At 48.6% G+C, this 72,089-nt stretch overlaps 2 protein-coding genes across 4 annotated transcripts; both read right to left on the bottom strand.

The window, feature by feature from the left end:
* Positions 1-22,625: 22,625 nt before the first annotated feature.
* Positions 22,626-25,637, bottom strand: DHRSX (dehydrogenase/reductase X-linked). Its single transcript, XM_016219784.2, has 3 exons — positions 25,232-25,637; positions 23,893-24,100; positions 22,626-23,090 (listed from the first exon to the last, which is right to left on the bottom strand). Exons 1-3 carry the CDS (start codon positions 25,429-25,431, stop codon positions 22,887-22,889), a joined length of 612 nt encoding a protein of 203 aa, XP_016075270.2. The 5' UTR covers positions 25,432-25,637; the 3' UTR covers positions 22,626-22,886.
* Positions 25,638-53,071: 27,434 nt separating this feature from the next.
* Positions 53,072-68,844, bottom strand: ZBED1 (zinc finger BED-type containing 1). 3 transcript variants are annotated; one of them, XR_015713735.1, is made up of 3 exons: positions 68,723-68,844; positions 57,405-57,512; positions 53,072-54,369 (listed from the first exon to the last, which is right to left on the bottom strand). XR_015713735.1 is itself a non-coding variant. In XM_087813655.1 (2 exons), the coding sequence occupies exon 2, from the start codon at positions 62,375-62,377 to the stop codon at positions 60,278-60,280; it is 2,100 nt and encodes a 699-aa protein (XP_087669781.1). In that variant the 5' UTR covers positions 62,378-62,418; positions 68,723-68,844; the 3' UTR covers positions 60,011-60,277. The 3 variants fall into 3 exon arrangements, 2 of the variants coding, with proteins under 2 accessions (XP_087669781.1, XP_087669782.1); XM_087813655.1 differs by lacking the exons at positions 53,072-54,369; positions 57,405-57,512 and adding an exon at positions 60,011-62,418; XM_087813656.1 differs by lacking the exons at positions 53,072-54,369; positions 57,405-57,512 and adding an exon at positions 60,011-62,415.
* Between the last annotated feature and the right edge of the window lie 3,245 nt (positions 68,845-72,089).

Genomic DNA, 72,089 nt, shown 5'->3' with positions numbered 1-72,089 from the left:
TGAGCCAGGACTCCCCACACAGATGCTCGTCCCCCCTGCTTTCACCTGGATGGTTTCTATTCAGGGCTGTCACTGAAGGTCACTGCTCTTATCCCTTCCAGCTCGGATTAGGAGCAAATCAGATTATGGAGATGGCTGAGCTGCCTCGGGAGTCGTTAGAACGGAGGGTTGATCGTGCATGTGTGCGTGGATGGGAGACGAGGGGCTGTTTGCAGGGCGCGCGGAGCTTGAGTAATGCACCAGGATTTGTTCTGACAGGCGCAGAGGCCCTGAAACAATCATGCTTAACGGCGACGGAAGTTTGACTTTCTCTCGTGTAAAAGGTCGCATGGTGGGTTTGTGTCCGACGGTCCTCAGACACCAGGCTCCTTGAGTCTTTCTGTCTAGCTGTGGCCACTGTCCTCGTGGCCCAATGTCATGGCTGCCACATTCCAGGGGCAAATGAGAGGAAGGGACAAAGAGGAGAGCAATGGGCAAGAGGTGTCTGTGTCTGAAGGAAGGTTTCTAGCACATAGTGATGGTACTGGGCAGAGAGGGGAGAAAGCTTTGTCTGTGGAGGGACTGGGTAGGAGTGATGGTGATGATGATGGGACATTAATTATTAGCTCTGGGACTTTGGGGAAGGCTAGACTTCTGTGACGCGTAGATTCCTCTCCTGTAACATGACAATGGTGAGGTCGATGAGGAGGAGGCAGATGGTGGTGATGATGATGGTGGTGATGGTGATGGTGGTGATGGTGATGGTGGTGGTGATGGTGATGGTGGTGATGGTGATGATGATGGTGATGATGATGATGGTGATGGTGATGATGGTGGTGATGGTGATGATGGTGGCGATGGTGGTGATGGTGATGATGGTGATGATGATGATGATGGTGATGATGATGATGGTGATGGTGATGATGGTGATGGTGATGATGGTGATGATGATGATGGTGATGGTGATGATGGTGGTGATGGTGGTGATGGTGATGATGGTGGTGATGGTGATGATGGTGATGGTGATGGTGATGATGGTGGTGATGATGATGATGGTGGTGATGGTGGTGATGGTGATGATGATGATGGTGATGGTGGTGATGGTGATGATGATGGTGATGGTGATGACAATGGTGATGATGGTGATGATGGTGATGATGGTGGTCATGATGATAATGGAGATGATCATGATGATGATGGTGATGATGGTGATGGTGGTGATGGTGATGATGATGGTGGTGATGGTGGTGATGGTGATGATGATGGTGATGGTGATGATGATGGTGATGGTGATGACAATGGTGATGATGGTGATGATGGTGGTCATGATGATAATGGAGATGATCATGATGATGATGGTGATGGTGATGATGATGATGGTGATGACGATGGTGATGACAATGGTGATGATGGTGGTGATGGTGATGATCATGATGATCATGATGATGATGACGGTGGTCATGATGATGGTGATGTTGGTGTTGATGATGATGATGGTTATGATGGTGGTGGTGGTGATGCTGGTGGTGAAGATTATGTTGACAATGTGGCCTGCCTCAGGACTGTCATAAAAGACAAATGAACTAACTTATACGATCCTATAAAAGTTACAGTGCGTTACAACAAGGGTAGTTGATTGCTGACCTACTTCTAATGAAAATCTTGACTTTCTTGAAGGCTCACATTGAAAACAGCTTGCTTCAATTAATCAGGAGGGAGTTATGTATTATGTATGTGTTTATGTATGCGTGCATTTATCTAACAGGAGAGATATGTATGAATATATACCCATTGAATTTTATAATAAAAAAGAGATTTAAAAACACTACTCAGAAAAGACAAGTTTTACTTTCCCAAACTTGTTTGCCGATGAGACAGACTTGGTGCAGTTTTATAGTGTATCCTCACGCTTTGCTCCATATGTTCATCACACCTTGGACAGGAATTACTAATTTCTGTCTCCCTGGCACCTGGATCCCTGTCTAACACCTACAAGATGCCCCACAAAAGCCTCCAACTGAATTTAATTCTGAAACACTGTTAATGAGCCAGATTGAGGTGACAGGCTTGGGGGAGAGATGGATATGGTGAGGTGCAGAAAAGCAACGAAACAATCGAGAAAAGGCCTCTAGCAGGTTTGGCTCAGTGGTTAGATGGTGAGAGCATCAGCCTGCAGACCGAAGGGTCCTGGTTTTGATTCCAGGTCAAGGGCACATACCTCAGTTGTAGGCTCGATCCCCGGCCCCTAGTTGGGGCTTGGTGGGAGGATGAAACCAATTGATGTGCTTCTCTCACATCAGTGTTTCTCTCTCTCTTCCACTCTCTCTGAAAAGCAATGGGAAATATATCCTTGGTTGAGGGTTTTTAAAAAGAGTAAATCCATCCATCATGCATCTATCTCTATCTATCATCTATCTATCTATCTATCTATATCTATCTATCTATCTATCTATCTATCTATCTATCTATCTATCTATCTATCTATCATCTATCATCTATCTATCTATCATCTATCTATCTATCATCTATCTATCTATCATCTATCTATCTATCATCTATCTATCTATCTATCTATCTATCTATCTATCTATCATCTATCTATCTATCATCTATCATCTATCTATATCTATCTATCTATCTATCTATCTATCTATCTATCTATCTATCATCTATCATCATCTATCTATATCTATCTATCTATCTATCTATCATCATCTATCTATCTATCTATCTATCTATCTATCTATCTATCTATCTATCTATCTATCTATCTATCTATCATCTATCATCTATCTATCTATCATCTATCATCTATCTATCTATCTATCTATCTATCTATCTATCATCTATCTATCTATCTATCTATCTATATCATCTATCTATCTATCTATCTATCTATCTATCTATCTATCTATCTATCTATCTATATCTATCTATCTATCTATCTGTCATCTATCTATCATCTATCTATAGCTATCTATCTGTCTATATCATCTATCATCTTTCTATCATCTATCTATATCTATCTATCATCATCTATCTATGTCATCTCTGAGGACTTGGTGCTCCTCAAGGACTTGGGTGAGGGAGTCTCATAGAAATCAGAAATTTAAAAAATTTCTGGGACAGAAATAGAATGTTTCTATTCATGCCTGGTCCATCACTGTGCTGCGCTTCTGAGGCTGAAAGTCCATCCATGGATGCTCAGGCTGTGATCCATGAACCTGAAGCCTTGGTCTCACCTGAGCACTTGTTAGAAATGCAGGAATCTAAGCCCCACCCCAAGCCTGCACTTTCAGGGAACTGGGTGTACCTAAAAGTCTGAGAAGCTTGACGTGGTCTCTGACATCTTGCACTTTTTTGACCAAAACATACATGGTGATAAATATTCTTCACCACAAGATGCACCATCATATTTTTCAGACTTTGTGTGCAAGGCTGTATGTGGGTGTATTAGGATCAAGAACAGGCCGTGATGTTTGCACCTTTGAGTGACTATAAAATGGTCGATGAGGCAGGAAGACATGGACATTTGACTAATTCAGGCATTTTGCTGGGCTAGTAATATTTGGTCAATGAGGCTTAGCTGCAGTAGATGTGAAAGCACAGTGATGAGTTTTCTATCTGAGAGGTTCTGGAGCCCATTGCTGGCTCCTGCTCCCAGTCAAATGTCCAGTCCTTTTGTCATCAGTCTCTCCCTGAATGCAGTGTAGATGTTGATTTTATGCATTAACTCTGCTGGGCCATGGTGCCCAGATATGTGGTCAAATATTATTTTGAATGTTTCCATGAGAGTGTTTTTTTTAAAAAAATATGAGATTAACATTTAAACCAGTGAATTTTGAATAAAGCAGATTGCCCACCCCAATGTGGGTGGGCCTCATCTAATCAGTTGAAGGCATTTAGAGCATAAAGGCTGACCTCCCCTAAACAAGAAGAAATTCTACCAGCAGACAGCCTCCTGACTCCAGTGACAACATCAGCTTTTTGGGGGAGTATCTACCCTAAAAATTTTGAACTTACCAGCTCCCACTAATGCATAAACCAATTCCTTAAAACAAATCTCTGAAAATATATAAATGTGTATATTTTAAGAGATTTGTTGGTTCCTCTTGGAGATCCTCTTGGTTCTGTTTCACTGGAGAACACTGACTATTACAAGATCCGAGAGCACATAGAGCTAATCTTAGTACAACTGAGAAGGTGACGGGTGAGAGACTGGAAGGAGTCCAGCCCAGGGTGTGTCCCAGGTGCAGACATCAACTTAATAGCTGTCACTGGATAGGATAAGACTAAATGGCTTAACATGTGTGATTAGCTGTTTGGTTAACCCTTGCTTTTTGCCCAAATGGCATTCTCATGTCTCTGAGCTATTCCCCCTCCATACCCCAAACTCCCCATGCCATCCCTTCGTGGAATCTGATTCCTATCAGTCTGGTAGCCTGTCGTCCACCCTGGCAGATGGCTACTTTCTAGTCCTGCTTGGGTCTTACGCTCGATGTGATTTCCTGACCCCTGAATCCAGCTTTGTGCCCTTAATGGGGCTCGAAATACCTGTATTTGTAAAAACCATGACCATAATTTCAAATGTAATCATCCATCTCTGGCTGGTGTGGCTCAGTGGTTAGAGCATCAGCCTGCACACCAAAGCGTTGTGGGTTCAATTCCTGGTCAAGGGTTGCATGTTCGATCCTTGGCCCTGGGTAGGGGCACATATGGGGGGCAAGCAATGGATGTGTCTCTCTCACATCCATGTTTCTCTCTCTGTCCCACTCCGTCCCTGCCTTCCACTCTTTCTCAAAATCAATGAAAAAAAAAATATCCTCAGGTGAGGTTTAATAGAAAAACAAAACAATAGCAATAAAACATAACCCCGCCCCCATTGATGGATAATTTATTTTTCTAAAATTAAAAAAATGCAAAAATGAGCATAAAATAAATCTACCCATGACTCACGGGCCCTTGTCAGATAGAAAATAGCCCTGGAGAGAAAGGCCTGCCAATGTGTTTCCTTGCACTTAATGTGTGAGTTTCCTCACTTCTCTCATCCTATTTCCTTCTGAGAGGGGAAAAGAAATGGGACAGAAGTTCTGCGAAGGTTAATTTTATGTTTCAACCTGGCCAGCCATGGGGTGCTCAGCTATCTGGCTAAACATTATTCTGGGTGTGTGATACCTATAGTCACCCTTGTCCCACCCCAGGGAGGCTACAGCAGGGGACCGAGAAGACGGAAGCGAGAAAAACCAGAGTCAGTCTTCGCTTAACATCGTCAATAGGTTCTTGGAACGCCTGCAAAACGCCGCATCACAAAACTAACTTTACCAGCAGCTAATTGATCTAAACAAGGGTTCAAGTCCTACGGCTCCCGATCGGCGTTATAATGAGACAACGTTGAGCGAAACGACGGTATTCGGGGACCAATGCAAATTGGTTCTGAATGCACAAGTCTGGCCCCTTTGGGGGACTTGGAGTCCTAAATTGCTGCCTTCTTGATGCCCCCGGTTCAGCTATGGCTCAGAATTGATAGGCTTTGGAGGGGGGTTGCCTGTGCTGGACCCGCCCTCCTGGGCCTGAGTCTCAGGTGGACCCAGGAGAGAACATGTTAAGGAAAAGTCCTCAGAGAAGCCACCAGAGGGTGCTCAACGTGAGAACACGGCAGAGGTCCCCGGCCACATCCCCCCGGAAAACCCGTAGGGCAAGGTCAAGGGCAAGGTTAAGAATCTCACTTTCAGTAAGTAGTGCATGGTCCACACACACATACGTAAGGCCCCCTAATTCGCTAATTTGCCGTAACCTCGTTTGACACCACAGTTAGTTACCTGTGGGTCACCCCAATTCCTATCTCCAGGTTCCCCCATCAACTAAAGAGACGATCTTGAGTTTCTGAAATTATAAGGGATGAGCATTTCGGGAGATTCATGGGTAACATCCAGTTCTTAAAATATCCTATTTTACTGGATCTCTTTCCCAGTCTTGTTTTTTTTTTTTTGTTTTTTTGGGTTTTTTTTGGTAGCATGGGCCAGTTCAAGAGCTTTCAGCCAATACTTGAACCACTCAGAAAGCATTTCGATTCTAATTTTTAAAATTGATTTCAGCCCGGCCGGGCGTGGCTCAGCGATTGAGCGTCAACCTAGGATCCAGGAGATCGGGGTTCGATTCCCGGTCAGGGCACATGCCCGGGTTGTGGGCTCGATCAATGACTCTCTCATCAGTGATGTTTCCATCTCTCTCTCTCCCGCTCTCCTTTCCTCTCTCTGAAATCAATAAAGATATATTTAAAAAAAAAAAAAGATTTAAAATTGATTTCAGAGAAAGGAAAGGAGAGGGAGAGAGAGAGAAACATCAATTGGCCGCCTCTTGCTCGCCCCCTACTGGGGATCCAGCCCGGGCATGTGCTCCGACCGGGAATCGAACCGGCGACCTCCTGGTTCATGGGTCGGTGCTCAACCCCTGAGCCACACCGGCCGGGCTCCATTGATTTTTAGAGAGAATGGAAGGGATGGAGGGAGGGAGAGAGAGAACCATGGATGTGAGAGAGACGCATCGATGGGTTGCCTCCTGCACACACCCTGCCTGGGGCTTCGGATCAAACCTGCAACCCAGACACGTGCCCTTGACCCGGAATCGAACCCAAGACCCTTCAGGGTGCAGGCTGACGCTCTAACCACTGAGCCACACCAGCCAGGGCAGGATTTCTTCTTTTTTTAAGGCTGAATAATGTCCCACTGTCTATATGTAGAGACTGAGGTCAGCGTTCAATGTTCCAGGGCCTGGAATCACACAGAGGCCCACGTGGCTGCCACATGCCCACAGTGGCCTCGGCCCGAATCTAAGCATTTGGCCCGGGTTCGATTTGGAACCTGATACGGTCCCACATCTGTCCTGCTGGGCAAATGACGGTGACATCTTGCTGAGATGGGAAGAAAAAAGTCAGAGTGTGGGTGTTTAAAAATAAGAATATACGGGTGCCAGGGATGACAGGGGAAATTTCCTCCTGTTCCCCTGCAAACAGCAAATGTGCAATAAACCCGTAATTATCTCGGGGGCTGGGGAGAGGGCCGGGAACAGCCAGGACATCATGGATCACGGAGAAAGTCCCCCGGCGCTGATTACGGTGTTGATGCGCCAGCAGGGTCCTCCAGTGTCATTTTCCTGATATCAGTCAATCATCTCCGTAACGTTCTGAGTGCTGCGGGGAAATGAGGGGGAGGGAGGGTTTCGGGGAGCAATTAAAAATAATCACCCGTGCCTGCCCTCAATGAATTTAAGGCCTTGGAAGATGGCAGAGACCTAGAGAAGCAGGGAAATACGGATTTTATTATGGACGAGATGCAGTAAGATTTGACAGTCAAGAGAACTGAAGACAAAGGTAATTTTTCTTTCTCTTTTTTTTTTTTATCAACTGGGGATCAAACCCGAAACCGAGGTATATGCCCTGACTGGGAATCGAACCCGCAACCTTTCGGTGTCCGGGATGCAGCTCCAACCAACGGGGACCCTGGCCAGGGTGAAAAGTTTTCATTCTTAGCCCACGACCCTTTACAACATTGAGCTTTCCTTGGTGAAAATGAACGAACGAAGAATGAATGGATTTGGCCGGATGAGCTGAGGGTTTGAATAAAAATGATTTGCTGAGATCTAGAAAAAAACACACAGATGGAACAAATTTGCAGTTTGCCAATGTGACGTAAAATGGAGCCGATGCGCAAAAAAGAGATTTATTTTTAAAAATTTATTATTATTATTGATATTATTATTTTTATCTTCAACCTGAGGATGTTTTTTCCTTTGCTTTTTAGAGAGTGGAAGGGGGAGAGAGAGAGGGAAAGAGACATTGATGTGAAAGAGACACGTCGATTGGTTGCCTCCCAGGGGTCGAGCCTGCAACCCAGGTATGTGCCTTTGGCTAGAATCGAACCCAGTACCCTTCCGTCCACAAGCTGACGCTCTCATCACTGAGCCACACCAGCCAGGGCATACAAAAAAAAGAGTTTTTAAAAATCGGGGTCCGTTTCCCTGGAGGCACGACCGTGACCTTGGTCCGAGAGTCCCTGGGATGCAGAGATGGCCCAGGACTCAATACTTCCCTTTTGGTCTCTAAACTGGTGTGAAGGACAGGATGCAACCGGCAAATGCTTTCTCACGGCAGGGAAGGAAAAGATGACAGCTAGAATGACGGGTTTTCACAGCTCAGAGTTGTGTCTTATTTTCACGTCTCGGAAACAAGGGATAGGCGTGCATAAATTACCCCAGAGATCCGTTGCAGCTAATAATCAGCCACAGTCGCAAGGGGAAAAGTATGGGCTTGGTGGCGGGTGTCACAGAAGACACAATTTTCTCTGGATCTGGTGCAGAAAATACCCCACATGCAGGCGGCTGGCTCTTCGGGGTGGTGCCAATCACAACAAGAACCAAAATCATTTAAAAAAAAAATTCAAAACTAAAACAAAAGGCTGCGTGCGGATGAGAAATCCATACGGGTGAAGTCGGGGGCGTGCAGGAGGCAGCCGATCCATGACTCTCTCATTGTTGATGTTTCTATCTCTCTCTCCCTCTCCTTTCCTCTCTCTCTGAAATCAATAAAGATATATTTAAGAAAAAATAAATAATAATTAGACTGTATCTTAATTTTGTAGATCTGGGGTCTGTGGCCTTTCTGATGGCCACCAGCCATGATGATCAGCTTCCAAAGGAGGCTACACCCGGTTAAGGGATGAGGGGGACTCGAGGTAGATGAAGGCGTGCCTCACATGCCATCTGTCTATACGTAGACAAGCCAGGTGTGTAAGTCAGGATTCTCAAGGATGCAGAACAAATAAGATGTGTGTGTATGTGTGGAGAGAGAGAGAGAGAGATTTTAAGTAATGGCTTCGGTGAATATAGGAGCTGGCATGTCTGAATCTGTGTGTTACCAAGAAAGAACTCAGTAAGAATGAAAGAAACGCAGTCATAGGCTTAAATGTAGGCCTCACAGGTGTTATCCAGATCGGCTTTCCCCAAAAGCTCAGGGGCATCACTCATTCATTCAACAGACACTATTGCATGACCATCACATTCTTGCCTGTTCCTTCATTTTTATATCCCCAGCGTCTCATACAGTAGCAATATCCAGAACGTGCACATGAAACAGGCCAAAGTTAGGTGGGACTAACTGCTTGGTCCCACCCTCCCTTAGAGAATCCTGAGCAGAAACTCTATACAAGTACTGGTTGTTTTTAGATGGTGGTGCCCTAAATTGATGCTGATACGTGCTTAGACCATGTTTAATAAGATCGAAAAGAAAGGTGTTGCATGATAACCCCAAGCTGAAGTATGCCTGATTTTATTTTCTGAGTATTATGAGCCTCACAGATTAGCAAAAAGCATCATCGCCATCACCATCATCATCACCATCACCATCATCACCATTATTACCACCATCTCCATCACCATCACCATCATCACCATCATCACCTCCATCATCACCATCATCACATCATCACCACCATCATCATCACCATCATCACCATCCCATCACCATCACCATCATCACCATCATCACCATCATCATCACTATCACCATCATCACCATCATCACCATCACCATCATCAACATCACCATCATCACCATCATCACCATCATCATCATCACTATCATCACCATCATCATCATCTCCATCACCACCATCATCACCATCATCACCATCATCACCATCATCACCATCATCACCATCATCACCACCATCATCATCATCACCATCATCACCATCATCATCACCTCCATCACCACCATCATCACCATCATCACCACCATCACCACCATCATCATCATCACCATCATCATCACCATCATCATCATCATCATCATCACCATCATCACCACCACCATCACCAGCATCTATGAGAATCTAAATCGCATGTGGTGAGTCAGCAGAGCTGCCACTGGGTTTCTGAGAGAACAACCTGTCCTGGAAGGACCTTTCCCCTCTCTTCTTTATCCCAGAAAAACAGTGACCTGACTGATGCTTTTTGGGGGGGCTGTGGAGCATCCTTGGTGGCCAAGAAACAACTAAGAGTGATGACCGAACCTTCTTGTGAGACAGCATCTAAGTGGCCTTATAACAAATCGGTCTGGTTTGAGCCTCCTGAAAGATTTTTAGTTGCCGCACACTCGCTCGTTGAGCTGTCACTCTGTGGCTCCTTGAGAATAAATTAATGAAACCTGAACCGAATGTTGCCTCTTTCTCTCCTTTTAATTTCCCTTCAACAAGCATCGGTTTCTCTCTGGAGGAACTTACTGTCCTGAACAAGTGTGAGCATAGAAATGTTCATTTATGTCACTTTGTCCTTCTAGGGGGAAAATGAATAACAGAAGCAAGAATAAACCATCTCTGGATATGACCATCTGGAAACTAAAACACTCACTTGGCTTCATCGACTAATTTTGAATAATAGCTTTACCCGCATGGAGTGCATCTGTGAGACTGAACTGAGATATAAGTCAGAGAAAGGCCCCCCCAAAAAAGCTGTGCTGGAAAAATACATTAGGAGGGGGAAAAGCTGGAGGAGAAAGTGAAAAACAATGTTGTTTAGTTAGATCAGATGTGACTGGATCTGACAGGACCAAAGACACAAGTGTTCTCACAGCCACAGCTGAGGCCAGACCTGGGTCCCCTGGAGGAGCAACAGAACAGCAAAGGTGCCTAGTTTGTCAATTAGATCTGAGCCGCTGTGGCTGATGGTTCTTTTGGTCCCCAAGATGAGGCCTCGCGGTGAATTTTTAGCACAGTTAGAGCTTGAGACCCAAACCTTAGTGAATGTGGGAGGACAGCCGAGGTGACAGCTGTGACTCAACCAGGTCAGCCTGGAACTCTGCAGGTTCAAATAATTGTTTGAGCAGATGAATGCCATCAGGCTGCCAAGGTGACACGGCCAGGTGTCTGTCCAGGTGTATGGAGGCTGGTGAGAAAAAGCCAGGCAGAAAAACAGTAGAATTCAAAGTAGGAAGTATTTTGCCATTGGTATGAGCCATCTATCCACTCTCCTATCTATCCGTCCTCTCATCCATTCATCCATCCATCCACCCACCCACCACCTCATCCATCTATTCACCATCCATCCACCCATCCACCCATCCACCCATCCATCTACTCATCCTCTACTCATCCATTCATTCACTCATCCATCCTACCCACTCTTCCATTTGCTATCTATCCACCCATCCATCCATCCATCCATCCATCCATCCATCCATCCATCCATCATCCATCCATCATCCACCCATCCATCCATCCATCCATCCATCCATCCATCCATCCATCATCCATCCATCATCCATCCATCCATCCATCCATCCATCCATCCATCCACCACTCATCCATCCATCCATCCATCCATCCATCCATCCATCCATCCATCCATCCATCCACCTATCCATTCATCTACACTCCTACTCATTCATCATTCTATTTACCTACCTACTCACCCATCCATTCGCCATCCACCCACCCACTCATCCATTCACCATCTGTGCATCCACTCATTCATCCATTCAACATGCATACACAATGTGTCAGGAAATTCCTCTGCCTTGGGGACACAATGATATAAAGATATGGTCCAGTCAACAGAACTCCAGGCTCCATCAGGGTTGAGGATCCTGGAAGAAAGAACTTGGAGATACAGGGAAGGGAGATGAGTTTAATCTCAATAGCACAGGTGCTGAAATCTCTTAATTTAAAGACTGATGGACCACAAAGGTCTGGATGCACTAGGATGCAGGGTTCCACTCAGTGATCAGTACCCAGGTACTCCCTCTTCACGCAGGGACATCATTCCAGTCTACTCTCTCCATGAAGGCAGCAGTAAAAGGAGGGATTTTTCCATGGGACTCCTCCATGGACCCTCTGGACAGCTGGGGACAAGGCCTGATACAAGGCCTGATTTTTGTTTGTTTGTTTCTCAGCTCTGAGTGGCTAAAGACTAAAAAGTCTCACACCTGCAAAGAACGTGTCCATGGCCTGATGGACCCTTGTTTACTGCACAGATGGAGAACTAAGTTCCACAGAGTTAGCTCAGCTCTGAAGTAACTACTGTGACCTTGACAATGAACGTTCTGTTGAAGAGTTTGAGGCCAAGGGAGAGAACAGGAGGTGCCAACAAGCAGGGCTTGGCAGCTACCCTGGGTGCCCACACGTGGGATCTCAGAGACGTAAACCTCAGGTGACTTGTTTCCACCACCCTGTGGAATTTCTGACTTCCCCAATTACCCAACACTGGGTCATCACACTCTCTCTTCTGGCTTATCTCCAAGAGAATGAGCTGTGCTGGGTGGGAAAGTAGACAGTGATGCAGGATTTACTGGTTCCTGTCTCCAGGCTTTGGATATTTCTCTTGCTCCAACTTGCCCAGGCTTCACTTCTTTCTGCTGATTCTTCTACATAAGGGTTCTTTGTAAGAAGACAACAGGCACAAAGTGGCTTCTGGAACGACCACTCGACTCAGTGATCCCACTTCTGGGAATATATCCTAAGAATCCCCAAACACCAACCAGAAAGAATCTATGCACCCCTATGTTCATAGCAACACTAGTTACAATAGCCAAGGTCTGGAAACAGTCCAAGTGCCCATCCGTAGATGAGTGGATAAAAAAGCTGTGGTACATCTACACACATGGAATACTATGCAGCTGTGAAAAATAAGGCTCTCTAACCCTTTGGGACGGCATGGAGGGACCTGGACAGTATTATGCTGAGTGAAATAAGCCAGTTATAAAAATATAAATATCACACGATCTCACTTATACGTAGAATCTGATGAATAAAATAAACTGATGAACAAAATAGAGCCAGAGACATGGACGCATGGAACAGACTGAGGGATCTCAGAGGGAAGGAGGTGGTTGGAAGAGATTAACCAAAGAACTTATACGCATATATGGATGACCCATGGACACAGACCATAGTGTGGCGAAGGCCTGGGGTGGGGTGGGGGTAGGGTCAAGGGGGTCAATGGCGGGGGAGGGGACATCTGTAATACCCTCAACAATAAAGATAAATTTTAAAAAACATAGAATTGATTTTCCAGAAATTAAAAACAGGTGTTCCTTCTGCACAGGTAAAGCCGTATGTGCACCATGCGGTTGTTTCTAACAAGAATGGATAAGGTGAAGAGCGTGTCTCTCTGTTCCTGGAAGATAGTTTTTCCACATCTTGCCACCCTCCCTATCTCAACATCAACTTGAAAGATACCAGGGATCGGGAAAGTGTCCTTTAACATGGGGAGGAACCTATCATACCCACACATCCCAATTTCTGGGTTCTGGTGTCTTGACATCTTGGGGTCTTGCTGACCTCAGAGGGATGGCACTTCCCAAAGCTGGCCAATTCCTAGAGCGAGCCAACAACCCAGCAAGTGTATCCGAGCCCTTGGGGCATTGAGTATCCCTCATATGCTTTTTTTTTTCTTTTAAAAATCCTCATCTGAAGATATTTTTTCCATTGGTTTTGAGAGAGAGTGGAAGGGAGGGAAGGTGGGGGTTAGAGGGAAAGAGAGAAACATCAATGTGAGAGAGACGCGTTGATTTCTTGCCTCCTACACTCACCCGACCGGACCAGGGATCGAACCTGCAACCCAGGTACATGCCCTTGACCAGGAATAGAACCAGTGACCTTTTGGTGCACGGACGATGCCCTACCAACTGAGCCAAGCCAGCCAGGGCTATATTCAGTTTTTTAAAAAATATATTTTTATTTATTTCAGAGAGAGGAACGGAGAGAGAGAAACATCAGTGATGAGAGAGATTCATTGATGAGCTGCCTCCAGCACACACCGCGACCTCCTGGTTCATAGGTCAATGCTCAACCGCTGAGCCACGCGGGCCAGGGCGACACCCAGTTTTTGATGAAGCTACGCAAGGCTGAGAATATAACTCCAGCTTGTGCCTTCCCGGGTGGTGAGGCGGAGCCCTTGTGTCTATAGAATCTTCAAGGACGCCTTGATTTCATAAAAATAAATAGCCCTTTACAAAAGAATAGCCGTCCACAGTGCTGAGCTGTGCACTGTAGAGCATTTTGTCCCTGACCTTCATAGCAGCACAGTGAGGCGGGTGTTTTCGTCCCCTTTTATGTAAGGGCAAGTTTGTGTTTAAGCTCAGGAATGTCTCACACTGCAATATCTGTGTTCAGCGGCACAATGGGGCTGTGTGGCAGAGCGGCGGAGAAAATTAAATGGGCACTTAAGTCTTAACAGTGAATGAAGGATACATTTCCTAGGCCACTTTGCTCTCTGTCTATTACCTGAGGGATGCTTGGTGGCCTCAGGAAATGAGCTTTGGATGCCCCTGTTAAGGACAGAAAGCATCGGGAGGGAAGGTATCAGATTCTGCCCCACTGTTGCGGTCTCTTTTGTAATGAATGTGGGTGTCACGGCTCAGACAGAAGAGGCCCCAGGCAGTGGATCAAGCAGCCACAGACCCGATGTGCTCAAGTGCGCAGATGGAACCGCTGGGCACAGTTTGCTTTCCCAGCCGCTGCCTCTAATGAAAGGCAGTGCTGTCTGTTGCACAGTTTTTGAATATAGAACAAGATGAAATAGATTTTCCATCTGCTTTCCAGCTCATGGAACATTGTAGCCATTTCCCGCTGGGATTCTTTCTCAGGCACTGAAAATCCGAGCCTGTCACTGGCAGCTGCAAATTCTACATGCGATGGCCCACAATGGTGTTGATGATAATGATGTTGATGAAGGTGATGGTGGTGATGATGATGATGATGGTGATGATGGTGATGGTGGTGGTGATGATGATGATGGTGATGGTGGTGTGATGGTGGTGGTGGTGATGGTGATGATGATGGTGATGGTGGTGATGATGGTGATGGTGATGATGGTGATGATGGTGATGATGGTGGTGATGATGGTGATGATGGTGATGATGGTGATGGTGGTGATGGTGATGATGATGGTGATGGTGATGGTGATGGTGGTGATGATGGTGATGGTGATGATGGTGATGATGGTGATGATGGTGGTGATGATGGTGATGATGGTGATGGTAGTGATGGTGATGGTGGTGATGGTGATGATGATGGTGATGGTGATGATGATGGTGGGGTGATGATGGTGGTGATGATGGTGGTGGTGATGGTGGTGGTGATGGTGGTGGTGATGGTGATGGTGATGATGGCGATGATGATGGTGATGGTGGTGATGATAGTGATGATGGTGATGGTGATGATGGCGATGATGGCGATGATGATGGTGATGATGGTGGTGATGGTGATGATGGTGATGATGGTGGTGGTGGTGATGGTGGTGATGGTGATGGTGGTGGTGATGATGATGGTGATAGTGATGACAGTGATGATGGTGGTGATGATGATGATGGTGATGATGGTGGTGGTGATGATGGTGGTGATGGTGATGGTGGTGGTGATGGTGGTGATGTGATGATGGTGATGATGGTGGTGGTGATGATGATGATTGCTTGTTTCACTTAGCATAATACTCTCCAGCTCCATCCATGCTGCTGTAAAGAGTCAGATTTCCTTCTTTTTTATGGCAGAGTGGGGTTTCATTGTGTAAATGTACCACAGCTCTTTCATCCACTCAACTATGTCCATATGACACACACATTTTTAACTGAAGACATTTTGGGGAACATTTTACTCAGTTAGTTTTGACAAGAATTACCTGGGCATCTGGATCTTTACATTTGACCTATTTATGTGTAGATGTAGGTGAATGTTATAAATAAAATCATAAACTAGTTTAGTTGCAGTGAACACAGTTCTACCTATCATAAAAATTTAGCTAAACATTGGATAGTTTTAGTTTTGCAATTTTATTTTTATATTTTGTATCATCTATCACCTATGTGTTATCTATCCATCCATTCATCCACCCATTCACCCATGTATCCAACTATCCAGTTTGTTTCTATCTATCATCTATCTATCTATATCTATATCTATCTATCATCTATCTATATCTATCATCTATCTATCATCTACTATCTATATCTATCTATATCATCTATCATCTATCTATACCTATCTATCTATATCTATCTATCATCTATCATCTATCTATCTATCTATCTATCTATCTATCTATCTATCTCTATCTATCTATCTATCTATCTATCTATCTATCTATCTATCTATCTATCTATATCTATCTATCATCTATCTATCTATCTATCTATCTATCTATCTATCTATCTTCTATCTATCTATCTATCTATCTATCTATCTATCTATATCTATCTATCTATCATCTATCATCTATCTATCTATCTATCTATCTATCTATCATCTATCTATATCATCTATCTATCTATCTATCTATCTATCTATCTATCTATCTATCTATCTATCTATCTATCTATCATCTATCTATCATCTATCATCATCATCTATATCTATCTATCTATCTATATCTATCTATCATCTATCTATATCTATCATCTATATCTATATCTATCCACCCATCCATCAATCTATCATCTATCTATCTCTCTATCATCTGTCATCTATCTACTTATCCATCAATCTATGTATATCATCTATTATTGGTTCTGTTTCTTCAGAGACCCCCGATCGATAAAGAACACTAAGACCTACTGGGGTAGATGGACAAGGCTTCCTTCAGCTAGGGATCATGAGCTCTGGGACTCTGCCTCATGGTCCAGCCCAGCCCACTGACCAAAGCTAAGGATGTCCACACCCATGCTCACCACAGCCCTTGAGAGCCATGGTGGAACTGTGTTGGGTGGTATGGGCTGAGGTCTCCACGCTTCACTGTAGCAAACTCCAGAACAAGAGACAGTGCTCGTGTTAGTCAGTAGGTGAAGGTTTTGCTTTCCCAGCTCTCTAATTTTTACCAGTAAGATAAGACCATCCCTGCCTCTCTCTCCCCTGTTTGGGGGAGAAGCACTGAATAATAGACACAAAAGAATAAAGCTTTGTGGGGGAAGCAGCAGGGATAATCTAACAATGATCTCAGGACCAGCTGCTGGATGTGCCTTGGGGCCAGACTGCCCCTATTAAAGATCAGTAAAGCAAAAATCCATCTCCATTGACCCCAATGAGCTCATCTACCCAGGGATCCCAACGAGCAGCATCTCCTGGCCCACTGCCCCCAAGTTGCTCCCTCCCCGCCCCTTATGGGCCTCCAAGCTTCCAGGCAGAATACACTATCAGTTAAATACTTTAACCTCACTAATCAATAAAAAAAAAAATCACAAAGAACCTATACTGAGCTGTTGTTTTAGGAAAAAAAATAAGTCAGTAAGGGACACAGAGTTTCTCTGGGATAGGACCCCCCTCTGACTGGAAATGGGGGTTATGTACCCTGGGGATACGGGCCCCAGTGGGTAGAAATATTCTATAGAGTGAATCTTCTGTGAATCACCCTGTTTTCATTCCCACCCACACTCCTACCCAGACCTCCAAAGTCTAATGTGAGAGCTGACCAGAATTTTGGTGGAGGGTACATTTTATCTCTACTGATATGTATTCTTTTCTGCACATATTCTTGGCATCTCTTCTCCTCTCTTGTTTCTAATGGTTTGCAACGTTCTCTGAATGTGCACCAAGCTTCTCCTCTTGATAAACTTCATCATCAGCATTTTATTGGGTCATGGGAGGAAGGAGAAGCAACTGAGGGTCTTCTCTGTGCCATCTTTTATGTTATAGCTGTTAATGCTCACCTGAGGGTATTTTTTTTTCCATTGATTTTTAGAGTGTGGAAGGGAGGGAGGGAGAAACAGGGAGGGAGGGGGGAGAGAGAGAGAGAGAGAAACATTGATGTGAGAGAGACACACAGATTGCTTGCCTCCCACATGAGCCCCCCACGAGGGCCAGGAACCAAACCTGCAACCCAGGTACATGCCCTTGACTGGAATCGAGCCCATGATCCTTGGGCCTGCGGGTGGATGCTCTAACCACTGAACCACACTGGCCAGAGCCATTTTATTTTATTTTAGGGGAATCTCACCCCCTCCATCATTTATCAATCAAATAGACAAACACACCCACCCACAGTGACTTGCAGAATCTTCAAAGCACAGAGCTTGGGTCTCCCCTTAGGAAGCCAGCTTGCAGCATCAATTACTAATGTGATCTGCAGCCGAGCCCCAGGGCCAGGGCTGTAATTGCCTGCTCAGAGTCTGTGCCCTTGGCCCGAGGCTAACCCCAGCATCGGGCACTTTGAAGTAAGAGCGGATGTCTCCACGTGAAATAACTAAATTAATTTCCAAGGGACTGGCAGAAATCACCATGCGGCTCATAGTAAATGCAGAGGAATCTGAAACAGAGAACCAAGGAGGCGAGGGGGGATAATATTGCAGAGAATGGGAGACCATTTCAGCTCAGAAACCAAACACAGAAGGATGGGGGCTGACACCCATTCTCAATGACATTTGGCCAGCTCTAACCAGAGGAAGTTTCCTCTGGCATCTTTTGCCTTTTGATTAATTCCTATTAACAGACAGCCAAAGCTCAAGAAATCATAAGAAGTATCTTGTGTAAGGGGAGATTAGCTGTTCACTCTCCATCATCAGCCTGAACGTCAATGACTTGGGTAGACAAGGTCTTGGGAGGTGTATCAGGTTCTGGTGGCTGCTGTAACAAGTGACCCCGTTGATTTTGGCTCCAAACAACAGCAATTTATTGTCTTAGAGTCTGGATGTGTACCAAAAAAGGGGGGTTCTACAGAAAGTAAACTCTGGGGAGATAGGAGAGGGTAAAGGGGAGAAGGCAGTGATGCCATTGATTTAAAAAAAAAAAAGATAAATTAGCAATAAAGGCCAGGATTGGTAAAGGTTATATCCCTGAACCCCAGAAGATGCTTTGTTGGAGAGAGTCTGAGAGATCTGAAAGTTTCAAAGCTCTTTACTAGACACAGACATTCCCTCTCTGGCCGCTCAGGGCACAGCTGTGGTTGGAACCCCAGAGAGACTTAGGTCTGGGTTTGTGTTTAAGTTTTTGGTGCCTTCAGTCAACAAGAGACAGATTTAGATCCAACTGCAACTAATGTCTCTGCAAAAGTGACAAATGAAGTGACCAGACAGCTTAGATGCAAAACCATGGATGGGCCCAGCTGGTGTGGCTCAGTGGTTGGGCAGTGACCTATGAACCAGGAGGTCAGGGTTTGATTGCCGGTCAGGGCACATGCCCGGGTTGCAGGATCAATCCCCAGTGGAAGGCGTGCAGGAGGCAGTGGATCAATGTTTCTCTCTCATTATTGATGTTTCTACCTCTCTCTCCCTCTCCCTTCCTCTGTCTAAAATCAATAAAAACCTATTTAAAAAAAAATGACAAAAAAATCCCCCAAAACCATGGATGGTGGGCGCTATTTATGGCTAAGTGTTCCACAAATGGAATGCTTGGGTCTTGCTGTCTTCTCAGCAAACCTGGGTGTAGACAGGAGGCGTGTTTGTACCATCCCTGGATGGGTGAAGAATCAGAAAGACAAGAGACCCAATGTTTCCATGATGACGCCAAATGTGAGACTTGGCACTTCCCGAGGCTCAGATAAAGTGGGAAATGGCATGGCGTGCCCTCCAACTTGGAGGTCAATCCATAGAACTGCCCCATCTAGCCTCCCAACCTGTCCCACCTTGGAGAGAGCCAGGGGTCCCTTATATGACTTTATGTCCCAATAGCCAATAGGAGAGACGCCCATTAGACGTGTAATGTTCATGCCCATTACGCGTGAGACAGTTGGCATCTCAACAGAGGGAGATTGAACCATGACGTGTCCTACACAGACCAGCCTTTGCTGAGCCCACATTTTTCTATTAAAAGTCCCCGTTATCCCATACAGTCAGATGCCCATTTTCCGACGTTAGGACCTGATATCTTTGGGGTCCATTGGTCCATCCACCACAGACCTCAAGCTCCTTTAAGACAAAAGCTCTGTTCCATTCAACTCTGAGCTGCGGTGTTTCCTCAGAGCTGGCTGCAGAGCAGTAGTTAACACAAATCTGTTGGATGAAGAATGAATGAGGTGGTCCCTCCCATTGGAGGACCTCAAAAAAACTAGTTGATGCCACCTTGAGGGAACACAAGAGCATCTTTACAAAGAAACCACACACATCAATGGGTCCAACTATTGAATCAAGTCTTGCCCAGGGATGGAAAGGCATCTATCCTGGCACACAGAGTTCCTCCAGGTGCCCCTGACACCAGGAACAAGCTCAAACTAAGCATCCCCGGTGCCCACCATGCCACAGGTTCAGCCTTACTCACCCAGAAATCCATGTGATATCCGCACCTGGTGGGAAGGGTATCCATGCTCCGAGGAATCTTACACTCACATCTTGAAGGACTCATGCTACCTTCTCAAAACCATGTTGTGTCTCTCCCAGGGAGGAACAAAGACATAAGGGCTGACACCCAGCGAGGTCACCAGGATCCTACAAGATTCAAATTGTTCTTGGAGCCCTGCTTCTCAGCCTGGGAATTGAGCATCTGGCAGCTGCCACTAAGCTCAGTCTCTCGAAGACAGAGGACGTCTGCTTGGCCAGGACCCAACATGTCACCTCCATCCTGAGCCTGCTCTTAGAAACCATCATTGTGATGGAAATAAGAACGGTTGGCACTTGCGTACAATGACCTCAAATGGGAGCAGGATCTTTGAGGACATGCATATGTTCCAAGCTTGGGGACTTCCTGAAATTCAGCATTTTTTTATTTTTTTTTTTTTGGTGCACAGTTCTGGTAGCTCAGATTATATTAGACAAGGCGCATCTCAGACTTGGGTTAATACAGGAAGTGATTCTAGGTCCAAAACACAAAAGTCTGGGCCCTAGGGCTGAGCAGAACATCTGAGATACTTGAGGAGATGCCAGCACCCAAGAAGGTGAGGTCTGCATTTGCCTGGTTCAGGGCGTCTCGAATGTGGCTGACCTAGAGGATAGTTTGAGGAGCTCTAAATAAATGCTGATGTGCAGAGGAATGAACCCTGGAAAACTGAGTACTTTTCAAAGGTTCCCCAGTGAGCAACCAGACCCATGAGCCTTACTGGACCTTCGGGGAGATCTTGAGCCTTGTTGATGAGACACACATTTGATTAGAATTTACCACCTTACCCAACAACTGTGCCGTGTCTTAGACGCAGGAGACTGAAAGAAAGTCCATGACTAGTTTTTCTCAGGTAATCCCAAACACGAGCAGTGACAGTCCTTCATGTGTTGTTAAGCCACCAGTAGGTAAAACTCTCATTCCACTGATGACGTCATTGCTTAATGGTGACACGCCACCTGTCTCAGCGTCTGTTGTGAATGCAACAGAAGAGCTGCTGGCTAACATCCCAACGCACCGTTTGGGTCTCCAGTGGGATTTGGTCAATTAATGGGGTGGACAGTTAGCTGCTGAGAGGTCACTGGTTTGGAGATTCAGGGTGCAGGCCAGCAGGACACACACAGTCTCGTTTTAATAGCATTTCAGGAGGCTTGTCTGTCCATGCTGGAATTTGGGGATTGTGGTATCCATCTCAGAGAGAGGGGATTGAGCCTTCCTTGCCATACTGGTGCGTAAGGAACGGTGAACCCTGATGCCAAGGAATGTACCCACTGAATGGCCTGAAATGTTCAGAAACTGTATGAGTTTCCTGAAACAAATTACTATTAATTGGTTGCTGGCTTAAAAACCACAGGAATTCATTCTCCCCCAATCCTGGAGACCAGACGTCTGAGATCCATGGGTCCCAGGATAAAGCCCCCTCCAGAGGCCCCAGGGGAGGGTCCTTCCTGACTCTTCCAGCATCTGGGGCTCCAGGCGTCCCTGAGCTGTAGTCTGTGTCCCTCCCGTCTCTGCCTCTGTCTCTACATGGCTTCTCCTCTGTCTGTGTCTCCTGTCTCCTTGTCTGTCTCTTATAAGGAAACTAGTGACTACATTGAGCCTCTCTGGACAAGCCAGAGCTCTCTGCTCATCTTAAGGTCTTCATTAGACTCTGCAAAGACTCCTTTTCCAAATAAAATCACATTGACAGGTTCTGTGGGTTAAGGCATGGACGTATATTTTGGAGAAACCACCACTTGATATATATTAAGGCCAACGGGATGAAAACTGAACCCCCCAACACTCTTCTTCTCCTAGACCATAGAGGGTGGACTTGGAGATACTAGAGGTTGAGTTGTCCATAATGAAAACACAGAAGGGTCCATGAGGAAGCTATCAGTTTGGGAATAACCTTGTCCCTGTCCTACAAAACCCCTGGTGAGAGATGTCCAAGGTCCTTCTCATTGTTCCTGTCCTACAGAACACCACGGTGAATGGTGACCAGGTCCCTCTTCCTGTCCCTGTCCTACACCATCCCCCACAGGTCTAGTAATATACCTGCAAGACTCATGGGCCTGAAGCTATGATAGGAGCTCTTGGTGCTGCAGGTCACACCTGTGGACGGGCCACTCTGAAGATGATGCAGAAGGTGGGGTCCCACCAACCTTGACCAACAGGTTCATGTCTCTCTCTTTTGGGGGTGCACAAATCAAAGCCAGGTCTCGAGAGTAATGAGCAGTGTGGAAGATAAAAGGACACATGGACCCTCACAGCACCAGCGTCCCAGCAGCCGGCTGGTCCCTTGGAAGCGTTCATCTCATGGGGAACGTTTCTACCCAAGCCCGCCTGTCTGTTCCTCACCAAGCAAGGGAAACTGTACACTTGGGTAGCAGCATTTAATGATTCATGGCACCGGGAACAATTTGACACTTTGGAATGACAAGATTTAAGGCGAAGGCCCACCAGCTCACGGCGACACTCAACGTTTCTCTTGGTCCTTAACTTCCCACAAAGGCACGGGAGCCGACAGGAGACTTTTGGGGACAGAGCCCTGAAGGCCGATGGGTATGAAAAATGCAGACAGAAGACGCTTCATAGGCCTGCGAGTGGTGGGCCAGGTGCAAAGTCCTCCCGACGGGGCAGCTATCTCGAGAAGACGTCTGGGGTCACATCACGGATGCCGGTCATCTGGCAACTTCTGGCCCAGAGCTGCTGCTGCAGTTGTGGGTCGTACGTGACCTTCAGGGACTTGGTCTCCTTCTCGTTGTAAACGTAGCGGCCACCAACGCCCTCCAGCTCCGGGGTGACGGCTGCATAGATGGAGGTCCAGGCTCCTTCATCTGGGGTCTACGAGAAGAAAAGACCAGGACACGTCAACTTTCAGGGCAGAGCGTGGCATTCTCAACTCACACGATGCTGGGGAGTGAGAGGGGGGCCATGTGGGGGAAATCAAGGGACATTTGTCATACTTTCAACAATAAAGATTAGAAGAAAGGATGTCCTTTGAGCCACAGACACACGTTCATGGTGGTCTAGCTGCCATCTGGAAGTAGAGACTCTACAGACGCACCTCAAGGTCACCCATCCCCAAATACCCGCCTGGGCATTTCCCCTGTTCCCTCGTCTTTGAACAGATGCCACCATGCCCCCCAATTTCTCAAGTCAGACCCCAAATTATCCCTGATTCCTTCCTCTTTTAATTCCCATCAAAAACAAGTCAAGCGCCCTTGGTTTTGTCTCTGGACTTGTTCTCAAAACCATCTCCTGTGTCCATCTCCACCATGTCCAGACCCACCTGCACCCTGGAAACGGCCTCCAAGCAGACACCAGGTCCCCCCACCATCCCCTCTACTCCGTCGATGCCCTGGAGGCTGATGTGTCCCATCCTGTCACCCTGTTTCCCTTCTCTGCCCCCAAGTCCATTTGCTCCTTTGTAGAAAAACAGGAAGCACCTCATGAACGTCCGAGGGGACAGCCTGTGGCCAGGCTTCTTATCTGAGCTCCTGGGGACACTAGGATGGTCCCACCTCTGAGTGGTGACATAACAAGTCCACCCCCTTCACGGCTGTTGCACTGACGCCATATAAGTGGCCTCAACGTGGCCTCCCGTGTGGCGTCAGAGGCGACGAACGAAACGTCGGAGGCTGACCTTGAAAAACCACCAGCCAAATATCTTCTTGACCAGACGTGTGCCCCAGAAGACGTGTTTGTAGAGATTGGTGTTGACCACCCCGGGGTCCACCACGTTGGCGGTGACGTGGCTGCCCTGCGCAGATAGCAGCCCCTGCAGGTGGTAGGCGAACAGGACCAGGGCCAGCTTGCTCTGGGCGTAGGCGCCGTGGGAGGAGTAGCAGCCGCTGGAGAAAAAAAGTGAGAAGACGGCGTGAAATCCGATCCCATTCACATCGAAATTCTTCCCTCCACCCCACGTCGCCCTCACCATGTCCATTTGCGGCCACCTCTCGCATCCCCACGGGGTGCTCCGAAGTTCATTTTCCAATTTCTCTATAATTAGAGATTTTTCAAGTGTATTACATTTTTTTTTTCCTTTTATGGAGTTTTTTGGGGTGACACTGGTTAACAAAACTATACAGGTTTCGGGTGTGCGATGCCACACGCATCATCCGGACACTATTGTGTGTGCGCCACCCCAAGTCAAGTCTCCTTCCATCTCCATTTACTCCCCCTGTGCCCTCCTGTACCACCCACCACCTGCCTCCCCCTGGCAATCACCACATGGTCGTCCATGTCCATGACTTTTCTTTTTTGTTTCATTAATATTTAATGGAGGATATTCTTTCCATTGATTTTTGGAGAGAGCGGGAGGGAAAGAGGGGCTGAGAGACACACCGATTGGTTGCCTCCCACATGCGCCCTGACCTGGGTCAGGAATTGAGCCTGCAAACGAGGTAAGTGCCCTTGGCCGGAATCGAACCCAGGACGCTTCAGTCCGAGGCCCGATGCTCGAACCGCTGAACCAAACCAGTCAGGGCACAACTTTATTATTATTATTATTTTTTAACAAAGCTATTCATTATTTCATTACCCAGTTCTACTGATCACCAACAATTCTGAACAGACCCTACCTACCGCCTCCATTTGGAGCTTACCCCTCATGCAGGAAGGCTCAGGGGTGGCCTAGCCGAGCAGATAAGACCTCCTGTGGGTAACAACCCCCTTAATTTCTGGCATACAGTCTCGACACCGGGTTTTATGTCTTTCCAGGGACTCTCGTTTTCTATCCCGACCCATCAGTCTTGGCAATTAACCGGAATCCCAAGGGCTATTTACAGTAGGTGCAGGCCAAGAACCAACTCTTCTTACAAGAGAAGCGGTTATGGCGGAAACCCAAGCGCTTCTCTCACTGGAACGGACCTGCTGGAGGGGTTGTTAAAATTGCACTTGCCTGGCCCCACCCCCAGATTTGGGATTCGGGGGGTCTTGAACTAGGGGACCCACTATTGGGACAGGTGAAAGCGTGCACCCACCTGCTCTGAAGGTTGTCCATGTTCAGCTCCCCGACATAATGCGTGGCCGACGAGACGGTCACCACCCTGGCGCTGCGGCCAGGACATCCCGACTCTCTCAGGGTGTCCAGAAGAAGGTTGGTGAGAAGGAAGTGACCGAGGTAGTTCAGGCCGAAGTGTTCTTCAAACCCATCCGTGGTCTTCCTCTCAGGGACCATCATCACGCCGGCTGGGGACACGGGGAATTCAGGGAGCGTTAGATGAGATCAGATGGACAAGTCACCTCCCGGCCCCGGCCGGCGCGGCTCAGTTGGCTGAGCAACGTCCATGCACCAGGAGGTCGCCGGTTCGATTCCCGGTCAGAGCACAGGCCCGGGTTGCAGGCTTGATCCCCAGTCGGGGGCGTGCAGGAGGCAGCCGATCAATAATGTTTCTCTCTCTCTCTCCCTCTCCCTTCCTCTTGCTCTAAAAAATTAGTAAAAACACATTTTTTCAAAAATAGCCCTCAGCCAAACCTTGGTGCATTTCACTGGCTCGGGTCTGAACAGCTGGGCTCATTAGCCTCCATTTCTGCTGGGTCCCCAGTGGCCAGGTAAATGGTGACAAGAGCTGAAGGACACCCGCTGCCTAATCTCCTTAAGGCTTAAAATACCCCATTCACTCCGTTTCTATTATGTGCTTCTTAGTGATAATGTACATGGCAAGGAAAGCATTTTGCCGGGAGGGAGAGATGCCAACAGAGATATTGGTTTGATCCCAGCTCTGGTGTCAGATTATAGCACAAACTCACTGCGCCCAGATGCCAAGAATCTGAGAACGCTCTGGGCAAACAGGGAGGTCAAGGTGAGTCGGGAAATCATCAGAGGTCATCTGAGCACATTCTGGGGTGTCAACAGCGTCACCTGGGGAAACCGTGTTTTTACAACAGGAGTGTGGGGACATCGCTGCCCTGCAGACAGCTGGCCACGTCCCGTCCTGGGTTCCGGAAGCAAATGGTCCATTCTGGGCTCATCCAAGATGCGGGCATTCCAAGAACTGATACATAGTTGCTGCTTTTTTATTTTTATATTTTAATTTAAATGTGTCTTTATTCTTTCAGAGAGAGGAAAGGAGAGGGAGAGAGAGAGAAACATCAATGATGAGAGTCATGGATCGGCTGCCTCCTGCACACCCCCTACTGGGGATCGAGGGCATGTGCTCCGACCGGGAATCGAACCAGCGACCTCCTGGTTCATAGGTCGATGCTCAACCCCTGAGCCACGGCAGCCGGGCCTGAGTTACTGCTTTAATATTCATCGGTCTCAGCACTCGGTGCTGATTCATTGGATGCATCCTATGAATGACGAATTCTACGCAAAACGTGGGTCAGTATGAATGCAGCCAGGTAACCTCAAGGTTGCCATAGACATATATACAGGGTGTCCCAAAAAAATGCACACACACTTTGAACGATGATGAAATCAGTGTTTATGAGCACACAGTTCATTTTCAAAATCGAAAACAATCTGCAGAAATGAGTATTTTTTGGGTCAACGCCTGTTTTCAAATGGACGACCGTTCTGGTCCAGGCCCTGCTGATAACACGAAGCAACGGAATCGCCAACATCAAGGATCATTTCGGGCGGTATCTGTGCGCCCTCAATGCGTCGACCGTTGCTGGTTTTGTGCCATATACTTTATCTTTTATCCCCATAAAAAATACTCTAGGGACACTTCAGAATAAATTTTCTTTGTTCAAAGCTTAGTCTGGTTTATCCCATTATTTCAAAGTAGTTAAACCTGAAAAGGAGTGAAACTTAACCGAGCTGTTAAAGTGTGCGTATGTGTTTTGGGGACACCCTGTACTTTTGGGGGTAGGAAACATAATTTTTAGTAATTCTTGATCTCGGGAATTTTGTCCACTGGAGTTATGGGAAGAAATCCTAGAGATAAAACTTACATCCTGTGCAGTTATTAAAAACTTATCCATGTGGCTCAGTGGTTAAGCATCGACCTGTGAACCAGGAGGTCATGGGTTCGATTCCCGGTCAGGGCACATGCCTGGGTTTCGGGCTCCATCTCCAGTTGGGGGCATGCAGGAGGCAGCCGATCCATGACTCTCTCATCATTGATGTTTCTCTCTCCCTCTCTCCATTCCTCTCCCTGAACTCAATAAAGACATTTAAATTTTTTTAAAAAGCAGCAACTATGCATCAGTTCTTGGAATCCCTGCACCCTGGATGGGCCCATAAGCCCATGTACTTATGAATCTCTGTGGGAACCTGCTCTCCGGAAAGACTCCTCTCACGGGGACCGTGGGGTTTCCTGTTGTGTCGGGATTGACCTCCAGGATTGACCAGAACTCACCGTTATTAACCAGCACGTGGAGAGGAATTTTCTTTTCCTTGAACTTGTGGACGAATTGCCGGATGGACCTCATAGACGCCAGATCGCAGTACAAAAACTCCACTGAAAAAGACAAGAATGCCCGATTATCTCCCTGGCAGCCAGTGTTTTGATCGGATTCCCTTAAATGGCCATAATGATGGAATGTCAGCTCCTTAATTGGGCTCTCTTACTGGCAAAGATGTTGAGGTGTCAGTCGCTTGATCGGGGCACATGGCAGAGGGAGGGAGACCTTGTACAGGGAACATGAGCCCTGAAACCAGGCCCCACAGCTGGGGAGGGCAGGGCAGGGCACCCACTATCAATGGGAACTCTGAACGGCTCCATCCCTAAGAACAGAAACATGCAAATCCAGTTGCATGGGGTGGAGGCAGCAGGACTGACCTCGGACAGGACACTGCGAGTCTCGATGGTGAGGGTCTCAGCTGTCACCCCCCCTAACACCCAAGTAGGAGCTGCAACCCCCCAACAATATGCATGGTCAGAGGGGACAGGAGTAATGGATACAGCTGGGATCCTGGAGGTAGAGGGAGACACTGGGATCGTTTCCTGTTTCACACGGAGCGCCATCAATGAGGCCTTCATTTCTATTTGGATAATTAGAGGAATGGAAGGTGAAATGTTTTGAGTAGTCAATGTGCCCGTAGGAGACAAGAACTGGAAATGTGAGGTATACCAGTCGTCCCCATAGCAGAAACAAGAGATCCAGGAAACCACTAGGGGGTGCTGTTTGAGAGAGGAGGTGTGAGCCCAGGGTTGGTGGTCATGACACAAAACCCGAAACAGCAATCCCAAAGACTCTATGCACCCCTATGTTCATAGCAGCACGATTTATAGTAGCTAAGATCTGGAAACAGCCCAAGTGCCCATCCGTAGATGAGTGGATAGAAAAACTGTGGTATGTCTACACCGTGGAATACTATGCAGCTGTGAAAAGGAAAGATCTTGTACCCTTTGGGACAGCATGGAGGGACCTGGCGAGTGTTATGCTGAGTGAAATAACCAGGCAGAGAAAGACAAGTATCCCCGTGATCTCACTCATATGTGGAGTCTAATGAACAAAAATAAACTGATGAACAAAATAGATCCAGAGACATGAAAGCATGGAGCAGACGGAGGGATCTCAGAGGGAAGGGGGGGAGGAAGGGGCGGGAAGAGATGAACCAAAGAACTTATATGCATGTAACATAACCCATGGACACAGATAATAGTGTGGGGAAGGCCTGGGGAGGGGGTAGCAGGGTGGAGGGGGTCAATGTGTGTGTGGGGGCATCTGTAATATTTCCAACACATCATCTGTATACCGTATTGTGTGTTTACCACCCAAAGTCAAGTCTCCATCCATTGCCATTCATCAGCAGTATGGAGATACCTCAACAAATTAAAAACGGAACTGCCTAGTGACCCAGCGATTCCACTTGGCATTTATCGAAAGAAACCTGAAACGCTGATTCGAAAGAACACACGCACCCCTATGTTCATTGCGGCGTTATTGATGATAGCCAAGATACGGATGATAAAATTAAAAAAAAAAATTCTTTTTAAATGTGTTTTTATTGATTTCAGAGAGAGAGGAAAGGAGGGGGAGATACAGGTAGAAACATCGATGATGAGACTCATTGACTGGCTGCCTCCTGCACGCCCCTGACTGGGGATCGAGCCCACAACCCGGGCATGTGCCCTGACCGGGAATCAAACCAGTGACCTCCTGGTTCCTAGATCGACGCTCAACCACTGAGCCACGCCGACTGGGCCGATAAACATTTTAACTGGGGATTAAAACTAAGAACGCTGGATATGGAATACAGTCAATAATATTGCAATAACTACGTATGGTGTTGGATGGGTACTAGGCTTTTTGGGGGGGATCCCTTGGTCCCTTACATAAATATCTAATCGCTATGTTGTAAAACTTAAATTAATTTTAATTTCATGTTAAAAGTAATATAATACTGTAAGTCAACTGTAGTTGAAAAATAAATTTAAAAAAATTTTTTTTAATTAATAAGTAAAAAGGCTGAAAATTCTCAGAAAAGCAAAGCAGGGTTGGCCTGATTCATATAAGATACGGGAAATGTAAGCCCGGCCGGTGTGGTTCAGCAGTTAAGCATCGACCTATGAACCAGGAGGTCGCCGGTTCGATTCCCGGTCGGAGCACATGCCCTCGATCCCCAGTAGGGGGCGAGCAGGAGGCAGCCGATCAATGATTCTCTCATCAATGATGTTTCTCTCTCTCCCTCTCCCTTCCTCTCTCTCTGAAATCAATACATATTTTTAAGAAGATACAGAAAATTTAAGATGAATACATTCACGGGACTGACTGGATTGCAATCTGTACCCCTGAAGCTCCATCAATACGACACCACGATCGTCGCTGCTATTTCCACATGCCTTTGTCCCGAGTGACGCGACACAGAATCCTACAAAAACTCAGAGAGAGGCGACGAGTGACACATCGGACCAGGCTGCCAACGCACATTTAAAAACACGGACACGTCTGCCTTGCGAAGAGATTTAGAAATTATAGGCTCCCGCTTCTAACCGTCCTAATCATATGTTCAATTTATATCTCAGATTTCAACATCCCAAGGAAGGGAGTGCTTTTCTGAAGAAAATGCTGATGATTACAATCTAATCAAGGCAATTAGGGCGAATCAGGCCATCGCATGTGAAAGAAATAGAGAAATTAGAAGAGAAAGAGAATGGCGTTTCGGAAAGGGAAGGGGGAGGGTGGTGCTGAGGGAAATGAGCAAATTCCTTTAGACGTTTTTCTTTTAAAATATGTGTTTTTTTTTTAATGATTTCAGAGAGAGGGAGAGGGAGAGATAGAAACGTCAATGATGAGACAGTCATTGATCGGCTGCCTCCTGCAGGCCCCGGACTGGGGATCAAGCCCGCAACCTGGGCATGTGCCCTCACCGGGAATTGAACCCGTGACCTCCCGGGTCATGTGTTGATGCTCAACCCACTGAGCCACATTGGCCAAGAGAGAGAGACAGAAAGAGAGAGAGACAGAGAGAGAGAGAGGAGACCGATGAGGGTCTCTGCTATCTTTTATTATTATGATTGATTGATTGATTGATTGATTGATTGATTGGAGAGAGAGATTGGCTTCCTATTCCACTCACTGATGAATTCATTGGCTGTTTCTTGTCTGTGCCCCGATCAGGGATCGAACCAGAAACCTTGGGGTACTGGAAAGATGCCCTAAACAACTGCACTGCCCGGCCGGGGCTCCGGCATCTCCTCTTAGAAGGACCCTAATCCCATCCTGAGGGCCCCACTCTCATGACCTCATCTAACCCTGACCCCCACCCAAAGCCCCTGCCTCCTTATACCAACCCACTGGAGGCCAGGGCTTCTACGCATGGATTTGGGGGGCCGCGGGGGGGACACACACATTCATTCCATTGCAGCCGGTCCCATCGGCAGAGCGGGACGGTCGTGCCTTTTCGGTTCAGGGCTGGCGTGAGCGAGCTGTAAACGCATCCGAATGCCAAGAACTCTCTGCGTCATCTGCAGCCCAGCGCAGGGGTTACGAACGTTGGCCGAGACGCTGGATCTGATTGTCGTCAGATAACGAACGGTCCTTGGCAGCCCCGGGAAGGAAGTGCTGGAAGCCCCTCAAACGCTGAACCTACAGGCACCTCCAGCACCGAGAAGCGGGCCTACGGTCGGTCTTCCCAGCCGACATCCTCGCCGCAAATGCAGGGCTGCAGGCATGTCAGGTCTTGAGGCTCTGATGGTGCAATTAGCAGACCAGGCATAGGGTCTGCCCATGTTAAGAAAAAAAATTTTTTTTATTGGCCCGGCCTGCGTGGCTCAGGGGTTGAGCGTTGACCCATGAACCAGGAGGTCTGGGTTCGATTCCAGGTCAGGGCACATGCCCGGGTTATGGGCTCGATCCGCAGTTGGGGGCCTTGCGGGAGGCGGCCGATCAAGGACTCTCATCATTCCTGCATGTGCCCGGACCAAGGATCGGACCTGCAACCTTGGCATATTGGGACCCACTGAGCGGCCTGGCCCGGGCTATCCACATGGCTGTGTGCGTGTGTTTAATTTTTTAAAACTGATTTTAGAGAGCAAGGAAGGGAGAGCGAGAGAGAGAGAAACATCGATGATGAGAGAGTCATGGATCGGCTGCCTCCTGCACGCCCCCGACTGGGGATCGAGCCCCCAACCCGGGCATGTGCCCCGACCGGGAATCGAACCCCGATCGCCTGGATCCTAGGTTGATGCTCAACCGCTGAGCCACCCCGGCCGGGCTTGCATTGTTTTTAAACGCTCATCTCTAGTAAAGCTGCAGAATTAAACAGCCCCGAAGGCGCCAAACATAGTGAAGTGGTGACTGCTGTCTCCTTGCCTTTCTGGGTCACAAATGTCCTAAGCAAGGGGACTGCTACTGGTTTGCATTCCTATCGTTTATCTTGAAAACCTGCCAACGCACCTGCCTCTAATTGGAAGCTAACGATGATGCGTGAAGGGCCTCCCGGTGACCGACTCTGACTTTCTAAGCGGACATCCCCACGTCCACCCACCGTTCGGGTGTCTCCTTGAAAAGAGCAGAAGTCCAAGCAACCATCGCCTCTTGCCCTGGCCTGTAAACCTGGAAAATCCTAGGTTTTCTCATCTTAGAAATGGAGCCAAGAATCGCACCTCCCGCCAGGGTGCTGCAGGGATGAGCCAGGCAACGTGCTCGGTGCAGCATCTTCCCTCTGCTACGCGCTCAATAACTTTATTTATCCTGAAATTCCTGTTTTTGTCACTCAAGAGGATGACCGGCTGTCGGGGGGGGGGGAGGGAAAGAAGATGTCGTGGAGCCCGGCCAGTGTGGCTCAGCGGTTGAGCATCGACCTATCAAGGCTGACCACGTGCATGCTGACCACATGCATGGCTGACCACCTACAAGGCTGACCACGTGCATGCTGACCACCTGCATGCTGACCGAGTGCATGGCTGACCACCTACAAGGCTGACCACCTACAAGGCTGACCACCTGCATGGCTGACCACCTGCATGGCTGACCACCTACAAGGCTGACCACGTGCATGCTGACCACCTGCATGCTGACCGAGTGCATGGCTGACCACCTACAAGGCTGACCACCTACATGGCTGATCACGTGCATGCTGACCACGTGCATGCTGACCGAGTGCATGCTGACCACCTACAAGGCTGACCACGTGCATGCTGGCCACATGTATGGCTGACCACCTGCATGCTGACCGAGTGCATGGCTGACCACCTACATGGCTGACCACATGCATGCTGACCACCTACAAGGCTGACCATCTGCATGGCTGACCACGTGCATTCTGGCCATGTGTATGGCTGACCACCTGCATGCTGACCACCTGCATGGCTGACCACGTGCATTCTGGCCATGTGTATGGCCGACCACCTGCATGCTGACTGAGTGCATGCTAACCGCCTCCAAGGCTGACCACCTCCAAGGCTGACCACCTCCAAGGCTGATCTTAGCCTCCATCCCCTCCAGAGACGAAGCTCATGCCACACGACCCCAAACCCCAGCATCCATCTCACTGTCAGCAAACACCACTGGCCATGGCCCAAGGCCACCAGGGACACGGAGACACTCCAATCCAACGGGACCTTCTGGGGCGCTCGGAACTGGCCGAACAGAATAGGGGGCTCCCGTTAAGCTTGGCCAAGGTTAACCCTTTGGGCACATGTTCCCTGAGGACCTGCAAACTCGCTCACGTGCATACGGTTTCTAAAACGCGGCCCTACATGGGACCGAGCACCACGGGCCCACGCTCCCGTGAGGTCTGCATTGCATTTAGCGGATTTCTTAATTTATCTTTATTCTTGAAAGTATTACAGATCCCGCACCCCCCCATCCGGCCCTCCCTGGGTTACGCATATAATTTATGGGGTTAATCTCTCCCCACCCCTCCCCGCTCCCTCGGAGAGTCATCAGTCTGTTCCACGCATCCCTTTCTCTGGGCCTATTTCTTTCGCCAACGTTTCATTTTCTAACCGTATGGGTCTGGACTCAGCGGCAAACCCTCCTGAGTTACCTCTGTTATTATCGGGGCTCCCTTCTCACGTGCTTAGGTGACACCGCTCACGGGATCGCTTGCAGGTCCCTCGAGGTGGCTCCGAGGCCCGAACACGACGCTTCTAATATCGAGCTCGCTCCTTCCTTTCCACCCGAACCTTCCCCTCTCCGCTCGGCCGTCTGTCCCCCGTTTCCCCCCCAATCTCTGCCTTCAATGATTGTTCTGCCGCTCAGAGGGTTTAATCTCCCGGAGGCGCCCCGCTTAGTCACTGTCTCCTTCCCCGCAGCCCCCTGTGGGTTCTCTTCACAAAGAAACGCATTCGGTGGAGCATAATCCCTCCTATTAAGCTGCACATCTGCGCTAACACGGATCGAGCAACGGGGTTAATTGCCTTTGCGTAAACAAAAACAGGTTGTGTTTTCCCAGACGGCGGGGGGAATGGGAAATGGGGAGAGAATTCTCTTTCCCGGTGTCTGTGTTTTGTTTTGTTTTTCCCCAGGAGCCCGGGGTGGGGTGCGGGGTGTTCCCACCCGCTTTTTCATTCTGTGGTTGAATTCATTGAAACGGTGCCAGAGATGCACAGCCTCGAGGTGGACCCAGCGCCAACTAGGCCCCCTGGAGGACCCTATGACGGAGCAAACGCGGGGTCCTTGGGAGATGTCCAAGGAGCACCCTTCAGACTGGGGGGTTCCCAACGGGGAGGGGGGTATAGGGTCAGGGGGCTTGTAGAAATTCAGGCTGGGAATCCCGGCGAGAGTCTCTCCCTCTACACTTCTGGGGTGGGGCCCGAGAAGCAGTGTTTTTTTTGGTTTTTGGTTAACTCTCACCCGAGGATATTTTTTCCATTAATTTTGTTTTTTTTAGCCCAGCCGGGCGTGGCTCAGCGGTTGAGCGTCGACCTAGGATCCAGGCGATCGGGGTTTGATTCCCGGTCAGGGCACAGGCCCGGGTTGGGGGCTCAATCAATGACTCTCTCATCATTGATGTTTCTATCTCTGTCTCTCCCTCTCCCTTCCTCTCTCTGAAATCAATATATATATTTTTTTAAATTTGGTTTTCTTAGAGGGAGAGAGAAACATCGACGTGAGAGAGACTCACCTATAGGTTGCCTCCCACACACGCCCCAACCGGGGCTGGGGATCGAACCTGCAACCCAGGTACCTGCCCTTGACCAGAAATCGAATCCGTGACCCTTCCATGTGCGGCCCGACGCTCTCACCACTGGCCAGGGTGAGAAGTGGCATTTATTTCTTCTTAAATATGTTTTCATTGATTTTTAGAGAGAGAAACATCAATGATGAGAGTCATGGATCGGCTGCCTCTTGCATGCCCCCGACGGGGGATCAAGCCCACAACCTGGGCCTGTGCCCTGATTGGGAATCGAACCGAGACCTCCTGGTTATAGGCCGACGCTCAACCCCTGGGCCACACCGGCCGGGTGGGACCATTCGCTCTTCTCCCTGATACGACTGTGTTGGAAAATAATCGGCATCATGAGGTCCCCCAAACAGAAACGCATGGTTTTCGTAGGCATTCGGAAATAAGGAAACTGACAAATATCTGCTTTCTCCAAGGGAATCGTGGGCAGTGAGTCACAGGACGTGAGTCAGGAGCAAGGGGCTGATGTTTAAAATAAAACTCCTACAAGAGCGTCTCGTCTCCGAGGACGTGAGCTGCCCAAGGTGCTCCCCGCGGCCGGACGACCGTCAGGGCATCATCCCACCTGGGGCACAGCCCCGGGAGCTCCAGGGGACTCGCCCGTCCTCAGCTGCGTGTCCTCTGATGGCCACAGAGCACCCGTCACGTCCCTCAGGGTTTCTGCTCAGCAGGGTCCCCCCAGAATGTAATGAATCACCTCCCACGCTTGGCGCTGACGTGTTTCTTGGGCCGCCTGGTGGGAACTCGTCAGACTTGAAGCTCTCTGGGGTGAGAATCTGACATTTCGGCCTCTCGGGGAGACTCGGCAGAGGCCTCGTGAAGTTGACGAGAGGGACCTGGGGCAACAAGCACAGGCCTAGGATTTTCAGGGCAGGAGGGACTGAGAAGGGCATTCACGGGGGAAGTAACTTAAGAACCGTACGATTTCACTCACATGGGATATAAAACGGGAGGGGGTGTCCAAGGGGCCTAATATACGGTCACAGAAAGTAATGTGACTTTGGGTCACATGTACAGACGATGTATTGTAGAACGGTGCCCCCGAAAACCTATATAATTTTATTCACCAATGCCGCCCCAATACAGAGCATTCAAACGCATTCTTGGAAACCTCGGTCCACCCTGCGATGGATTCAATCCATCTGAACCAACAGAATCTGGGCAGAACCAGCCCTGGCAGGTTTGGCTCAATGCACAGCCCATCGGCTTGCAGACTGAAGGGTCCCGGGTTCCATTCTGCTCATTGAACAGCTGTTTATACTCTGGCCTTGAACCTCACTGGATGGCTGTCTACTCTGGTGTTGAGCTCATTGGATGGCTGTGCCTTCTAGCCTTGAACTTCACTGGATGGTTGTCTCCCATCACCCTGAACCTGACTGAATGGCTGTCTACAGTCTGGCCTTGAACTTTGTTGGATAGCTGTCTGCTCTGGTGTTGAACTCATTAAATGGCTGTCCCTGGTAGTGTTGAAGCTCATTGGATGGTTGTCTCCTATCACCTTGAACCTACTTGAATAACTGTCTATAGTCTGGCCTTGAACCTCACTGGATGGCTGTCTACTCTGGTGTTGAGCTCATCGGATGGCTGTGCCTTCTAGTTTTGAACCTCATTGGATGGTTGTCTCCTATCATCTTGAACCTCATTGGATGGTTGTCTCCTATCACCTTGAACCTCATTGGATGGCTGTCTCCTATCACCCTGAACCTCATTGGATGGTTGTCTCCTATCCCCTTGAACCTCACTGGATGGCTGTCTACTCTGGTGTTGAACTCATTGGATGGCTGTATCCTATAACTTTGAACCTCATTGGATGGCTGTCTACTGTGGTGTTGAACCTCACTGGATGGCTGTCTATCCTTGAACTTCATTGGATGGCTGTCTCCTATCACCTTGAACCTTATTGGATGGCTGTCTACTCTAGTGTTGAACTCATTGGATGGCTGTCCCTTCTAGTTTTGAAGCTCATTGGATGGTTGTCTCCTATCACCTTGAGCCTCATTGGATGGCTGTCCCCTCTAGTCTTGAGCCTCATTGGATGGCTGTCCCCTCTAGTCTTGAACCTCATTGTCTGTCTCCTACCACCTTGAACCTCACTGGAAGGCTGTCACACTAGACATAGAAATGTTCAGAACCAACAATGCACAAAATCAACTCTGACGTGGAGAGAAGACCTTTTGAAAAGCATAGGATTCAGGAGAAAAAGACAATGAAATAACGTGACTAGAGGGGGGAAATGCAACAGACGGCGGAACTGGAACAACGTGAAATGGAATCATAGGCAAAGGTTCCGTGTAAAGACAGAAGCCCTGTGACAAAGACAGACCCAAATTTGCGGCGAAAAGAGCTACTGCGAACCATACGTGTTATTTTTAAATGCTGCAACCACATGCCCAGCATCCACATCCTGGTCAAAATGTAGAGCTTTAAAGAGAAAATCAATAAGGTTAGATTTCAGTCAAGACTTGTCTACAGCTTCTTGAGTTGCAAAAGATTCGGACCAATGCTTCCAGCCCCCAGGGACGAGTCGTTCAGGTGGGAGAGCAGGAGACCGTCAAACGCTTCAGGAATCAGGAAATAAAAACAGCTCACTGTTTTCCAGAAAAGAAACTCAAGACACACGCTCCAGTACACCCAGAGCTCCGTGCAGCCGGGGGCCCGCCCACAGCAAGGACAGGCAATGAGCATCGGACCAAAGATTCGCCAAAGCAACTGGGGTCGCTGCATAAAGAATGAAGAACTGCCCGGCTGGTGTGGCCCAGCAGTTGAGCATTGACCCACGAACCTGGAGATCACAGTTCGACTCCTAATCAGAGCACATGCGTATATTTTAAATATTTTTCCAGAGCATTCGTTCGAAAAGATATATGTACCTACCCCTGTTTATTGCAGTGTTATTTTCAACAGCCAAGACATAGAAGCAACCCAAGTGCCCATCAATAGACAACTGGATATATAAGATGCGGTATATATATATAATGGAATATTACTCAGTCATGAAAAAGAATGACCTATTACCATTTGCAACAACAATGGATGGACCTACAGGGTATTATGCTCAGTGAAATAAGTCAGACAGAGAAAGACAAATACCATATAACTTTACTTATACATTTATAATCTAAAGAACAAAAGAGTCAGAAAGAGACCAAAGAGATGGTCACCAAAAGGATGGAGGTGGGGGAATGGATGTAAAGGGAAAGAGAAATCTCTAGTCAATACTATTTTGATAAGTTTGCATGGTGATATGATTATTAAAATTAGTGGGGCAAAAAAATAAAATAAATAAAATAAAATAAAATTAAAATTAAATAAAATAAAAATAAAATAAAATAAAATATAAAATAAAATAAAATAAAATAATAAAATAATAAAATAAAATAAAATAAAATAAAATAAAATAAAATAAATAAAATAAAATTAGTGGGGCGATCACACTGTTAGGCATAAAAACATCAAATCACTATATTGTACACCTGACACTAATGTAGCTAATATGATATTGTATACTGACTATACTTAAATAATCCTATTTTTTTTAATCTTCACTGGAGGATATTTTTTCCATTGCTTTTCAGAGAGAGTAGACGGGAGGGAGAGAGAAACATAAATTGGTTGCCTCCCGCATGTGCCCCGACTGGGGCCGGGGATCAAACCTGCAACCCAAGTACATGCCCTTGACCAGGAATCGAACCCAGGATACTTCAGTCCACAGGCTGACGCTCTAACCACTGAGCCAAATTGGCCAGGGCTTAAATAACATTAAAAAAAACACACACACAGACACCCAAAAAACCCCCAGAAGTTGTTAACTTAAAAATAAACACAAAAATTTCAATTTTCATTGAAGTAGAGACTTCCCAAGTAAAAAGAGGGGTGACAGACATCTGAAGTTGGGTCAATGCCCCCTGGAGAAGGTGCCCTTGTGGGCACACACCCAGCTCTGTGCCTGTCTCGCTGGTGCCATCCGTCTGGCTCCCAGACTGGAGCCTGATTTAATAACCACCGAAGAGAAACTGAATAACCGCTTTGATGGACAGGTTAATGAGAGTAATTTTTAACTGAACAGCCAGAAAAATGCAAAAATCTCATGAAAGAAAAAAAAAAAAAAAAAAAGCTGGAGCTACTCACCCAGGGGCAAAGCATTTAAATTTCCTCCCTCTCGAAAAATTAATTACAGGGGGTGGCCGCATTTCTGCAAATTCAGAGTGTCTCATTCTGTCCTCAATTAGTGCTCAATTTTCTTCCCGGGGAGAAAGCATCGGGTCCGTGATATGGGTTTCTATCAAAATGCTTCCTGGGATCACAGATTTAAAAAAGACGGATTAGCCCGGCCGGCGTGGCTCAGGGGTTGAGAGTCGACCTCGGAACCAGGAGGTCACGGTTCGATTCCCGGTCAGGGCACACGCCCGGGTTGTGGGCTCGATCAATGACTCTCTCATCATTGATATTTCTATCTGTCTCTCCCCCTCTGCTTTCCTCTCTCTGAAATCAATAAAGATATATTTAAAAATAAATAAAAATAAAAAAATAAATTTTAGGAGACCTCAGTCTGCAGGGATGTTTGTCTGTTTTTACGGTTTTTTTTCCCAAACAGATAAGACCTTTTTTTTTTTTTTTTTTTTTGCAGGATGCCGTGAACCCCCAATCATGTTTCTTTTAGTGTATTTCGTAAGAGAAAGCCCCACATCATCTTTATTACAGTCCCAGTTTGGAAAGAAAGAAGAATTTGGGCCCTGGCCAGCATGGCTCAGTGGTTAGAGCATCGGCCTGCAGGCCTAAGGGTCTCAGGTTCGAGTCCTGTCAAGGGCATGTACCTGGGTGGCCGGTTTGATTCCCGGCCCCGGTCGAGGCCCGTGCGGGAGGCAACCCATGGATGGGTCTCTCTCACATCAATGTTTCTCTCGCTCTCTCGCTCTCACGCTCTCCGAAAAGCAATGGAAAAAGTATCCTCTGGTGACAATTAATGGGGAAAAAATATATCTATATAAAAACTAGGGGAAAGCTATGCAATGCCTCCAAGGTCATTCACATAAACGCTAGGAGAAAACACGTCCTATTTTCTATCTTCCTCGTGATTCCTCAGTTATTTTGGGCGAAAACACTGAGCTTCTGCTAAAAAAAAAATAACAACGAAAAATAAACTCAACACTGACTCTCGACACTCAAGCTGATGTTTCCCTGCTACACCGCCTACCCCCAGACCAAGATTTGCAAAAGCGGCAACGCACACGAACCTGGAGGGTGGCTGAGCATAGGGACGGGGGGGCAGGTAGGATGGGAACAGGCAGGCAGCCTGGAGTCTCCGGCGGCCTAGGGACCCTTCAAAGAAAGTGAGGAATCTCCGGACCCGACACCCACTTCTTCGAGCCAAACCTTCCCCTTCTTAGGCTCGCGCTTACCATGGGGGTCGTTGGGAATCTGTTGTTGTATTTTTTTTCCAGAAGGAGACACCCAACCCAAATTGGAGGCCTTAAAGGTGATCCTGACGAGCCTCTTCGATGGGTTTGGCCTGTCAAAATGCCCACAGCCCCGGCTGCTGTGGCTCAGTGGTTGAGCACATCCCAGGCACACAGAGGTCGCCAGTTTGATTCCAGGGCAGGGCACGTACCTTGGTATCCGGCTCGATCCCCAATAGGGGGCAGTGCAGGAGTCAGCCCATCCATGTTTCCCTATGTGTCTCCGCCTCCCTTCCTCTCGCCAAGAATCAATAATAAAAAATAAAAAATAAAAAAATGCGCACAGAGCGGGTCAGAAAGAGAAGAGAGGGCGGATTTCACCCGTTGGAATATACAGGTGGAAACATCAGGCATATGGGCCAGATACCAGCGTGTCCCCCTCCCTGTGACTCGGTATCTTCCGGCTCGATAAGGTTCCCTAGCCACGGTGAAGGACAGGACAGGTGACAGACCGCTCAGGACATCCTATCGCAGCACAGCAAGGACCGAACGCCCTGGGAGACCGAGCGGTGGAAACGGATCTCCAGGTTGGATGGGTTGTCTCAGACGGCGGGCGGACACAAGAAAGGACAACCGAGGTCATCGCCTCACGCGATATAAAGCCTAGCCCCGCGTGCCCTGGCTGGTGTGGCTCGGTCGGCGGGACCAGTGTCTCACGCGCCAAAGGGTCACGGGTTCGACTCCCACTCCCGGCCCTGATCAGGGCATGTAGGAGAAGCAGCCGATCGATGTGCGTCTCTCCCATTGATGTTTCTCTCTCTCTCTCTCTCTCCCCTTTTCTCGTCTCTCTAAAAGTCAGTGAGAAAATGTCCTCAAGTAAGGATTTAAAAAAAACAAAAATTTAAAAAAAACACACAAAACCCAGCCCTGAGACGATGATGAAGGTGAAACCCACCGGCCACCACGAAGACACATACCACGGACTCGGGAAAAGTAAGACTAACGTCCACGGAAGCGAATGAAGGCTGCCACAGAGATACCTGGGGGGGGGGAACCCCTAAAATAACACACAGCACCAAATTCGAGGAAGCACCCAGCGCCTCCTGGTGGAAGGAAATGAAGGTGACAAAACCGGACTTAAGTAAGAATCACGTTGGTAAATAAACGCCGGGTAGGATAGAGCCAAAAAGCAGAAACCCATCGAACTCAAGGACCCAAAATGGTCAGACGCCAGCAAGGTACGCCGGGGGAACCGTTCGTTGGTTCCTTAGCGTGAATCATGATGGTGCTTATGAGTTTTCAAAGTTATTGAACTTAAAAAAAAAATACATTTCTAGATATGTTTTTAATTGATTTTAGGGAGAGAGAGAAACATCGATGAGATGGAGTCATGGATCGGCTGCCTCCTGATCGCCCCCTAGTGGGGGTCAGGTGCCCTGACCGGGAATTGAACTGTGACCTCCTGGTTCGTAGGTCGAGGCTCAACCGCTGAGCCGCACCAGCCAGGCTGTGACTGATGTTGGAGGATAGATGCTGTTCAATGTCCCACGTGACAAAAAGGCAGGTAGACATCAATCGCTTCTCCTGCCAACAGCAGCCGGGCGGCTGGTTGGCCATTTAAGTTACCAGCTAAACTAGCCGCATTCGTCACGGGAAACCCAGGCTGCTTTCGTTGGCAGGCAAACTGTGGTTCTTCAGCGCTGGGCGTCTGGCAAGCGTCTTCTCGAAAACGAACAGAGGGAGCCTGTCACGCTAAGGAAAGCGAATCACAATACTGATCGTCCGAGAGAAAACCTGAGCGTTTCAAAGAGAAAAATGAGCATTTTGGAAACGTAGCGTCCGGTACAGCGAGCTTAACAGCTTCCCAAGAATTAAGGACTTTTTCCCCACGAGATCGGCGGTTACGAAACCCATGCGGTTATTTCTCGATGTTGTAAAATGAAATGCGTGACCCTTTAGAAGACCTCTGTGACTCAGGGAACCGATACTCTCCAAAGGATTGATCGGAAATCGATCCATTACCAAACTCGAACCGGACAATTCATTTTCATTGAGCAGAATAAGTTCGATATTGTTTACAGAGCCCATATTGCAGCTCGGTCTTTAAAGAAATGGTCACCTCTTGCCCTGGCTGGTGTGGCTCAGTGGTTAGACCATCGGCCCGCACATTGAAGGTTGCGGGTTCCATTCCCGGTCAAGGGCACGTACCTGGGTTGCAGGTTCGATTCCCAGCCCCAGCTGGGGTGCGTGCGGGAGGCAAACAGTCTATCGATGTCTCTCTCTCCCTCTTTTCTCGGGTAAAAATGAACAAAAATCCAAAAAAAAAAGAAATGACCATCTCTTGGGTTTTGCAAGAGCGTCAAAGATCATGCAAAATTATCTGCAAGAGCTATGAAAACAGTGGTTCGTTTTCCAGCTCCACGTCTGCGCGAGGCTGGGTTTTTCTTCAACAGAAACAACAGATGGCGACAGATTGAACGGTAGACGTAGGTAAGAATCCTGCTGTCTTTTCTTAGCCACAGATTTGCAAAACTGTACAATAATGTCACTTCTCTCCTTGGATTTTGGTGCTTTCATGAAAAAATATGTCCTTGATGCCCAGCCGGTCACAGTTCGATTCCCGGTCAGGACACGTGCCCGGGTTTCACGCTTGATCCCCAATAGGGGGGTGCAGGAGACAGTTGATCAATGACTCTCTCATCATTGATGTTTTTATCTCTCCCTCTCCCTTCCTTTCTCTGAAATCAACAAAAACGTATTTTTTTAAATGTCATTTATGCTAACGCGCTGTGTGTGTGTGTGTTTGCCCTGTGCTGTGATATTGGCCCCCATGGGACAGCCGCTGGCACATGCCAAAGCTGGAGCACTCACAAGACCGTCGCCCAGAAGCATAATCCCGCACCCCGTTATCAGACAAATCCCTTTAAAATAAGACGAGAAATATCTCGCGTTGGAGCATGAACAGGACAGCTGATGAATCCCCAAGCGAACCCTCTGGATAAGCTCAGAATGAATCCAGGAGCCTGACACAGCCTCGGGGGGTGCTAGGAGCCACAGCAGAATGAACCCGTGAAAAAAGAGAAGCCCGGCTGGCGTGGCTCAGTGGCTGACCCTCGAACTAGGATCCAGGAGGTCGCCGGTTCGATTCCCGGTCAGGGCACAGGCCTGGTCGCAGGCTCCTCGATCCCCAGTAGGGGGCGCGCAGGAGGCAGCCGGTCCATGACTCCGTCTCCCTGTCCCCTCCTCTCTCTGAAATCCAGAAAAACATTTTTAAAAACGAGAGAAAAGTGGGTATTCGTCGCACAGCGTGGATGCGGAATGAATCTTCTCCGCCTGCCGCCTGCCTGTGAACCACCCCGATTCCCAGCCACACCTCGCAGAAACGCCCAAGGACACGGGTGTCTACACATGCGTGATGGCACCTAAGCCGGGGCAGGTGCCCTGGCCGGGAATCGAACCCGTGACCTCCTGGTTTATGGGTTGATGCTCAACCACGGAGCCGCACCAGACGGGGACCAGAACTAATTCTGGCAGAACCTCCCCAGGACCTCCAGTGAGCCACACTCCCTTTCTTCACACAGCGTCAACAGTTCAGGACAAGTAACGCAGAATCCACGGCTTCCTTCTGCCTCAAATCCTCCCTCTACAGGTCTTCCCCAGAAATATATAATTAAAAAAATATATATATATATACATATATATATTTGTATATTATTATTGTATATTTTGCATATTTTTGTATATTTTTGTATAATATTTTGAATATTGTATGTCGACTATATATATATATATATATATATATATATATATATGTTTTTATTGATTTCAGAGAGAGGAACTAACAGGAGAGAGAGAGAGAAACATCAATGATGAGAGAGTCATTGATCGGCTGCCTCCTGCAGGCCCCCGACTGGGGTTCGAGCCCACAACCCGGGCCTGTGCCCTGACCGGGAATCGAACCCTGATCGCCTGGATCCTAGGCCGATGCTCAACCGCTGAGCCACGTCCGGCCGGGCGAACTGAAAAAAATTTTTAAAAATATCAAATAAAGGCTCAAAACAAGAAAAAACATTGAGACCAGCAAAAAAAAATTTTTTTAAAAAGTTGTACGCATTTTGGTTCCGACTCATGTCACAAGCATAACGCTCTCTAGGTCCATCCCTGTTGCTGCCAATGGCAAGATTTCATTTTTTTTTTTATGGACCGTCAGGGTATCTAAATGTCAAATCGTTCCACGGAGCCCCGGGTATGGATAGAATATTGTATGTCGACTATAATTAAATAAAAAACATAATAGGCCCTGGCTGGTGTGGCTCAGTGGTGAGAGCGTCAGCCCGAATACCAAGGGGTCGTGGGTTCGATTCCCGGTCCAGGGCACATACCTGGGTTCGATCCCAGGCCCCAGTCTGGGCACATACAGGAGGCAACCGATAGATGTCTCTCTCTCTCCCCCTTCCACTCTCTGAAAATCAATGGAAAAAGTATCCTCGGGTGACAATTAATAAAAAAAAATAATAATAAATAAAAATAATGGAAACTAACGTGCATTTTTTTGCCTTGGCTATTGGGGAAACTGAGGAAGCCCACGTCTGGGGCACAGCACGCTTGGCATTTCCAAGGAGCTGCTCTTCCGTCCGCCGGTGGTTTGCGCTTGTCCGGAAAACCCTGTGCGTCCCCAGTTTCCTCCCCCTGCAAGGACCGTCCTCGCTGTGTAATCCCGTCGGCTTTGGCGATGGCTATTTCCTCCGGGGCCAGGAAAAACGCAGCTCAACGGGCCTTTTTTAAAAAAAACCCACGGGACCTAAAATTTTCCTCTCTGTGATTTTTAAAAACATTTTTTTTACTCACTTGCCCGTAGCCACGGTTGTTTGCACAGTGTTGTTTTTTTTTTTTTTTTTTGGCAAAACAGAAATGAAAAAGAGCGATTTTCCTGGGGTCCTGCTTTCTTGTAGAAGAAAGGGCTCCCTCCTTCCTCCCCGGCGCCTCCAATTCAGACCGAGCGAAGGTGTTACGGGGACCACGTGACGCTGTTCTTGCCAAAGCCCCATTTCTATGGGCCGCGGGGGGACTGAAATGCAGGAATTGTGTCTGAGGCGCTGTAAGTGGCAGGTGTGTGTGCGTTTCCCTTCTCATAAACCAAAGCACAAAAGACAATTGTCACAGGGGAAGGAAAACACCAGCCAGCACCATGCACAAGGCTGACCGTCACCTCAATAGGATAATGTCCGTATTCCACTCACAGTAGCCGGGGAGACAGGGCCTGACCCCCCTATGACCACATCAGGAGCCTGCAGACCTGACATCACCCCGATTGTGCAACCCGGGTGTTGGGTTTAGACGGATGCCCTCTGGGCCCCCCGAAGAACTGTCCCCTCAGGGCCAGCATGAGGCCTCCTTTAGCTATAAGGTCTTTGCAGATGAACTTTTTTTTTTTTTTATAGCGAAAATATATTTTATGTTAATACAATAGCTGCCACCGACACACTGGGTCCAGACACAACAGAAACTACAAGCATTTTATAATAAGCTTTCATGGACCTTTTCAAGTAATTCTAAAGAAAATACTCCCAATTCTGCTCAACACGGTGACTTGGGTCGTTGAAATTTTTCCCCATGATAAAAATATAATTTTGAAAGCCCCAACCTTCATACATCTGTAAAGAATGGAATAAAAAAAAAGCCTATATAGTATATCAATAATGAATGCTTCCCGCGCTTTGAATCAAATACTCTTATAACCAGTGTAGAAATCGGTTGATCGATAAACTTGATGAAATGTGTATCCAAATGTTCACGAAAAACTACATTTTTATTTCTAAGTATTTTTGCCTTGTCGATGTCTTCTGAGTGGATATTTTAAATGCCGAGAAATAAAATGCAACTCTGGAGAGAAGTAAAACTGCCCAAATGCTAGAGTTGATCAACTTAGGGTAAGAATATATGTCAGAAATCTCCTGACTGTGTACAAATTGCTCAAGGGCTTAAAGATAGGTTATCTAAGCCAAAGTTACCGAGAAATAAAATCTTATATGAATTCTATTGCAAGTCAACAATCCTAGTAAAAGAGAACAGAGATGTTGATTAGAAGGGGCCTAAATCCAAGGACAGGGCCCTTAGGAGACAGAAGAAGACACATGGACACAGAGGAGAGGCCCCGTGGAGACGGGAGGGATGCAACCACCAGCTCCAGGGGCGCCTGGAGCCCCAGGAGCTGGAAGGGGCAGGAAGGACCCTCCCCTGGATCGCAGACGTCTTTGGAAACAGGGTCCTTGCAGATGGAATGAAGCGAAGTATCTGAGCCGAGGTCATCCTGGATATTTTTTTTTTTCTATTGATTTTTAGAGACAGTGGAAGGGAGAGAGACCAAAGTGACAGGCGCATTTATTGGTTGCCTCCTGATCGAAGCCGGCGATTGAACCCCGGTTATGGGACCTTGACCGGCAATCGAACGTGAGACCCTTTGGTGGTGCGCAGGCTGGTGCTCTAACCACTGAGCCACACCGGCCAGGGCGAGAGAAGCCCTCTTTTTGCTGAATAAAAAAAACGTCTGGCAGCTCCCGCGTGTTCCTGTGAGCTGAGCCGCGATTACGATTCTTCTCATGAAGAAGAATAAAAGCAATAAAAGCAGCGTAAAAGCAATTAGACCCATTATGCGGGTCGTTAGCTGGCTGAGGCCTCTGTCATCCCGTCTGGCAGGCCTGAGGTCTTTCTTTTTCTCTTGTTTTTTTTTTTTTTTTCAAATCACAAGTGAATCTCCTTCTAAACGACAGGGCCGAGAACTGGGGGGCAGTCCTACGGTCTCATGGCACCAAAGGACTTGGGAGAATCTAAATATTTGTTAAAACCCTGGCTCGTGCGGCTCGGTGGTTGAGCCTGGTTCAACCTACGAACGAGGAGATCACAGGAAGTATTTGCTTATTAGAATTCATGTAATGCAGATTTGGATGAAGTAGGGCAGAGAGAAAGAAGGGGGGGGACACCAACCATTCCCCCCACAGGCCTTTACAGCCTCCAGAGCGTTCCTTTCCTGGACAAAGTGAAGAGCAAACCAGTTCTCTCTGACTTGCATTTCCCCGGAGAATGTGTCCCGTCTCTGTGCCCAGGTGTCCACACGCAAAAGTTATCTCGGGTGCAATTGATTTCCTTGAGAAAGGGCTATAAAAATAAGCATTTTATAACATGCACATTCCAGCCGCAAAAAGGGAGAGGCGGGTTAGGAACCGCAGTTCTAGGAGTTTCTTATTTTATGTTGTCCCGGGAGATTTTTTTGTAGTTGTTAATCTTCACCTGATGATATTCTTTCCATTGATTTTTTTTTTTTTTTTACAGAGAGTGGGAGGGGGAGACAGGCAGAGAGCGAGTGAGAGAGAAACATCAATGTGAGACACACATCGAGTGGTTGCCTCCAGCATGCACCCCCATTGGGGCCCGGGATCGAACCTGCAGCCCAGGTCCATGCCTTTGACTAGGAATTGAACCCATGACCCTTTGGTGGGTGGGCTGAGGCTCTAACCACTGAGGCACACGGGCCAGGGCCTGGGAGATTCTATTTTAATCAGTACAAAGCTATCTTAGCATGGAGGCTATGAGTGTGTCTGATGAGGGCTCCATACAAAAGCAAGCTTGTAAAGTGACAAAGGGTATATTAGGTAAAATTTCTTACCAGAAGCATCCTTACCAAGGGACAGAGGTATTTATGAAAATGAACATGAACATGAACGAACTCAGTTCTGATAGTATCAGAGAAAAAGACCGTGCTCTCAGTTTGAGTAAAAGTTACAAAAATTCAGCTCGAGGGAGAAGACTTAAAAGTTAAGGGGATACCATATCCAAGGGCAATGGGCAGCTCAGATTAGCTTCTCCCAACATTCACTGCAACAATTATGTTAAATTAAATATGATCCCAACACAGGGTGCAGTGAAAGTTGCAGAATTAATGAGCCTATCCTGTAGCACAGGCATATTGTACTAGGACAGTCACGAATGTGACAGTCAGTGCCAGCAGCTAGCTGGGCATCCCCAGGGAGCCCATTAACGTCTCTGGGCATCAGCTCAAAAATTCTGTGATTTTATGTGACAATAGCTACAGTGAATAAAAGAGCAGCAATCATCACCATGACCATCACAACCATCATCCTCACGGCCACCATCATCATCAGCATCATCACTATCATCACCACCATCATCACCACCATCACCACCATCACCATCACCATCATCAGCATCATCACTATCAGCATCATCACTATCATCATCATCACCATCATCACCGTCACCATCATCACCACCACCATCATCACCATCACCATCACCATCATCATCACCATCACCATCATCACCACCACCATCATTACCATCACCATCATCACCACCATCACCATCACTATCATCACCGTCACTACCAACATCATCATCACCATCACCACCATCACCATCATCATCACCATCACCATCACCATCATCATCACCACCATCACCACCACCACCATCACCACCATCATCACGATCATCACCACCACTACCACCATCACCACCATCATCATCATCACCATCATCACCATCACCATCATCATCACTATCACCATCACCATCACCATCACCATCATCATCACCACCATCACCACCACCACCATCACCACCATCATCACTATCATCACCACCACTACCACCATCACCACCATCATCACCACCACCACCATCACCACCATCATCACTATCATCACCACCACCACCACCATCACCACCATCACCACCACCATCACCACCACCATCACCACCACCATCACCATCATCACTATCATCACCATCATCACTATCATCACCATCATCACCATCACCATCATCATCACTATCACCATCATCATCACCATCATTATCGTCACCATTATCATCACCGCCATCATCATCATCATCTTTAACTCTTGTCCTCAGGCAGAGACACAGCCAGAATGAATGAGTAGAGCCACATTTCAATAAAACTTTATTTACAAAAACAAGTCGAGGACTCCTGGTCTAGACTATCCTTGGAGGTTTGGGAAATGTATTAAGAACTCCATCATAGGCAGGAGCCTTTTGGTGGATGGTTCCGACTTTTGCTATTTCCGCATGATACTGATCTTTGTGTGACCTCTGATTTATTTGCACCTATTTGGGAAAATTCCTTTCTTTTTTTTAGGGGTGGGGATGAGACATCCTTTTGGAACTGGTCATCCAATATATTAGCTAGGAATCAAGAAACAATTCCTTTTTGCCCAGATGTAAATTATATTTTTATTAGATGGTATTCCCTCTTGCTTGTGCCAAGGCACACTAGTTGGTTCTTACTTTTCCTAAATGTGTGATGACAGGTGAATAATTGCTTCATGAATTATTCTCTGTTCTTTTTATTAAAGAAACCATTAACTGGTTTTCTTTGTAGCTCTCCTGTTCGTTCCACTCGGTATTTCATTTCTGCACAATATTATTACTTCCATATCCCACATCCCAATTTTTATTTCATTCCCCCGGGGTGCTCAGCCATAATTATTTCTTTCATCTGTTATGAGTTCAAGAACGTAGAGCAATATAAATTGTATTTTCACTGTATTCCACAGGATGTGATATATTCCATTCCTAGTTTTTATACAATATTTCACGACTGGCTATGAATTCGGATGGTCTACATGCTTTAAAAGGGCAGCTTTCAAATAGGAATGTGAGCCCTGGCTGGTGTTGCTCAGTGGTTAGAGCGTCGGCCTCTGCACTGAAGGGTCTCGGGTTTGATTCCCGGTCAAGGGCATGTACCTGGGTTGCAGGTTCAATCCCCGGCCCAGTTGGGGCATGTGCAGGAGGCAAGCAATCGATGTGTCTCTCTCACATCAATGTTTCTCTCTCACTCTCTCCCCGGCCCTCCCTTCCACTCTCTCTAAAAATCAATGGAAAAAAGTATATCCTTGGGTGACGGTTAACTAAAAAACAAGTTTTATTAGTGGTACTTAGTCACTGTAAAAGCCACAGAAGAACACAGAGGCATTCCCAGAATAAAGGGAGAGTTTGAAAAGGGGGCCAGAATCACATCGGGACATGCAGCTGGGAAGGAGCTAAGGGTACACATTGCCCAGGTCCTGCATTTGCTGCAGGCAGTGCCTCTGTGTTTGGGGCGGGTGTGGCTTCGGCGGGGCTCACTGCGTTTCACCCCTGAGTTCTCCTTTGCAGACAGAACCCAGAGAGCAGCTGCGGTACAGATATCTCGCTCTGCTGACAAAGCCATCTGTTTTCTCTTTGAGCAACACTCATTATTTCTTATCTGTTAAATAGAGCATACAAATGTGAGTTGCTAAACCCCCTCGATAATCTTCCTGGTAATGAGCTTGTACAACAACCCACGTGGGTGGAACTGAGAAATGTTCCTGAACTGCTGAATGTGCAGAGCAGGGGACAGGCCACAGCTACTCGTGGGAAGGGGGAGGCCCCAGCCCTGTCGTCCGGCAGTCAGATGGGGGCCCCTCTAACCCCAAGTGGTAGCCCTGACCCTGACCTGACCTTGACTCTAACCGAAACTCTAACCTCTAACTTCCAAGGTCTAAACCTAACCCTAACTTTAACCTCTAAGCTCCAAGCTCTAACCCTAACCCTAACCCTGACCTCTAACTTCCAAGCTCTAACCCTAACCCTGACCTCTAACTTCCAAGCTCTAACCCTAACCCTAAACCTGACCTCTAACTTCCAAGCTCTAACCCTAACCCTAACCTTGACTTCTAACTTCCAAGCTCTAACCTTAACCCTGACCTCTAACTTCCAAGCTCTAACCCTAACCCTAACCCTGACCTCTAACTTCCAAGCTCTAACCCTAACCCTAACCTTAACCTCTAACTTCCAAGCTCTAACCCTAACCCTAACCCTGACCTCTAACTTCCAAGCTCTAACCCTAACCCTAACCTTGACTTCTAACTTTCAAGCTCTAACCCTAACCCTAACCTTGACTTCTAACTTTCAAGCTCTAACCCTAACCCTAACCTTGACTTCTAACTTTCAAGCTCTAACCCTAACCCTGACCCTAACCATAACCATAACCTCTAACATCCAAGCTCTAACCCTAAGCCTAAGCCTAACCCTGATCTCACCTTGACTCTAAATCTAACTCTAACCCTAAACCTGACCCTAAACCTAACAGGGACCCTGACTCTAACCCTGATTCCAACCTCAACTCTGACCCTAAACCCTAATCCTAAACCAGACTCTGACCCTAAACTTAACACTGACCCAGCAGACCCTGACCTGAATCCTGAACCCTAACTCTAACTCTGAATGCTTAACCCCAAACCTAAACCTAACCCTATATTCCAAGCTTTAACCCTGACTCTGACCCCGACAGGAACACCTAACCCTAAGGCTAAAGTTAGTGCTAAACCCTAACGCCTCATCATCACCCTAAACTCTGGCCATAAACCCTAACCCTGCACCCTAACCCTAACCGTAACCTCTAACTCTGACCCTGACCCTAATCCTGACCTGTAACCCTAAACACTAACCCTGACTCTAATCCTAACCCTTGGTCCTTAAAGAAATGAGCTATTGAGCCATGAAAAGACGTGGAGGAAGCTTATGTGCATATTATTACGTGAAAGAAGACGCTACACGCTGCGATTCCAACGTATGACAAAATATTCCAGGAAAGACAAAACTATGGAGACAGTAAAAAGATCACTGGCCGCCATGGGTTGGGAGGAGCGAAGAATGGAAATGGAGCACAGAGGATGTTTAGGGCCGAGAAACCACTCTGTAGGATACTATAATTGTGACTACAGGTCATGATACATTTGCCCAAAACGAGAGGATGCACAACACCAAGAGCGAACACTAATGTCAACTGCGGATCTTGGTTCATAACAATGTATCCACGTGCGTTCATCCTTTGTAACTAATGAGTCATCAAACATAACCAGTGAGTTTTCAACTGTAGCTAATAATACAGAAAACTGCGGGGTAGGGAGCAGGTGTACGGAAATTTGCTGTTATTTTCTGCTCAGTTTTCTGCACACCTAGAAACGGTGCTAAAAATTGAAGTCGAGCAATTTTTTAAATTTTTTTTTAAGATTTTTTAAAACAAATATGTCTTTATTGATTTCAGAGAGAGGAAAGGAGAGGGAGAGAAAGTTAGAAACATCAATGATGAGAGTCATTGATCAAGCCCACAACCCGGGCATGTGTCCTGACCAGGAATCGAACCCCAATCACCTGGATCCTAGGTCGACACTCAACCGCTGAGCCACACCCAGCTGGGCCGAGCAATTTTTTTTAAACAATAAAAATATAGAGAACAGCAGGCCTGGCCATACCTGCCAGGTGAATGAATACTACATAGTGATCCCTCTACCTCACCCTGGGCACAGAGAAGCCTCTCAACCAAAACTTACAAATCACTGAAACAGAAATATAGAATGTCCCCCAAAAATGTATACACACTTTGAATAATATAAAGCCAGTATCTATTAACATAGAGTTCATTTTCAAAATTTTTAAAATCTACAGAAATGAATAATTATTTTATTTTATTTTATTTTTTTGGTCAATGCCTGTTTTCAAACTGATGACCGTTCTGGTCAAGGCACCACTGATAACGCGAAGCAATGGAATCGCAAACGTCAAGAAGCATTTCATTTGGTATTTGTGCACCCTCAACGCGTCGACTGTTGCCAGTCTTGTTTTGTTTTTTAAATATGTCTTTATTGTTTCAGAGAGAGACAGAAACATCAGTGATGAGAGAGTCATTGATCGGATGCCTCCTGCATGCCCCTTACTCGGGATGGAGCCCAAAACCTGGGCATATGCCCTGATTGAGAATCGAACCGTGTAAATATACATATATATATATAAAGTATATATATATATATATATATATATATATATATATGTATATATATATATATATTTTTTTTTGCTTGAGATGTGTTCAAAAGAACCGATCAAAATGAATTTCCCCTGCACCCATTCTACCCCCACAAATTAAAAAAAACATGAAAGCAGAACGACTGCCAATGGCCCCAGCCAGTGCAGCTCAGTGGTTGAGCATCAACCCATAAACCAGGAGGTCACTGGTTCAATTCCCGATCAGGGCACATGCCCGGGTTGCGGGCTCGATTCCCCCAGTATGGGGTGTGCAGGAGGCAGTCGATCCATGACTCTCTCATCACTGATATTTCTACCTCCCTCTTCCTTTCCCTTCCTCTCTCTGAAATCAATAAAAACATGTTTAAAAAATAAATAAATAAATGACCGCCGACGTTTGTGGGGAGAGCAAATAGTCCATAAAGGGTTGGCGGGGGAAACAGAGTGTTGCAGGCAACGTGAGAAACATATTCCTTATGGGATTTTTCTTTTACAAATCCTATAGGCGTGGACCGAGGGGCCGTGGCAACGAGGCAGACCGTCCCCTCTCTCGGGGAATTCACCTTGCTCCTGCTCGCAAGGCTGAAAAACGGATCATTAAATCCCTCGGACATGAGGAGCCTTTTCTGACGCAAGGTGAGAGCTGGAACAGCAGATTCAATTTTCGGAAAGTGCTGTGACCCTCCTTCCATGCCTTCAGAAAGACACAGCTGCTGTAACACGTGGGACACGCCTGTTCCCAAAAAGGATCACAAGTCATCGCCTTGGTCGGAGCTCCCCAGAGGCCCCCTCCCCAGAACAGAGAAACTGACAAAGACATGTCCCTAAATTTAACCCACCGCTTTTCTGCCCCGAAACCCGAATCTCAGCAGACACAACGGAAGCCACCAGCTCTTTTTAACCAAGGCCTTCTCGAACATTCGGCCTTCCCGTGAATAAGGGCCACACCTGACATCCTTGTTAAAAGCACTGAGACGTTTTGAGCAGCCACAGACAGCCCCAAACCAACCTCTGTTCCTTGTAACACAAGCCAGTCCAGGTGAGTTATCTCTTAAGCGATCATTATTTTTAAAAAAATTCATTCAGATTTCATAAAATGTGCAAAAAAAATCCCCCAAGGAAAAGTGCAAGAAGCAGATACACTACCCGACCCCCTAAGGCCGCACCCAACACCCCCCAATGTCAGGGGGTCAGCAGCTCAGGTTTGACCAGCACTCAGAAAATCCCAAACACAGCCAGGGGGCCAGAGAGCAGTCAGTACCTTTATCATTCAAAGTCTCCTCCTGTATCATCCTCACAGCTGCTTGGCCTCTTGCTATATCATTTGCAGCTAAAAGAAAAAAATAAAACAATTAGTGCACCATTTTATTTTATTTTATTTATTTTAATTTTCATTTAATTTAATTTTTATTTAATATTTTACTTTTATTTTATTTAACATTTTATTTAATATTTTACTTTTATTTTATATGTCATTTTTTACTATTTTATATTTTAATATTTTATTTAATATTATTTTATATTATTTTACCTTACTGTTTTATATTTTCTATTCTATTATTCTATTATTCTATTATTCTATTCTATTCTATTCTATTCTATTCTATTCTATTCTATTCTATTCTATTCTATTCTATTATTATTCTATTCATCATTATTTCATTTCATTTCATACTATTTTTTTAAGCCTTACCTGAGGATATTTTTTCCATTGCTTTTCAGAGAGCGTGGAAGGGAAGGAGAGAGACAGACACATCGATGTGAGAGAGACACACTGATTGGTTGCCTCCCCCATGTGCCCCGACCGGGGCAGGGAATGGAGCCTGAAACCAAGGTACGTGCCCTTGACCAGAATCGAACCCAGACCCTTTAGTACCCAGGCCAACACTCTAACCACTGAGCCAAACCGGCTAGGGCTCATTTTATTTTTTGTTTATATTTTGAATGTATCTTTATTATTGAGAGTATTACAGATGCCCCATTTTTTCCATTGACCCCCCCCCTCTACTCCCATCCCCTCCCTCTCCCCAGGCCTTCCCCACACTATGGTCTGTGTCCATGGGTTATGCACAGATGCATGTAAGTCCTTTTGGTTAATCTCTTCCCGCCCCCTCTCCCCTTCCCTCTGAGATTTATCCTTCTGTTGAAGGCTTCCATAAAAAAAATAATAAAGTGAGGGCAATCACTTATGGAAGTGCATGTAAATCTATATTTCAACTAGATGTACTGATATTTTCAAGAAATATGGCTTGTACCATGAGTTGCAAAACAGGACTCTGCCATTTCGGAAAAAAAGAGCCAGGCCGGGGTGGCTCAATGGTTCAGCGTCAACCTATGAACTTGGAGGTCATGGTTCGATTCCCAGTCAGGGCACATGCCAGGGTTTCAGGCTCGATCCCCAGTAGGGGGCGTGCAGGAGGCAGCCGATCGATGACTCTCTCTCATCATTGATGTTTCTCTCCCTTCCTCCCTCTCTAAAAAAAAATCAATTAATAAAACATATTAAAAAGATGGGTCCACTACCTAAAAAAATATGTTGGTAAAAGGGTTAAGATTTTGGGAACAGATAGGAAATTGAATAATTGATGTACTCACAGCAACATTAGTTTGCCTGAGTTGGGTCCCAGATTGTCATTTCAATCCTTTAACAAGTAATTGATTATTCCTTAAATATTAATGGATTCAGGATGAAACCATTTGAAATTGAATGTAGCCGTCTCTTACTTCACACTTGATATAAAAAGGCACCGTGTCCAATGATAATGTTCCATTAAGCGACCTTCCATCAAACTGTCAGGCAAAATGAAAAATTGTTCCCCCCTCAGCATATATCCAATTAAACCCTCAAAGTCACATGGAGGAGGGAAGGTTCCATTCTTGATTGCATTGAGGGGGAGGGTCAAAATGTGAACCACATGAAAGATTAAACACAGGAATAAGAGTCTGTGAGAAAGGAGATAGAGAGGAGTTGAGGACGTGGTGTTAACTCTCTGCTTAAGTCAAGAAATAAAAAACATTAGGTGCTGGTCCTGATGTTCAACTAACATCACCTCAATGAGGCATGACCATCAGGGTTCCAGTCCTTGCTCTGATGGGTGACACATGCTTGCTCATATGTGCTTACTACATGGTGTTTCTAGTACATAAGCCTCACTCAACTACATGTCCTCCCATGTAGTCTAACCCAACCAGACCTGCTCATGATCCAACCCAACCAGACCTCCTCATAGTCTAACCCAACCAGACCTGCTCATGATCCAACCCAACCAGACCTCCTCATAGTCTAACCCAACCAGACCTCCTCATGATCCAACCCAACCAGACCTCCTCATAGTCTAAGCTAACCAGAACCTCCTCATGATCCAATCCAATCAGACCTGCTCATTGTCTAACCCAACCAGACCTCATGATCTCACCCAACCCAACTTTCTCATGATCAAACCAGAGCAGATCTCCTCCTGGTCTAACCCAACCAGACCTCTTCATGATCTAACCCAACCAGACCTGCTCATGACCCAACCCAACCAGACCAGACCTCCTCCTGGTCTAACCCAACCAGACCTCCTCATGATCTCACCCAACCCAACTTTCTCATGATCAAACCCGAACAGACCTCCTCCTAGTCTAACCCAACCAGAACCTCTTCATGATCCAGCCCAACCAGACTTCCTCACGTTCTCACCCAACCAGACCTCCTCATGACTTAATCCAAAATACAAGACATTTCAGCTGTCAAAGATACCTTCAAATATAGTTTAAGATCATCATAGTTCCAAACCATAGCAGTTACTAAATTTGTTGTTGAAACATTTCATGTATATGATTATGTGGCCAGTTTGTGTTTTCCTCATGTGTTTTTTTATATCTGCATTTCCACATAACTGGCTTATAATGTTAGAGATTTTAGTTTGCACAATTAGACACCACAAGATGTTAAGGACCAGAAAATGGAAAATCCAGCTCTCAGTGGTTGAGCGTCGACCAATGAACCAGGAGGTCACTGGTTCGATTCTTGGTCAGGGCACATGCCCGGGTTGTGGGCTTGATCCCCCGTAGGGGGTGGTCAGGAGGCAGCCGATCCATGACTCTCTCATCATTGATGTTTCGATCTCTCTCTCCCTCTCCCTTCCTCTCTCTGAAATCAATAATAAAAATATATACTAAAAAATAAAACAAACAAAACCCATATTCATGTCCAAACGAGTAACACATTTCCCGCCCTTTTCAGTTTTCCACTATCAGTCCTTAACGTCCCCGGCATCTGTTTCATATCGAAGCAAATCAATGTTCACATCCACGTATGAGCAGACGACCGTGCGTCTCGCATCAGCTGCAAAAATACAAGCCAGTGTAGAAAAACATCACCTAGGATCACGTGCATGCCCAGTCTCGCCAGGTGCTTGGAGGTAGCATAGCCGATTCCCTCTGTGCCTCCTGTCACTATAGCAACGCGGCCGGGCTGCCGGGGGAAGACTGTGGAAGGAAGAAAACAAAACACACACACAAAAAAACACAGAGTGAGGTCTAGGAGCAGAAGAGGACACGTTGGTGCGGATTCGCCTCTAGAGGATACAGGATGCCAACAGCAGCTGCGCATCCATATTTGCGGCTCCTCTGGGGCTGGCGCCTGCTCGGGAGGCGTGAATATACCATCAGTGAGCCCCTGAGTGATCACAGCCAGGAGGAAGACCCCCCAATAAAGTCATTCCCCACCCTGCTGGTGTCTTTGGAAGAATATGCTAGAAAACGCAGCCAAGATGATTTGCAGAGAGGTCCGAGAAACGTATGCTGTTTGTAGCCATGGGCGAGACCCCTGGGTGCACCCTCCTGGGCAGTAACACATGAAGGGTGTCCCCAAAACGTGCACACGCTTTAACAGCTGATATAGCTCAGCTGACATTTCTTTTCAGCCAAACTAAGCGTAGGACCAAGAAAACCCATCTTAAAATGCTATTGGAAGCTTGAAAGCGCAGTTGAAGTACAAACACTGCCTTTATAATTATTGAAAATGTGTATAAAATGTGTTAAAAATGTGTATTTTAACAGCTAATAACTTAATTCTCACCCCCTTTCAAGTTTAACAGGTTTGAAATAATGGGTGAAGCCAGACTAAGCTTTGAACAAAGGAAATTTATCTCAAAAACGTCCCTAGGCTTTTTTTTTTTTTTTTATGGGGACGCATAAAAAATAAAAAGTTTACGGCACAAAACCGGCAACCGTTGGCATATTGAGGGCACAGAAATACTGCACGAAATGATCCTCGATGTTGGCGATTCCACTGCTTTGTGGTATCGGCAGGGCCTGGACTAGAAAGGTCGTCCTTTTGAAAACAGGCATTGACAAAAAAAAAAAAAAATTCATTTCTATAGGTTCTTTTAAATTCTGAAAATGAACCTTGTGTCCGTAAACACGGACTTTATAATCATTCAAAGTGCGTACGCATCTGTGGGGACACCCTGTGTGTGTCTGTTAAATTGTAGTTTTATTATTTATTATTATTCAAGGGTTATTCAAGGAACAGATCAGAAATGAGTACCAATGAAAAGGTAGGTGCTTCCCAGGGGAGGGGGCACCCGAGGACACTCGGGGTCACACGAGGCAGCACCAGGGAGCTGGGGAACCATAGACAAGATCGTTTACTGGGGTTTCTGCTGGAAAGAACAGAGGAGGCAGGGTGAGCAGGCTTAGGACTGGCCGGTGGGAATCATTCGTACAAGTTCTGCCCCAAGCTGTCCGGCCCTTCTCTCTCTCTCTCGAAATAACCTAACCCTAGAAGCGTCAGCCTATGATAAAAGTGGCAAATAAACTCGTGTGTGTGTGTGTGTGACAATCCTCACCTGTGGGTATTTTTTCCATTGATTTCTAGACAGAGTGAGGGGGAGACAGAGAGAGAGAAAAACATCCATGTGAGAGAGACACATGGGTTGGTTGCCTCCTGCACGCACCCCAAGGGGGCCGGGGCTGGAACCAGCAACCCAGGTACGTGCCTTTATAACCAGGAATCGAACCCGTGGCCCTTCAGTGCACGGCCGATGCTCTGTTCACTGAACCACACGGGCCAGGGCCTGGGGCCTGATTTCATAGAACAACACACAACCCTGCTGGGAGGGACCCCACAATCTCCAGGGCCGAGACCCCTCCGAGAAGAACCCCCCCACCCCCAGATCACAGTTGGATCACGGTGCCAATGAAGGAAATGCATCACTAGAATCTATCCACCTGTGACAGAGACTTTGGCACAAAAGAAGCGGCAATCGGACTGGGATTCGAGGAGCACCCTGGTCCCCAGCATTCATGTCCCCCGAACTTCTATGCACACAACTCAGGGCAAAACATGCCCCATGCTGAAGAATGAGAGGGGCCTGGATGGCCCTGATGTCCAGCTTTGGACCATTGGCCCCTTTGCTTAAAAACACTCACGGACGACCCATCGGGAAGTTGTCCTCAGTACTTTTCTTCGCCTCTGGGGACCGCTAGGAAAGCGGTTAAATAAAGGCGACACTTCCGCAGAGAAGGGAGATAAAACCCAGCAGAGAATGCCGGCTTGGGCACACAGCATCGAAAAACACAGACACTCTCAGGGAGGGGAGGGCGACCCTAAAGACGGTGGGGCAGGTCGGAAGGTAAAGGGGGGACCCATGGCGATGGGAGGAGACTTGCTTTGGGGTGGTGAACACACAAGACAGCATACAGATGATGGATTATACCATCGTATCCCTGAAACCTGGGTCACTTTACGAACCAGTGTCACCCCGATTAATTCAACAATGACGACGGCGGTGCTGCTAACTTGGAAACAGTTACGGTGCCGCTAATTTTGAAACAGTTGCAGCGCCGCTAACTTGGAAACAGTTGCGGCGCCGCTAACTTGGAAACAGTTGCGGCGCCGCTAACTTGGAAACAGTTGCGGCGTCGCTAACTTGGAAACAGTTGCGGGCGTTGTAATCGATACTATAAATGGCTACCATGTATTTATTTTTTTAAATGTTTTTATTGGTTTTGAGAGAGAGAGAAACACTGATGAGAGAGTCATGGGCCGGCTGCCTCCTGCGCGCCCCTAGTCGGGAGTCAAGCGCACAGCCCCGCACGCGCCCTGACCGGGAACCCAACTGGTGCCCTCCTGGTTCATGGGATGGCACCGGCGGGGTCCGCATGTCCCCGTTTTTGTCACAACCAACCGCGGGGTCTGTATTTACAGCGGTGCCCACCCTGACACCGCATCCGCGGGGTCCCCCCAGCTACACGAAGCCGCTGTCCCTGACCCCAAAGAAACCGCTGTGCACGGCCTCCCCGAAGGTGAGCACCTGCTCGTGGTCCAGATCCCACTCGCCCTCATCGTCGTCTTCGGGCTCGGGCTCTGCCCCGGCGCGGCTGTTCTCGTACAGAAACACCTGCTGGTCCACGTGCGCCGGGGCCAGGCGGTGCCGTTTGGCGCTGACCACGGTGGCCGCCGACCCGAAGAGGCGCTCGGGCGGGACGCACGTGGCCGCCACGCACCAGTATTTCTGCAGGACCTTGGGCAGCACCGGGAACAGCGCCTGGCGGTCGCACCACCATTTCAGAGGGTCCTCGTTGAGCCCCAGCACCTTCTGGGATTTGAAGTTGCTCAGCTCCTCCAGCACCTGCGCGTGCCACTCCTCCTGGTCTTCTGCGCCCCCGGTCTGGCAGAAAATCTCCGCCAGCATGCTGTTGATCACGCTCGCGGGGGGCGGCGGGGGCGTGGAGGTCAAGGCCGGCTTCTTTTCGGGGGGCTCCTCGGGCAGCCCGTACATGTGGTCCTCAGGCGCGCGGTAGGCGCCGTCCTTGGCTTTCTCCAAGAGCCCCTTGGCTTCCTCCAGCACCCTGTTCTCCACCTGCTGTCTCTCCAAGGCGGACAGGAACGGCAGCTTCTTATAGCGCGGGTCCAGGAAGGTGGCCACGTTGAGAAACATATCGATCTCGGGCGTCTCCTGGTAGGTGCTGGCGAGCTCCTTGGCGATGAGTTCTTTCGCCATGCTGATCTCCTTGGGGTCCGTCTCCTTGATGTTGAGCGTGGTGCTCAGGAGCATATGGAGCAGCGGCTTCACCATGCTGATGGTGGGGTGCTTGGAGGCGGATAGCATCTCCGCCACCTGCTTGAAGGGCTGCAGGAGGTCCACCAGCCCCCCGATGGTGGCCCACTCGGAGGCCTCCAGCATCAGGTGGTGGTTGTTGGTATCTTCCACCAGCACCCCGGCCACGGAGAACTGCTGTTCCCGGAGCCTCTGCAGCATGGCCAGGGTGGTGCCCCACCAGGACACGCGGTCGCTGACCAGCATGCAGTTGGGCTGCCGCTGCTGCTTCTGTTTCTCGTAGAGCATGTACCTGGCCACGGGGGAGTGTTGGAAATACTCGACCAGGCGGCGGCACCGCGCCAGCAGCGCGCCCAGCTTGGGCAGCCGGAACGCCTGCTGGATGCCCGCGTCGAACGTGCGCCCCAGGCACCGCATCTGCACGGGGATGTCCAGCAGGGCGCACGCCTTGGCCACGTCCTTGCCGCAGTCCGTGGTGGCCCCGGACACCTTGGCGCTGATGCCCCATTGGATGAACGCCTCGTACAGGACGCGCGTAATGGTCTCCGCGGCGTTTTCATCCGGCACCTCGAACGTCTTCAGGCACCGGTAGCCGTAGCCCGAGGACAGGGAGCTGGGAGACCCCGCGCCCCCTCCACCGAGGGAGTGCGCAGCCAGCGTGACATAGGTCCGGTTTTGGGTGTGGCTCTTCCACAGGTCGGTGGAGATGCCGCACCAGGGGGCCTCCGCGAGCTCTTTGAGCACCGCCTCGCGGACAGCGCTGTACCGCTCGGGGATGGCCTTGGCGCAGAAAAACTTCCTCCCCGGCAGCTCGTACCAGGGGTCCGCGGTCCTCAGCAGCGCCCGGAATGTGGGTTCATCCACGATGGACGCGGGGTACAGCCCCTCGGAGATGAGCGCGAGCACAGCGGCCGTGAGCTCCTGCTGTCTCTTGTCCTGAGGGGTCAGCTGCAAGGTCTCGGGCTTGAGCTTGGAGAAGGCGGTGGCGAAGGCTTCGCGCATCTGCTCCGTGTTGCTCTTGACCAGCTCGCAGAACTCATCCGGGTGGTTCTTCTCCAGGTGATAGGACAGGTTGGAGGTGTTGCCGGAGTAGGCGATCTGCGCCATGCAGATGCGACAATATATCTTTTTCCACTGCAAGATGCACCCCTCCGCGTTCGTGTCGAAGCCGAAGTATTTCCACACCTTGCTCTTGGCGCGCGGGTGGGCCACGAGCTTGAGGTCTTTGAGGTCCGTGGTCGTGGGCGTCGTGGTCGTCGGGGAGCTGTCGGGATTTTTATTCTCCATCGTCTGCGCCACCAGGGCCTCCTCTCATGCGTGACCACCTGCTGAGAAGCACCAACACAAACAGAGCGTGAGAAGGGGGCCCCCCCCGGCGCACAGCTGCCAAAGCAGCTCGGCTTGGAGGCAAAGGACCTGGGGACCCCGCGCGCGGCTGGAGGCCTCTCCAAGCGCCGTGGATTTGGCCAAACAGAGGGAGCGTTGGACACGCTTGGGTCAAGGTGAGCTTTATGCACCTGGCGACTCCTCGCCTCCCAGGACGCGCGTTCCTTTGAATGTCTTTGTGGTCATTACAGATCTTTCCTCATATCGGCTGGCTGCTGCTTTCCGAGGTCCAGCAACCCAGCACCAGCCGGGTTTTCGGGGAAACTGTATTCACAAGCACCCTCCAGGCCAGGAGCCTGCAACCACCGGGCACCTCGTTTCAAATAAGGTACACCTGCGCGCGCGTGCGTCTCAGGCCGCCTGAGTTTGCTCAAATGCACCCCAAAAAAACAAAACAAAACAAAACAAAAAACCATCTTCCTTTGGGCCAAGAGGTCCTCCAGTTGGCTTTAAGGGGCATTAAAAATTTTCCAAACTTTATGTTTAAAATGACGCCAGTTGGAATGTACTTTATTTCTTGTCTTTGTTAATTCTCACCTGAGGATTTTTTTCTCCCCATTGATTTGGAGAGAGTGGAAGGGAGGGAGGGATGGGGGGAGAGAGAGAGAGAGAGAGACAGAGAGAAACACTGACGTGAGAGAGAAATATCGATAGGGTGCTTCCCCCATGACCGCAGCTGGAAATAGAACCTGCAACCCAGGTACATGCCCTTGATTGGGATTCGAACCTGGGACCCTTGGGTGCCCAGACCAACGCTCTAACCACTGAGCCACACCAGTGAGGGCTGCACTCCACTTTTATCTCCGGCCTACCCATGACGGGGAAGCATATTGGAGCAATCATGGATTTCTCGATCCTGGAATGTCTGAAAACGCCCACGGACGGCATTCACGCCTGAGCACAGACATCCGAGGTTTGTCTGCTGCCGGCCAGGATGTTTGGATGACCCGGGAGCCAGACCCTGGGGGTCCCTTTGTGTGCTCAGGCCCGTATGCCCTAACCCTTTGGGTCTCCAATCAAGGCCAGGATGCCTGAAAGGGCAGCTGAGTTTTCTTAAATGGCACTGAGGAAGGGGGGGGGGTTCAATAACAAACAGTGCCCCTCCCAAAACTCAGCAAAGGAGAGACACAGACACTGAGGGAGGGAGGCGGCCACCAGCCCAGGGACGCCTGGAGCCCCAGGCGCGGGAAGAGGTAGGAAGGACCCTCCCTTGGAGCCTCCAGAGGGAGCTCAGACAGGGGACACCTGGATCTCAGACGTCTGGCCTCCAGATCTGGAACAGGATACATTGATGTTGTTTTGAGCCGCTGGTTTGGAGCAGTTTGTTCTGACACATGCAACAAAGTAACAGAATCACGACCACAGGATACAAAGGATTTAGTCTTAATCCCCGGTACCAAAAATGGGATATTATTTGTAAATGGTTCTTTGCAGATGTGATTAAGGGAAGGATCTGGGACAAGGTCGTCCTGGGTCAGGGTGGCCCTTCATCCAAGGACAGGGTCTTTATAAGGCCCCAAAGAGGAGACACAGACACAGAGGAGAAGGCACATTGAGACGGGAGGGAGGCGGCCACCAGCCCGGGGACGCCTGGAGCCCCAGGAGCTGGAAGAGGCAGGAAGGACCCTCCCTGGAGCCTCCAGAGGGAGCACGGCCCTGGGACCCCTGGATCTCAGACTCCTGGTCTCAAGATGGGATGGGGGAGGGGTGAATTTCTGTAGTTTTAAGCCCCTAAATTGTGGTCCCCACTTATGGCAGCCACAGGATGCTAATGCAAGCCCCACATCCACTTTATTTTCACCATCAGGGTCTAGATAAAGGTTTCTCCAGGAGAGTCCACACCCAAAGACAAGGCCACTGCTTTTCCTAACTATTTTTTAAATTTTAATTTTAGAGACTATATAGGGTGTCCCCCCCCAAATTATATATATATATATACACATTTTGAATAATTATTCATTCCAATGGGTTAAATTTAAAAAGAAAGAAACACCCATTGAGCTATCAGCTGTTAAAAGTGTGTATACATTTTTGGCCCGGCTGGCGTGGCTCAGTGGTTGAGCATCGACTTATGAACCAGGAGGTTACTGGTTCGATTCCTGTTCAGGGCACATGCTGGTGTTTCGGGTTCGATCCCCAGTAGGGGGCGTGCAGGAGGCCGCCGATCAATGACTCTCATCATTAATGTTTCTCTCTCTCCCCCTGTCCCTTCCCCTTTCTAAAATCAACAAATATAGATATATATGGTTTTTTTATAAAGTATATGTACATTTCTTGGGAAACTGTAGTTATTTTGCATCTGAAAATATTATGTTACTGGGAATAGTAACTCATATCCAGCCTGCAACCGTCACTTCAGAAACACTCTTAAGTAGTCCAAGCAGAGTCGGAAATGTCTGTTTAATTCCCAGTAGGGGAAATATTGATGGGTTTAAAAAAAAAAAGCCAAGTGCTGTAGCCAGGCAGCTCAGTTGGTTAGGGCATCACCCTGATATACCAAGGTTGTGGGTTCGATTCCCGGTCAGGGCACATACAAGAATCAACTACTGATGCATCACTAGGTAGAATTGGGGGATCCTCATCTTTAAAGAGTAGGGACCCTGAAAAGAGAGAGAACTCATGGACACGGACAACCGTGTGGTGGTTGTGGGAGGTGTGGGAGGGCTTAGGGGGAGGTAGAAGAGGGTCCGGGGGGGATACATGGTGATGGAAGGAGACTTGACTTGGGGTGGTGAACACACAATACAATATACAGACGATGGATTATAGAACTGTCCCCTGAAACCTATATAATTTTATTCACCAGTGTCACCCCCCCGATACATTCGATAAAAAAATTAAAAAATGTAATTGTCATTTAACACAAAGTAAGTAAAAATCTGACCGGCCAGATACGCCTCATGGTATCTGGGAAGCTGATAAGAGTCTGAACAGGAAGGTGTTGGAAATTAAACTCCGTGACAGGAATTCCTTTAATCTGCTTACTCACCATGTGTGTTTAGAAAACGCATTTCAAGAAGAGTGGACGTTCAGGAGCCACGTACTATGGACGCAAAGGGGGCCACATGCTATAACTGGACGAGCTCAGGGGAGGCCTGGGGGCGGCCTTGCAAACTCAGAGGCCTAAAGGAACCACCCAGGATGGTCTGACCCGAAAACCCTTTAAACTAAAAGCAGTTTATGGAGGGTCGTCGGGTCCTAGACCTGAGTCTTCCTGACCTCAACTGTCTATTATTGTCTTTTTGCATCTACGATATCATTGGAATATCAGAGTAATTTCCTTTTTTCGGACCCCTCAGGGCACAGGCGCTGCTCTGGGGAGATCACAGATCCCCTCATTGTTATCAAGTTAATTGTTAACTATCCTGCATCCACCTGAGTAAAAGAAATGTATCCATCACTTTACTTTCTACCCAACCCCAAGCGAGGTTTCCCCGCTTTGCTTTCTCCCGCCTGCCTCATCTGTCACCCATGGATTTCATGGGACCCCCTTACGTCTCCCCTTTCGATTGTAATGCATAAAACAAGGGGCAAAGCTGACAATCTCTGGAGCATCCCCTCAATCCGCTGAGATCCTGTGTTTTGGGAGCTGTCCGCAGTTTGGCTCCGGTGCACTCACAAAAATTCTCTACAGGTCTGAATGTTTCTTACGTGACAGGACGTGAGCACCTTCTCCGAACAACCTACGCGGAGCCGACTTTATAAAAACGCAGAAGAGGTTCCTGTATTTCAACATTCTGACCCTGACCTACAACGGGCAGCTGGTCTTCTTGGTTACGTGGCTGGCTTCTTACCCCATGGTAAAGTCCAAAGGCTCCTCCCCACAAAAGTTAAATCCAGGCAGGGCAAAGGCACCAGGAACGATGCCACTTGGCAGGCCGGGTACCGCAGAGAAATGGAAATGCCAGTCTTTGTCTGTTACCTAAAATTATGTCCAACCCCACAGACAGGCCCCGGCTTGCCCAGTGCGAGCCACTGACGTTCATCCTTATATAAAATATCCATTTTCTGGAGCAAAGTTACGGGCTCCCTTGCCAGACCCAGGACTTATCTTTTATGATTTTATTTAATTCTCACTTGAGTATATTTTTTCCATTGCTTTTTTCAGAGAGAGTGGGAAACAGAGAGAGAGAGAAACATCGATTGGTTGCCTCCCACATGTCCCCTGATGCGGGTAGGGATTGAATCTGCAACTCAGGTACCTGCCCTTGGCCGGGAATTGAACCTGAGACCCTGCAGTGCGAGGGGCGCACAGAAGCTCTAACCACTGAACCACAGTGGCCAGGACAAGGTAATTCTTTTAAGTTGACCCTGCTCAAATTTAATGATTTCTCTCCCCGGGTGGAGGTTTGGAGGGTGAGGCTCATTTGGGGGCTCCCAGGCAGGTGAGCAGGACCGGTCAGAACCCACAGCGTTCACGGTTTTTACAAGGGAATCCGATTTAAAAGCGACAAATTTAATGTGCAGCTACAGACTACAGAATGGTGGGGAAAAGGGGTTGGAGGGAGGAAAACTTGGATTAAATCGAAGTCAAATACATGGTACTGGGTTAGAAACTAGCTTTTGGGTGGTGAGCACGCAATACAGTAGACAGATACCGAATTGTAATATTGCAACCCCTGAAATTTATAGAGTGTTATTAACCAATGTCACCTCAATAAAATATATATATATATTTTTAAATAAAATAAGAGGCACAGCCTTGGCCGGTGTGGCCTAGTGGTTGGAGCATGGGCCCTGTCATCTAAGGGTCATGGGTTCGATTCCCAGTCAAGGGCACGTACCTGGGTTGCAGGTTCGATCGCCAACCCCGCTCAAGATGCGTGCGGGAGGCAACCAATGGCTATGTCTCTCTTCCATCAACGTCTCTCTCCCTTGCACTCTTTCTAAAAATCAATAAAAAAAATGTCCTTGGGTAAGGATTGACAAAATAATAATAGTAATAATAATGGTAATAAAATAAAAAGCACAGCTTCCAGTCCAGTTGCAATGGGCAGATTTGCAACAATGTAACAGCTTCATTCCCGCTGAATAGTTTGTTTCATTCCGGCTGAATAGTTTGTTTGCGAAAATAGTTACTTTCCCTCTGAAAATAGTTACTTTCCCTCTAAAAGTAAAATGCACCTTAGGCGCCCATTTCCAGCAGACCAGCAACCGGCCCAGCCTCAGGCACAGGCTGGTGGTACCTTACTTTCAGTTTCTAATCATGCTCGATGTGTTTAAAAACACCAAAACCCAGCGCCTCACAAAACCGAACTGAAACATTTCTCTCCCAGGGTGGAGGTTTGGAAGGCGGGGCTCACTTTTATTTACTTCTGTTCAGAGCTGCAGCCCTGGGCGGCCGACACACACACACACACACATATACGCCTTCAGCACGGGAACGACACGAATTCGAAAGTATTTTCCCCATAATACAGCGACTGGCTTTGTTTCAGTCCAACTCTCAGGGGTGTTTTCCCAAAGCCCCCCCCACCCCCACCCCCAGGCCCTGAAAAGCAGAAGTGAGACAGGAAAACCACAGCTCTCTCCTTAAGGCCGAGACAATGGGAAGATTTGCAACAATGTAACAGCTTCATTCCCGCTGAATCGTTTCTTGGCGAAGATAGTTACTTTCCCTCTAAAAGCAAAACGCACCTTAGGCGCCCGTTTCCAGCAGACCAGCCACCAGCCTGCCCATCAGCTTAACTCCCCAGTTTTTAACTCCCCAGACCTGCGATGAAGGGTGGGCCCCGCGCACGTGCGCACAGGCGGGGTGCGGCTCCCCGGCCCCTTTCCGCAGCGCCAACGCGCCCCGACCTCTAACTACAGAGAAACAAAGTTGCCCCTGGACGGAAGCGCCCTCGGGCCCAGACCTCCAGGGCTCCCCACGGCCGCGAAAGGCACCGCGGGGCCCAGCGCGCGCTAGGCCTGTCCCTACGCGACCCGGGCCGGGGACCAGGCCTCTGGGGCGTCCCCTCCTCACTCTCGGGCGGGATAAGGGGGTGGTTACGGTCTGAGCCCCGGGGTCCCCGGTCACCACCCAGAAGTGGGGGGGCTTCCCAGGGCGCGCGGGATGGGGAAGGGGAACAGCGCGCACGACCCCCCCCCCCCGCCCCTGGCGGCGCGCCCTGGAATCAAGGTGACGCGCAGGGCCAAGACCGCGCCCGGGCCTGCTGTCGCGCGGTCGCCAATGTCGCCAACGTCGCCGCCAGCCCTCCGCGTTCTCCCCCCTCCCCCGCCCCCGCCCCCGCCCCCGCCGCTGACCTGGCTCCGCGAAGCCCCCAAGACAGCGACGCAGCAGCTGCGCCAAGACCACCGCCGCGCCCGCCGCGTACACGCGCAGGGCCGCCCGCGCCGCAGACAAAGGCGACATGGCTGCCCCGCCGCCGCTTCCGCGCCGCCCGCCGGGGGGACTCCGCAGCCCGGGACCGACGCGAGGATGGCGGCGGAAACACGCCCCCGCCCCGCCCCGCGCAGCCCGGCCCCGCCCCGCGCCGCGCCGCCCCGCCCCGCCCGCCTCCAACCCCGGGACCCCAACCCTCTCCCGGACGCCCCCCCACAAGCATCGGGGACCCGCCCCCAGTTCGGACACCCCAGTCCCTCACCCCCGGCTCGGACCCCCTCCCGGGTCATCCCACCTCGCCAAGGACTCCCCCCCAGGCCAGGGGGCCGCCCTGCCCCCACCCTACCCACGGGCACCCACGCAGCCCAGACTACCCCCCCGCCCCCCAACAACGCCCCCACCACGGGTCCGCGCAGTGATCCCATCCTGGACTAGGGGCACCCACTCTCTGCCACCGGCCCCCACCCCAGCTGCAGCAAACTACCCGGACCTCAAGGGCTCTTCATGGACCAAGATGCCCCCTGCCCAGACTTTGGACACCTACACCCCCAGATCCTCACTGAGGCTTCAGGGACCCTTATCCGGACCCCAAAGAAGCCCCTTCCAGGACCCTCGTGGACCCCCACTCAGACTTCCACAGGGACCCCCTGGAACCACCCCCACCTCGATCCTACCCCGCAACTCCCCACATTACTGCCTGGACCCCCACCGGGCCTCTGCTGGGACCTCGGACCTCCATCCAGACTCGCAGTCAGACCCCACACGCACCCCTACCCAGAACCCCACTGGGACCCCTACCAGACCCCCATGGACACCCTGAACCTGGCAATTGCAGACCTTATAAGGACCTCAGTACCTGCTAGGAACCTCGACTTCTGTCCACCCCCCAACTCTAACACTCACTGGACTCCAGAGGATCACCCCTCACACACACACCAGCACAGACCCCCACCTCCTGCCGAGATCCAGGGCCCCTGCCGCTGCTAGAACCCAGGACCCCACACTCCTACACAACCCTCTAGAGCCCTAACCCCCACGCTCCTTAGGAAGTGAACCCACCAGGCCTGCCTGCAGAGGAAATCCTAGCCCAGCACTAAGGGGCGCTGCCCAGCATACAGGCTGCACTCTTCCCCTCCGAGGCCACCTGGGGTGGGCTCCTGTGGGCTCTGACACCCTAGAATACAGACCTGCTGGGTGCACCCCCAGGCTGGTTTAGGAAAGCACCTCCTGGCCTTTGTAACCCTCCATCCCGCAGATGAGAAAACTGAGGCCAGGAAGCCCACCCATAATCCCCCCCCCCCCCCCCCCCCGGGGCGGGGGGCAGGGCAGGGGCAAGACCAGGGTATGAGGCTGCTCTGCTGGGCCAGGTACCCCCAGGTGTGTCCCATGTGCTCAGGTGTGCCCAGCCAAGAGCATCAGGGAAGGTCACAGTAGCTGCCACCCCTCTGCCCACCCTAAAGGGTTTCCCTCAAGAGGCCCTAGCCTGTCACCTACAGTGTCCAAATCAGAAGGACCTAGAACCAGGGTCTCCACCTGGAAGCAGTGGGCGCGGGCACCTGTCCTGGCCCGACCGGTCCCTCCCTCACGGGAGAGGCAGAATGTCAGGTTTGTTGGCAAATTGACAGGCATGCTGTGCGTGGGGGTTGGGAGGGGTCAGTTAACATCTAGAGGTGAGACTAAAGACCCCCCTCCTCTCCCCCAAGTGTATTTTATTTTATTTTATTTTACGTTTTATTTTATTATTTTATTATTTTATTTTATTTTAAATTTTTAACCTTCACACAAGGATATTTTTCCATTGATTTTTAGAGAGAGTGGAAGGAGGGAGGGAGAGAGAGAAACATGGATGTGAGAGAAACACATCCATTGGTTGCCTCCCCCACGCACCCCAGCTCAGGCCAGGGGGTGGAACCTGTAACCCAGTTACATGCTCCTTGACCGGGAATCAAACCTGCGACTCTGGTGCCCCGGCCGATGCTCTAACCACTGAGCCACACCGGCCAGGGCTCCCCCCAAGTGTATCTGGATGTGGTTTCTGATGTTGTGAATCAGGGGGGGCTGAGAGCTGAGGGCTGGGGAGATCCCAGCAATGGCTGGAAGGGGCCCCCCAGGGCACTTTCCTCCTCTGAAAAATGGGACGCTTCTCTCCACAGGTAGGCGTCTTCGTTGCACCTGGAGGAAATCACGCCAAACAACTCAGAGGTGAGATCTCACCATTGCATCAGCGAGAAGCTGCAGCTGCAGCCTCCCCCGCGTCTGCTGCTCCAGGTCGCACAAGGAGACGGTGCAGGCCCTGGGGCTGACCTGGAAGAGCCTGTTTCCGGGCTCGCTCAGGTGGGTGGCAAAAATTGGCTCCTTGAGGTTGTAGGACTGACATCTTCGCGTCCTTGCTGGAGGTGGGCCGGCCGGCAACCCTTCGCTCCCCGTCTCTCTGTGGTCTGGGCAGGTATCCCCTGCATGTCGCATTTGGAATCTGACCGCCTTTCCTTTCTGCCATATCCCGAGCCAACCAAAGTTCTCTGCTTTGCGGGGTTCATGGGGTTGGGAGAGACGCCCCAGGTTCCTCCAGCGTCACCTCTCCATTTTATTTGTTGTTCATTCTCACTGGAGGGTATTTTTTTCCCATTGATTTTTAGAGAGAGTGGAAGGGAGGGAGGGAGAGAAACATTGACTGGCTGCCTCTGCCACATGCCAGGGTGGAGATTGAACCTGCAACCCAGGTAGGTGCCCTTGACGGGGGACTGAGCCCAAGACCCTTTGGTGTCCAGGATGATGCTCTAAGCACTGAGACACGCAGGCCAGAGCTCATCGCCCGATTTTAAGGCCCAAACCTTAGCCAAGTCCCTTGTGCCGTGGACCGTTCCATAGTCTCAGGTCCTGGAGGGATCCGGGCGTGGACATCTCTGGTCGGTTATTCGTGGGTCTGCGCCATGGTTTACAAATTCTTTTTTCTTAAAGTATTTGATGAGTCGACCACTGAAAGTAGATTCAGGTGGAGCAGGAGGCAGCTGATCAATGACTCTTTCATCATAGATGTTTCTCTCTCTCTCTCCCTCTCTGAAATCAATAAAAACGTATTTAAAAAAAAAAATGCCAGAAAGTGACCACGGCAGGAGAGGCCATGTGCGAAATCCACTTCAAAACCTGCCACTCGGTTTTATTTTCTGCCCTTGTCATGAGCAAGGAGACAAAGACAGTTGGTGGGCTAAGTGCATCTCCGGGTGACGGCCGTGTGTTGTTTTTTTTTCCTCCGGGTGACAGCCGTGTGTTGTTGTTTTTCTCCAGGTG

This window comes from Miniopterus natalensis, chromosome X (assembly GCF_054644295.1).
Source record: "Miniopterus natalensis isolate mMinNat1 chromosome X, mMinNat1.hap1, whole genome shotgun sequence".
In the NCBI taxonomy this organism is placed as follows: domain Eukaryota; kingdom Metazoa; phylum Chordata; class Mammalia; order Chiroptera; family Miniopteridae; genus Miniopterus; species Miniopterus natalensis.
This window is presented reverse-complemented; position numbering and strand designations above follow the sequence as displayed.

Bases quoted from the DNA above. Each gene is read 5' to 3' on its own strand.
- ZBED1 (XM_087813655.1), bottom strand. From the start codon at position 62,377: ATGGAGAATAAAAATCCCGACAGCTCCCCGACGACCACGACGCCCACG.
- DHRSX (XM_016219784.2), bottom strand. From the start codon at position 25,431: ATGATGGTCCCTGAGAGGAAGACCACGGATGGGTTTGAAGAACACTTC. The intron at 24,101-25,231 runs GTGGGTGCACGC...TTTTTTCTCCAG, and splicing joins ATGGACAACCTTCAGAGCAG to CGGCTGCTACTCCTCCCACG. The intron at 23,091-23,892 runs GTCAGCCTCCGA...TTCTTCTCGTAG, and splicing joins TTGGCTGGTGGTTTTTCAAG to ACCCCAGATGAAGGAGCCTG.